Here is a 72089-nt window from a genome sequence, read left to right as displayed (position 1 = left end):
AAAATACCAATACATATGATTATCAATGACGGCGAGTGAGACTGACTCGAATGTGACGAACAAGAGTGTATCTTTGAGAGACCAGCTCTAAACTCTATGTTCTTGTATGCAGTGCTATGGGGATAGAAAATCAATTTGTTATATCCCCTGGTGAATTATGAATGGTAAATCTGAGGTCTATTATGTACAAATGTAATATGCCTATTTCCTATGTATAGTTGTTAAATAACTGACCTAATCGTATTCGTGTTCCTCTTATCATAACCTTCATTTTGACCTTTGAACTATTGTTATTGATTACTTTCCCCCTATCCATAGCCACATTGGCCAATTATTGTACAAATGTTATCTTTCTATTTTTTGGTATATTTTGGTCTGTTTGATTAGTATATAAACCCAGTATGCTTGTGAATAATGATTCATATTGTCTAAGCTGTTATTTGTGTTCTGGACTTAACGGGCTGGGCTAGGCAGATAGGAAGGACCGAATAGCACCCAAGACTGCTCGTACGTATTTCCTGTATCATTGGACGTATATATATATATATTAAGAGGGCAAATTCATACGTTATAACACAATTGCAGTAATCGAATTGTGATTATCGGTAATGGATGATGCAGCATTCAGATATACATATGAATGAATAGATAATATGAACATAATCATTACTATACGGCTGGTAATGCGGCGTCGAATACTTGATTTGTGTATAGACATTAAAGTATGGATCACCGTGAAATAAAAATTGCGGAAGTTCGGTTTTGGTTGTCGCTGGAAATGTAGGAAACGACGATTGCTGTGTACCAATGAGATGAATGAACATTAGTTGCATCGAGAACATAAGATCCTACCATCGGGAGTATGACTCCAAACTTATGTCTATGATAGAGTGTAATATTAGGCCGAAAAATACATGAAAAAGAAAAAATTGGAACGAACTCACTTGAATCAGGAAAATTGTACGTCATTGGATAATAAAAATAATCCAGTGAGTTTCGAATATCATAACGTGTAATGTCCATATAATTATGATTTGTTCGATTAGTGATTCGACAGCGTAAATGCCATAGTTTAACGTTAATACGAACAAAAATAATAATTCCACGTTAGTTGATGATATGAAATTATTGTAATAATGAGCATATAGAGGTTATTCGAATCATAACAGAATATGTCGTCGACGGTTCCATTTTTGGTTTGTGTTCGCTCGTTGCGGTCGCCAATTATGTAGTGAGTTCGTACGCAGAGGTTGTCGATTCTTGTCCGTGTTCGTTCGGCGAGGTATCCAATTCTGTAGCGTCGTGCTCGTACGGCGAGGTCTCCAATTCTGTAGTGCCGCGATTCGTTAATGGCGCGTAAAATCAGAAGACAAAGGATAGCAGCAACTGCAGTTTATTGTCGAATAACTCAGGTCAGAAAGTTAGCAACACCTGAGCGAATAATAACGAGCGAGTGAACAGGCGAATAAGTGAGGGAAGTGAACGAGGCGGAAATGACATGCAGTGGAGATGGCTGGGAAGCCAACTCGAGAGCGAGGCGAAAGATGATGCGTATTGGAGATGGCTGGGAAGCCAACTCGATTTAAGCAAGCGTTAATCAACATTTATAGTCAGACAAAAATGAGTGACAGACATATGATGAATAAGATACGAATTGTACACATATACGCTCATATAAAAGTATAGCCAAGGTCAATAAGCGAATAATTAACAAGATCAAAATATGACTCATAATGGATAGGCGAATTGGCTTGGCCAGCAACTAGAATAAAGTATATGGGCTTAACAAATAAACTGATACTACATAGCCCCCTTGTAGAAAATAGCACATTTATGAAAAAAATGTCTGTTTTCGAAAAATGACACTGAAGCAGTATGTAGAAAACGTCAAAATGTGGGAAAAATGGTACAATACCTGGTAAATTACGGTGTCAAGTGGGGTGAGCGTATTAAACGAAAGTGTCATACTTATGTAAAAATGTACATGAATATTGTCAAGATGCGGACAAAAATGGGGATGCTAGCATGTGATTATGAGTAAATTAGTAAGCATACAAAAAATTTAACATGCATTTATGTCGTGACTGTCTGGACGATAAAATAACAGGTTAATATGCGCGAATCGAAGTATCGTGAAAATAGAGTATAACAGTAATTGCTCTGTGGTGCTGACTGGATATGACGATAAAGAACAGTGAAATATGTTCTGATAAGCCGCAGTAGAGTAAATAGCGTCGATCAGCGATTAGTAGATTCGAATTCGCATACCTGGAGTTCGTGTGTAGTAAAAATAATCGAGTCGTAGGATGATGACTGCATCAACGGGTGATATTCATTGCTGTACTGCTACTGATAATGGTAATAAAATGCGAAGTCAGTGTGCGTTGTCGCTTGCGTTGAGCTATCGTTAAATATTTATTAGTAGAATGACCAGAGGAACAGGATAGTGACTGCTGAGACGAGATATGCAGAGTTGTATTCCTCTTTGGTCATGAAGCCTAGCGTGGTTCGTGTAGCTAGAGGGATATGCGCTCGACCTCGTTTGTTACGAAACCGTATTAAGGCATGATAAAAAATACCAATACATATGATTATCAATGACGGCGAGTGAGACTGACTCGAATGTGACGAACAAGAGTGTATCTTTGAGAGACCAGCTCTAAACTCTATGTTCTTGTATGCAGTGCTATGGGGATAGAAAATCAATTTGTTATATCCCCTGGTGAATTATGAATGGTAAATCTGAGGTCTATTATGTACAAATGTAATATGCCTATTTCCTATGTATAGTTGTTAAATAACTGACCTAATCGTATTCGTGTTCCTCTTATCATAACCTTCATTTTGACCTTTGAACTATTGTTATTGATTACTTTCCCCCTATCCATAGCCACATTGGCCAATTATTGTACAAATGTTATCTTTCTATTTTTTGGTATATTTTGGTCTGTTTGATTAGTATATAAACCCAGTATGCTTGTGAATAATGATTCATATTGTCTAAGCTGTTATTTGTGTTCTGGACTTAACGGGCTGGGCTAGGCAGATAGGAAGGACCGAATAGCACCCAAGACTGCTCGTACGTATTTCCTGTATCATTGGACGTATATATATATATATTAAGAGGGCAAATTCATACGTTATAACACAATTGCAGTAATCGAATTGTGATTATCGGTAATGGATGATGCAGCATTCAGATATACATATGAATGAATAGATAATATGAACATAATCATTACTATACGGCTGGTAATGCGGCGTCGAATACTTGATTTGTGTATAGACATTAAAGTATGGATCACCGTGAAATAAAAATTGCGGAAGTTCGGTTTTGGTTGTCGCTGGAAATGTAGGAAACGACGATTGCTGTGTACCAATGAGATGAATGAACATTAGTTGCATCGAGAACATAAGATCCTACCATCGGGAGTATGACTCCAAACTTATGTCTATGATAGAGTGTAATATTAGGCCGAAAAATACATGAAAAAGAAAAAATTGGAACGAACTCACTTGAATCAGGAAAATTGTACGTCATTGGATAATAAAAATAATCCAGTGAGTTTCGAATATCATAACGTGTAATGTCCATATAATTATGATTTGTTCGATTAGTGATTCGACAGCGTAAATGCCATAGTTTAACGTTAATACGAACAAAAATAATAATTCCACGTTAGTTGATGATATGAAATTATTGTAATAATGAGCATATAGAGGTTATTCGAATCATAACAGAATATGTCGTCGACGGTTCCATTTTTGGTTTGTGTTCGCTCGTTGCGGTCGCCAATTATGTAGTGAGTTCGTACGCAGAGGTTGTCGATTCTTGTCCGTGTTCGTTCGGCGAGGTCTCCAATTCTGTAGTGCCGCGATTCGTTAATCGTTCGTTTCGATAACCGATATAATTCTAATCTTAACGGCGCGTAAAATCAGAAGACAAAGGATAGCAGCAACTGCAGTTTATTGTCGAATAACTCAGGTCAGAAAGTTAGCAACACCTGAGCGAATAATAACGAGCGAGTGAACAGGCGAATAAGTGAGGGAAGTGAACGAGGCGGAAATGACATGCAGTGGAGATGGCTGGGAAGCCAACTCGAGAGCGAGGCGAAAGATGATGCGTATTGGAGATGGCTGGGAAGCCAACTCGATTTAAGCAAGCGTTAATCAACATTTATAGTCAGACAAAAATGAGTGACAGACATATGATGAATAAGATACGAATTGTACACATATACGCTCATATAAAAGTATAGCCAAGGTCAATAAGCGAATAATTAACAAGATCAAAATATGACTCATAATGGATAGGCGAATTGGCTTGGCCAGCAACTAGAATAAAGTATATGGGCTTAACAAATAAACTGATACTACAAGTTGAACACTATGGTAACGATTATTTATCAGCGCTAGCGTCAGCCAGCAAGTCTCACTAGACCTACCAACATTAAAACCAACTTGTCAGTAGGTTATTAAAAAGCTCCTACATTACTAATACTCATGTATTTCGTGTAGCTAGGAAGGGTTCCGTTGTGCACGTGAATTCGTGATGACCAGTTAGATTTTACGGAAAGTTCAGATCATCTTACGGGATACATCATGCATTTCTCGGCTTATCAACTCTCCCTATCCAACTTGATCACTTTAACAACAAGAAATGCTGAAGATATATCTACTTATTCTTCATCTCAAAAATAAACTGTGTTTTCACCAACGTGGTTGCTAAGGTACCGAATAGCAAGCTGCCACAGAACAACAAGCTGTAAGTTTCCAGGCAAAAATGTACCTCTTTGCAGGCTGGCGCGAACAAGATGGCTTCGTTGCACTGACGTCTAGATGGTAAGGTACGTCTCTTCGTCCTGAAGAATGGCAATCTAGTCTGTTGGCTGCGCTAGCCCGATAGAGCTAAATAGTTATGTGGGTATATCCATAATAAAGTGCGTGTGCTTGTGTTGTAGCCAACTTTCATGTCGCTTTACCAACCATGGATTTTCAGTTTGTGGGCACTAGGAGTGCTCGAGAACGGTCTTCCTTTATGTATTATGTCCCAGACATTTTGGATTTCGTTCACCGAACTTTATGTGTTACTATATATATTGCAACTAAGTGATATCTGTAACCAAAAGATTTTTGTAACACCAACGACGTAATTGGAAACAATAGGATTCATCTCATACTAACACATCTCACTGCGTTGGGGTTGACGATACCACGTTCTCAGGTAATCGGTGGGTCGATTGTGTGGCAAAAACTGCAAAATTAAAATCCATCGCAGGAAAGTGAACAAGCAGCGAAACAAACTAGTTGATTGAACAAACATAAATGAAAATATCAGAACACGAAATAAATAGATCCGAAAAGAGAACAAAACTTCACCCAAAATAGGATAAGTGGTAAATTTAGCTGGGAAATTCAAAATTAGTGGCGACTAAGTAGTGGGAAATTGCTTAAAAGATGTCGCAGACATTCAGTTCTCGACAAAGCTGTTGTCTATAACGCTTAATGAGGTCAATACCGTTACCGAAGGCTTACGAAACCTTTTATTTTAAGGATTAATTTTCCTCTACAGTTCACTTCATTGTAATTTACCAAAAGGTACACAGTGTCCTTCACTTTACTATTTTTCGTCTTAGAAGCGTTCCGAGAACTTCTAAAGCTACATTTTGTCCACTTAATCCTACCAAAAATATAACTGACTTAAGAAATTTAAAATGCAATCATCAGTGGATCGTTCGGCTTGAGATATAATTGATTTATCCATCGTCTTGAATATTCGATAAAGTATCTATCCCAGATAAAGTAACTTTGTTCTAAATAAACTTAAAACATGATTGTCATCAATGATTGAACGTACTAATCTCACTTTACAACTATGTCGACTGCTAGGTATAAATGTAGTTTTTGTATTTTAAGTGGGAAGCACGGACTGTGGCTGGAGAAGAAGTCGTGTATCTGCTACAAATAAGCTCTCAAGGCCTCAAAAAACTTAGTTGAAATTGTAGCTGCAAATAATTCCCCAAAATCAATAGCTCATTAAGTGTTCGACATTGGATTCTGACCACGTTGTTTAAGTGGACTTGTTTAACTGAAGGCTTTCGGTCATGCATCCGTACCAGATCACGTTGCAACACGGCGTGGGACACAGCTCCTACGTTACAATAGCCAGTTAAGAACGAAGTCTCTCGATATATTGGTAACGAATCAAATATATCTTTCCTGTCTCTCTTCGCCTGACTTCTGGTTTCTATTCGACTGGGAACGAACGATTATAATAATAATAATAATATATTTCTGCAATAGCAGGTACACACCATTTTTACAGGCATGATCTACAATTTACAACATATACTGGTTCACAGTATGCATCCCAAGCAAGGTTGTTTAGAAATTATAATCTATAAAAGTTGATAGCAGTTCATTCGTTCAGATATAATGTGTTTTCATAAGAATAGTTTCCAGAGGGGCATGGCGTCCACGTTACATACCAGATCCAATCTCGACAAAAAGTGTAATAGGGTTTCGGTCTTGCTAAGTATTTATGTAATGCAGCTTTTTAAGTTTATAGTTGTTATAAAGTAGGCTTGTGGAGCGCCTGGTTCGAGCAATGACCTTGGGAAAGCGCGTTCTTCGAGCTTGTCCCAGATGTCAGAAGTTACATAGCTTCACCCTCAGGGCAAGCTTCTGAAGAGAAAAAAAGAGAAACCGAGGATCAGCAAGGCATTTGGATATGAACGATAACCAATGCTTAACATTTATTAGTGGAACAGATGGAGGTATGATAAATCATTAGATTAAATTGATACTAGCTCATGTTGCAAGAGTAAACTGCGATTAGGGGCTCCAGAGGAGTGAAGGCAGTAATAAGGAACAATGAGTTGTGATATTTATCAAGGTGGAGTAGGTTCAAATGAAGGAGGGAAGTCGAGGTTGGAATGAGGAAGAACAGAGAGTGCATATAGAGAGTAGAGTGTTGAGTGAAATAGCAACCATATCCTTTACAGTCAGTTTTTTTTCATCATCCGATGCCTGTCACACAGTTTTCATGTAAAAGTCCGAGTTAGCATGTTAAAGGTTGTCTTAGTAGAATAGTTAATCCAGCACAAAAATTAGAAATATGAGTCTGAATGGTGAGTGTAGGAGAACAATCTCAATATCACAAATTGATTGACTTGTTCTCATCCATAAAGAGCCTGATACAAACAAAATGTTATAAAAGATACTACTGGTTGCTAGTTGCAAAACTAGAATATCCGTTGTATCATCATTGGTGAGCCTAACGTGATCTGGTACACCAAGCTAATATACTGTGAGTCTGTTCCATTTTGGAATATTATTATTCATTGTTATTCTCTATTTGAATTTTATATATTGTGATATACTGTTTTTTCGCGAATTTTTTTTCCCGGATATATTTTAATTAGACATTTTTCGTTATCTATATTACTATGACGGAACACTCACCCAAGGTTTTTAAGTTAAAGTCTATTCCCCCTATTTCGATTCAGTTAACGCCATTTTGGCCCGACAATATCGAGTCCTGGTTCTGCTACGCAAAAGCTGATTTTGCATGCACGGAATCACGGACTCGCGCACACGATTCCTCGCGGTAGTTAAGGCGTTACCGCGCGATTTTAACAGGTACGTAACACCTAGTATGCTTACTAGTGATGTTCCCGAACCTTACGAAAATCTCAAATGTTCGATTCTCAAACGTGGAGACCTAACCGACCGACAACGGTTAGACCAACTCCTCTATAACATCGACCTGCAACATGGTTCTGCGACAGACATGTTGCTAAGAATGAGAGAAGTTATTGGCCAACGAACTTTCGACGATGGCCTATTCAGACAACTTTTCTTGTCTAAACTTCCTCATCAAGTGCAGGCAGTGCTCGTCTCGTTTCAAAACAATGCCATAGACGAGCTGGCTGCATCTGCCGACCGAATCTTAGAAATCACTAAATCTTCTAAGGCCGAGGTTTTTTCCGTCAAGGAAAAACCTCAATCGACCCCGTCTGACATAACCGAACTATGTCACACGCTTACACAATATCTTAGAGTTCGTAATGACCGTAGTCGGTCTAAAACCCCGCGTAGAAGTGTCTCACGTAGACGATCAGTCTCTCGACCACGAGAGACAGATAATCCCGACTGGTGCTGGTATCATAACCAGTACGGTAAGTCTTCAAGAAATTGCAGGAAACCCTGCAATTATCCGACTTCAAGATCGACTGACACGAATAAGATTTCGGGAAACTTCCCAGCCGGCACGCGTTAACGGCAACCGTAGCCGGCGAACACAGCCGTCTGTTATACGTCACGGATGTGACTACGAAAGTTCTCTACCTCGTCGACACTGGCGCAGAAGTTAGCGTTCTTCCAGCAAATCCCGACGACAGACTTCGCGAGCCTGTTTTAAGTTTACAGGCGGCAAACGGAAAGCCGATCGCTACTTACGGTAAAAGGTACGTCTACCTTAACATGGGTTTACGCAAACCCATACACTGGATTTTTGTGGTTGCAGATGTCTCTATGCCAATCATTGGTATTGACCTGTTACAATACCACAATCTACTAATCGACACACACTCACGAAGGTTAATAGACGGAAACACTAAGTTATCCGTTTGCGTAACTCCTTGTTCTGGTTGCAGGTTATCCCCAGTCACGATTAAGCACACCATAGACCCCTTGTACCAATCAGTACTTGACAAATACCCCGCGATATACTAATCGCAATCGAAATCGCCTTGTGTAACCAGCAATGTTACACATCACATCTCGACTACAGGACCACCTGTATTTTCGAAAGCCCGTCGACTCGCTCCCGAAAAACTAAGGTTAGCCAAAAACGAATTCGACCATATGATAGACTTAGGGATAATTCGACCATCGAATAGTCCATGGTCATCCCCATTACACATGGTCCCTAAAAAGGACAGCAACGATTGGCGGCCAACTGGTGATTATCGGCGTCTGAATGCTAAAACCATTCCCGATCGTTACCCATTGCCTCATATTCACGATTTGACAGCTACCTTGAAAGGTACAACTGTCCTTTCAAAAATCGACTTAGTTAAGGCCTATAACCAAATACCGATGGCACCTGACGACATTCCTAAAACCGCCATCATCACTCCTTTCGGTCTTTACGAATTTCTACGAATGCCTTTTGGTTTCAGAAACGCGGCTCAAACCTTGCAAAGGTTTGTAGACGACGTCTTTCGAGGTCTCAACTTCGTACATGCGTATGTTGATGACTGTCTAATAGCAAGTCCGGACAGAGAATCACATCTCAAGCATCTGGACATTGTTTTCGATCGACTCCAAAGGCATGGCATTACTGTAAACATTCAGATATGCCAAATAGGAACCAACTCCTTAGACTTCTTAGGACACACTATTGATGCTTAAGGCATCCGACCCCTTAGGAGCAAAGCGGCGGCCATTCTGGATTACCCAGAACCGACCACGATCAAGCACTTACGAACTTTTAACGGACTTGTAAGTTTCTATAGACGGTTCATACCAAATGCGCATCCCTTATGAAACCGTTAACCGATCAGCTTCGTGGAAATGCGAAATCAATTAGTTTAGACGACATAGCCCGTAAAGCATTCTCCACAGTTAAGGAACACATCGCTAAAGCAACTCTGCTTGCTCATCAGGACACTCAAGCGCCCATTAGTATCGCCGTAGACGCATCCGACTCAGCAATCGGAGGAGTCTTACAACAATGGGTTAACAACTCGTGGCAACCTTTAGGATTTTTCTCGAGACGGTTGTTGGACGCGGAATCTAGGTACAGCACGTTCGGTAGGGAACTCCTAGCTATGTATTGTGCTGTACGGCATTTCCAACATTCCATCGAAGGAAGAGAATTCGCGCTTTTTACCGATCACAAACCTCTTACCTTCTCCTTAAGTTCATCTTCAGACAAGTACTCACCGCGAGAGTCTCGACAACTCGACTACATTTCGCAGTTTACTTCAGACATACAACACATTTCTGGAGCTAACAATGTAGTCGCAGACGCCTTGTCTCGAATAAGTTCCTTGAACAGTTTCCAAGGAATCGACCTTCTTAAACTCGCTCAGCTTCAAAAAGAAGACATTGATCTTCAGCATGAGTTATCCTCGACAACTCTTAAACTAAGAATTAAGCAGATGGGAACAGGTAAGGAAACCTTACTCTCTGACACATCTACAGGTAGGGATCGTCCAATAGTACCAAAACACTATCGACGCAACGTCTTCAATACGTTGCACAATCTTCCTCATCCAGGTGCTCGTGCAACAGTCAAACTTATAGCCGAACGCTTTTGTTGGCCTGGCATGAATAAAGACGTGAGGGAGTGGGCACGCTCCTGTGTAAGCCGTCAGAAATCTAGGGTCATAAGACACAACAAATGTCCCTTAGGCTCTTTCAAAACCCCTGACGCTCGTTTCGACCACGTCCATCTAGATTTGGTAGGACCCTTACCCGACTCAAACGGATACTCATATCTCTTAACATGCGTAGACCGTTTTACTCGATGGCCAGAAGCAGTACCGATTAAGGACATTACTGCTGAAACCGTGGCCCGCGCCTTCGTCGAACGATGGGTAGCAAATTTCGGCTGCCCTTCGACCATCACTACAGACCGTGGACGCCAGTTCGAATCTGGACTTTTCCGTTGTCTGACCACACTATTAGGAATCACGCGCTTCCGAACGACCGCCTACCACCCACAAGCAAAGGGGTTGGTAGAACGTTTTCATCGACAATTAAAGGCTTCATTATCAGCCTCAAACGTTTCACAGTGGACAGACGCCCTTCCACTCGTCTTGCTAGGTATCCGCAATGCAGTGAAAGCTGACATTGGATACACTGCATCTCAACTCGTTTACGGAACGACACTCCGACTCCTAGGAGAATTCGTGGATCCTTAAGCTTCTTCATTGAACATGGATCTAAACTCTTACACCAGTGGGCTCACAAACGCTATGCGTCCAGTTAAACCTGCTCACACTCGACCTCAATCAACTGATGTTTTCGTTCAACCCGAATCACGACATAGTACACACGTCTTCGTTCGTCGAGACTCACATCGACGACCCCTCGAATCAGCATACGAAGGACCATTCAAAGTTCCTCAACGCGAACCTAAGTACTATGTAGTCGATAAGAACGGTACGAATGATAGCATCAGTATCGATCGACTCAAAGCAGCGTACTTAGAAGGAAACCCTAGCTACGTCGAATTTCCTTTTGTACCATCGTACGACACGGCTCCTACACTCGTAGTACCCTACACGACAGCCGACACACAACCTGATACTTCGTCAACGTCGATAGATAAACCTAAAACGACGCGTTCTGGAAGACGAGTAAGATTTCCAGAACATCTTAACGAATATTGCACGTAGGACATAAGCTTTATCTTGAATTACCCTTTCATAGTTTAGTATAAAAAAATTTTTTAATATGCTCATTTTGTTTATTTATATAAAAAACAAAAAAACAAAACATTCTTATTTTTTTTGAGTGTAAATATATATTTTTTATATATAAAAAAAACCAAAAAAAACCCATTTTTTTTCCGATCGCTTTTACGCTGTTTGTAAGTGTATTAGTTTATTTTTTTTCCGCTCATCTTGTGACCTTACGCAAGTACGAGTGTATTTTCGACATGCACTCACACGTTTTATTTTTCCTCTTTTCCAGGACGGCTGGAAAAGAACGACGAAGTTTCGCAAGGAACCGAAATTTTCATTGTACTATATTTCTTTATTGCTATGTTGTACATTTTGGTCCCATAGTTTGAGACGACCAGACGCTGCTAAACGAAGCAAGCTATCAGAAGAGTGTTTACCAACGACAAACTCGTTGGGTTTAAACTTCTGGCTGGTCACGTCTTAGGGGTATCACTACCTCACTAGGGGGGAGTGATCTGTAGCTGTAAATAATTCCCCAAAATCAATAGCTCATTAAGTGTTCGACATTGGATTCTGACCACGTTGTTTAAGTGGACTTGTTTAACTGAAGGCTTTCGGTCATGCATCCGTACCAGATCACGTTGCAACACGGCGTGGGACACAGCTCCTACGTTACAATAGCCAGTTAAGAACGAAGTCTCTCGATATATTGGTAACGAATCAAATATATCTTTCCTGTCTCTCTTCGCCTGACTTCTAGTTTCTATTCGACTGGGAACGAACGATTATAGAAGATACTACTGGTTGCTAGTTGCAAAACTAGAATATCCGTTGTATCATCAAAATCATCAAAATGTAAAACGTCATTCATTTATTAGATCATAGTGGTTGTTAGTCATCCTTCTTCCAGGTTGGTTGGTGCATCGTATGCCGTATTTGAAAGCTTGTGGAATCATGGTCTAGTTTGTTGTTAGTAATGCGGTTACAATATACCTAATCCCAAAATTTAATATTTGTCATGATGTGACTGCCTAATCTATAAGATCTTTCGTGGAAGTCACATCATTGTCCATACTGACTCATTGTATGGTGAAACCAACAATATAATACTTAGCACTTAGGGGGAACATATTTTGGCTGAGGATGGAATAGTATATTTAATGTGTAAAGGTATGGGTTACGCAAGGCTGAGCCACGCCATGTTTACTGAGTGGATTGACTGTTCCGGCGTACATCATTGTCGGCCTTCTCTACGTGTTAACTGTTGGATATCAAATTTTATAGAAATTATATGCTCCGCTTCAAAGGTCGTATGGTTAGGAACCATTTCCAATACAAGCTCATTTGTTCAATTGTATATGAGCACAATCTTATCAACTTGAAATTATCTACGAACCACTCATAGATATAAGCCGTGTAGAAAGCACTTATTACACGTATACCGAATTAACCCACAGTGGCAAAGACTCTTCTTATCTGTGTAAAAAATATTGTATGAGGCTGTTACAGTTTTGGTTTCAGTTTGGAAAGGACAGGGGGCTAGGTGACTTGTTTTAGTGACGGTAATGGTGGTCTTTCAGTTGATCCGGCTTTTTTTTGCAAGGGTAGGCATATGGAGCTTCAATCACATGTTGAGATAATGAATTTCATTCGTTCATGATTCGATGCGAAGTTTGATAATCATCTGACAAGTGATTTTTTCTGAGCTTGTGAACTTTATTAGAATGTCCTCACAAATTCTCAGTTTTGAAAACCAAGGAAAATTAGGACATATGGGATACAAATTTATCACTAAGTAGTTTGAAAACTGTAATGATTTCGCCCTTGGTTCTTCCGTATGGCAGTGGGAATAGGCTTAGCTTAGTTAGTCGTGCATCATATGGGAGCTTTACTATTCAGGGAATCAGCCTAATTGCGATGCTTTGGACCCTTTACAACAGCTCACTGCCTTGTTTTATGTAAGCGGTGGCTGCTTGTATGCAGTGCTTGAGTTTATGACACGCAAATAATGTGTATAGGTATGGTCAAATTGGTTCTTTGTGGTGTGGTCCGGTGAAGTCCACGTGATTTTGTGAATGCGTTTGTTTGGGAATATAGTGCCGCCTATGACTAGTTTATTGGAGGCACATAGGTTTGCAAAAGTCTCACCATTTTCGCCCCTTTCTCCCAGTCCACGTCGTCTCATGACGTCTTTGTATCCGGTGTTGTCCATTCCAACCTTGGTATTTAAATCTCCCATCAGAATGGTCAGGTCCTTTGTTGGGCACTTCTTGACGATCGACTGTAGCCTATCGTAGAATCGGTCTTTAACGTCTACATCTTAGTCGTTGGTCGGTGCATAGCATTGGATGACGTTCATTGTATTGCCCTCTCTCTTTGTTTTGAAGGAGGCTTTGATGATCCTTGGTCCATGAGATTCCCATCCTATAAGTGCATTTTGTGCTTGTTTGGATAGCATCAATGCATTTCCTTTTCTTCTTCATGACTGGAGTATAACGGAAGCTCCCCTGAAGATAGTTGTTGATGTTCAACCTGGTTCAAATGCGTTTCGCTGACTTCAAGCACCTCCCGGTTGTATTTTTTCATTTCTGCAGCAATTTGGAAGACTTCCGGTCTCCCACATTGTCGGACGTTTCATGTGCCTATTAAATTGTTGCCCTGGTTGTTAGAAGGTGCATCGGTCTCATGACCTCCGAAGGAACTCAGCTTTCATCATGAGACGTCATAATTATTCCTTCAATTTCCAGGGCAGAATTTTAAATGGTTTGAATAATTTTTTCTGGTTAGCGTTTTTTTAGCGAGTTAGGTTTCTACGGGATGAGGTCACTAGCCCCATGCCCAACCCTCCTCCTTTACCTGGACTTGGGACCAGCAGTAGCCCCCGGAGGATCTACAGGCGGAGTTAGACAGTAATTTGCATCTGGATTATATACGAGATTTTTTTGATTAAATTCTTGCATTAACACAGCGTTGTAGACTAAATTTGTATAGGTCCAAAAATAGTTTAAGTCAAGTACGTAGCATTTCCTGAAGAACAATCTAAACTAAATCTGAGGGTGAAGGAAAGTTATGGTTCAGACTCACAGTAAATTCCTAGCGTTCGTGTCCTTTGTTTGATTATGGAACTCAGCATATGGAAATTAAGCAGGCAGTGGTCAAGCAAACAAAAAGTTCTAGTGGACAGATCCTGACGGAATATAGTTGATAGTTATTAGGCAGAAAGATGAGTTCACAATCGACAGTTAATCTTGCCTCTCTTATATAAGTGGATAGGTTACAAACAGGTGTGCGTTCGTGTTGCCCTGTGGCTATACTTACGAGTGGTTGATGTTTTAACAGACATATTACTCAGGAGCATTTATATGCTGCTAATGATTGTTAAAGGACCACGATAGCCGATTATAATCGTAGATGACTGATTAGCCCTATCGGTCGAACTAACTATTTAACTTTAAATACTAGTCAACATTGACATGAAGCAACGAATGATCACAGTAATTGATGAACATATGCGACAATATAAATGAAAAAGAATAGGTAAAGAATGCAATAATAGAGATTATAGTGATGAGGCCCGTTATTGAAAGTCTTCCTCACTAGTGTAGGTCATCAACGTTGATGATCTGCAATCTGTGCCATTTAAATCAAACAATCACCCGTACTCTTTGTTGGCGTCCAACTAGGAAGCCTTTTATCCACACTAATAAACTTCCTCCGACCCCGATATTACTTAACTTAGATAGCAGCCGGTTGTGAGGAACTTTGTCAAAAGCTTTCTGAAGTCAATGTATGCTACTTCTTTAGGTAACTTTTGGTCTTTAAGAGCACACCAATTTTCACGGGCTATTGATATGTTAGTGAGACAAGAATAACCTGCTATAAAGCCATGCTGCTATCTAGAAAGAATCTGGTTTTCGTTGAAATAACTCAATAACTCCTTTCGAATAGTCTTTCTAGAATTTTAACAACCACTCTGATAAAGCTTAGGGGTCCATTGTTCCCAGAACTTACTACGGCGTTCTTCCAGTCTTTTGGTAATTGACTCCGGGTTACAGATAGGCTGAAACTTATGCTTAATGGATTCGCGACGAAATTTGCTAGTTCATTTGGTAACCCAGGATGCATTTCAGCGGGTCCTAGTGAATGAAGGCTAGCGGCTTTACCGTCGTTGTTGGTTGGGCCATTAGAACCTAGAAGTTGGGAAACTCCAGTTTTGGCTTATCGAAGGGAGGCTGAATAACGGAATGAGCTTTTCAGATTAACGACAAACTTATCAATAAGCTTTACCTGGTCCTGAAGCTTTCCTTCTCTTATTGCCTTTGTGCAAATGTTTCTTATCTGTTTGCATTGTCTGCATGCGCCGTCGTTACCAGTTCGTTTGTATTCTGCCAAGCAGTGCCTTTTGCGGCTTAGCAAAACGAAGAGTGAGGTTCTTGATGACTGTAGCTTGCTTTTAAGTTCTGGGGACCATTTGTGGAATGGATTGCCTTGTAGCACAGATGATCGTGTGTAGTAAGAAATCCCAATGAGCATCCACATCAAGTTGAGCGTTAACTTCCCAGTCCACCTGCTGCAGATTGTCCTATAAAGCTGACACATCCACAAATGGTTTATTGGCTATATAAATGAAATTTCGCCTGATAAAGGTTTCTTTTATTCTAGTTGCAACCACTTGAAGCGTGCTAACAAAATCTTGGAAATTGATGATTGTACCGGACTAATTTGTTGTGTTTGTTGAAATAGCCAACTAAGCAAACGTGTCATTCCTACACACAGGTATGAAGTTGTCCGTCGCTCTTGTTGTTGTTTTCCTTGTTTTCGCTGCGTCAGAGGTCACTGAGGAAGATGATGTACTTGTATTAAATAAAAAGAACTTTGATGACGTTATCAAGACCAATAAGTTTGTTTTGGTTGAGTTCTGTGAGTTGGCACATTTCACTTGATTGATTCATTTAGATGCTCCTTGGTGTGGTCACTGTAAGGCTCTTGCCCCAGAATACAGTGAAGCAGCCAAAAAATTAAAGGAAAAAGGTTCGCTAATCAAACTTGCTAAAGTGGATGCTACCGTCGAAGAAGAACTTGCTTTCAAACATGGTGTCAAGGGATATCCGACTTTAAAGTTCTTCCGAAACGAACAACCTATCGATTTTGGGGGTGAAAGAGACTCCGATGCAATCGTAAACTGGTGCTTAAGAAAATCCAAACCTTCCGTGGAATATATTGATTCATTAGATAGTTGTAAACAATTTATCGACAAGGCTAACATTGCCATATTGGGATTTATCAAGGTAACTGAAAGGTTGTTGAGCTTACTCTTCAGGATACGGACTCGTTAGATTTGGCAGATTTCGAAAAAGTGGCCGACGAGTTAGATGATGCTGATTTTGCAATAGCTAATTCCAGTGAGATTTTGACTGAGTATGGTATCACGCAGACTCCAAAAATTGTTCTGTTTAAAAATGTAAGTTCACTTCTAATGACTTACCATTTGCAGTTCGACGAAAATCGTGTTGAATATACAGGAGGAACGCTTGAAAATCTAAAGCATTTCATACAGGTGGAAAGTGTCCCTCTTGTGTCAGAATTCTCCCAGAAAACCGCTGGAGTTGTTTTCGGAAGTCCAATTCAGAAACACATCGTCTTCTTCCTCTCAAAATCAACAGACCACTCGGATCTCGTTGATAAACTGACAGAAGTTGCAAGACAATTCAAAGGCAAGGTAATTATTTGTAGGAATCACTTTATGGATCCTTCGTAGCAATGCTGAGAATGTTTTACAAAAAACATTCAGTGTATCAGGAAACTTTTTTTCAAGTGTAGACGCAATAACAAACTTTTAGGCCTTAAGAGTTTTGTTATCTGATGTTTTAATACTCCAGCACCTGAATGTCCTAATCCATATCCATCAACCCGTACTAACTGATAATGCCTCTAGAATGCAGTGTCGAATCACCTAATTTTGAAAGTCTTCGTCTTAAGCAGGTACATGTAGGTAAAGGCGCTTCTAAATCAGGTAAACAGGTTACGCACAAATTAATATCCAATTATCGATTCTCAATCCGTTATTATTTGTTTAGGTTTAGCGGCAGGCATAACTCCATTTATTTTTGCAGTAATGAAGTTCTGGCCGTCCATGTCTCATGTCATGCAATTTATCACCGTATGTACAAAATCCCAAATAGTACAGATTCCCAAAACTTTAGCAAAGTTTTATGCCCTGGGGTAGTTTTTAAATCGCAAGTGTTCTTGACTTCAGTATGGTCCAGACTATACATTCTGTTTAGTACCTTTACCACAAGTATCCTAATATAAGTAGTAGTGGCATTATTCAGTCTTTTAATAAAACTTGACAGTGTTAGCGTATTTCACACTAGTAATCTTACTTAATGTTTATAGAGTACTATCGAGTGATTCAGTAATAAACAAATATACCCAGACTAAACTTCCCTAGTATCTGTAATGACTCATCATATGTTGGTCTACCAACGAGTTTGATAAAGACAACTCATTTGTTAAGGCTTGTATTATCAAGAACTTATTTCCATGAAATATTCATAGGTTGTTAGAAAGACAGGTTCCTGAGTGCTTTTAGGAAATTAGTGACGTCTATCTGAAAAGATAAGTTTTATCTCAGAAAAGCAAAATCCAGTACGATGGAACAGAGACTCTCACTTAACCAACTATTTTTATAAGCAAGGCGCGACGCTTACCACACTGGTTTGTTGTGGAGTCGTCATTGAATTGTACGTACTAGTCAGGAATCAGCTAATTATTGATCACGAAGTCCCCCTCGCTGGAGTCTCTAACTAGGGTTGACAGCGGGACTTGTAGATGACGAGTGTTCAGTTCCTAGTACCACAAGAAATTCTTTTTAGTGGATACGTTTTTCCACTACTTATTCAGAATGTTCATTTGAACCGATCACACAGTATAGCTATATTCTGCCTTAAGAGTTTAGAGGAGTAAGATCTCGCTTCTTTTGGTGACTACACCCATGTTTAAAGATCAGCCCGTTTAGTAATAAAAACTCAATACATCTCTGCTTCCTATAACTAATAAACTTTGGATTCTCACAATTACATAATCTTTCTTACTTTTAAAAACACCCAAGAGTGCTTGAGTATGAACGTGTATTGTTTTTTTCACTTTCTAGCTTCATGTGATATACGTCGACGTTGATGTCGAAAACAACTTACGTGTGTTGGAATTTTTCGGGCTTTCGAAAAATGATGCCCCGACTTACCGTATTATCGAACTTGGTGAAGAAACAACTAAATATAAACCAGATACTAACGATTACTCTGTTTCCGCAATGTCTGATTTCGTTCAAAGAACAATCGATGGGAAAGTCAAACCTTTCCTTATGAGTGAAGAAATACCATCAGACCAAACAGGTGCTGTTAAGGTTCTTGTTGGGAAAAATTATAACGATGTGGTTAAAGACAAATCAAAAGACGTGTTTGTCAAACTGTGTAAGTGCTTCGTTTCAGTAGATATGTTTCAAATCTTGATATTTACTAAATGATATGTTTTTTCCCAGTTTTCTCAATTTATTTGGTCATGAGTTCTTGAAATAATTTCCCGCAAAAGCTTCACCTACTTCAATACTCGTTGTCAACCTTCGTGTTACAAACTCAATAAGTACCATTCAAAAATACATTAGACTCGACTCACATCCTTATGTTTCGAGCTTCGTGTATCTTCCTTTATCTGTGTTTTTAGGCCTAAGTAAATAAACTGAAATATTATTTTTCAAAAATAGCGCACATGTCCTTAAAATACCCTGTACTTTAGAAGTAAATGAAACACCTATGTAACAACTGGACGGCTTTATTCAAATTTTTTTTGAAAACTTTTAGATGCTCCTTGGTGTGGTCATTGCAAGGCTCTTGCTCCAGTTTGGGATGAATTGGGTGAGACTTTCAAGAACTCAGATACGGTGATCGCAAAAATGGATGCTACGGTTAATGAAGTTGAAGATCTTAAAGTTACCAGTTTTCCAACTCTAAAGTTTTATCCAAAGAACTCGGAGGAGGTATGTAAATATTGACTTTAACAATCATTCAACAAATCACTTTCACGGTCAGTTCCGAATGACTTCTTTCCATTATAGCATAGCGTACTCCTTGTTGCATTTCTTCGTTAAGTCTTAATGCCGTAGATGGTGAGTCGAGAGCTGCAAAGAGTTTTGTTTTCTGAGGTATCTCGTATTTCAGTGTGATCATTTCTGGATAATAGTTCTGATGTATTCACTACACACATTCTGTTCCTTCAGTCGGTAGTTTTAAGATTTCGATTAGTTTCTTCTTTAGGACATTCCTTCGTTGTGTTCAGTGGATATACTGAAACGCTCGCCTCCACATGAAGTAATCTTTGATACTATTCAGAACGATGATGAAAAGTGTTCAATTAAACTATATAGCTCTGAAAACTCAATAACATCAAAAGCAGCTACCCGGACCTCGAATCTTCATTTCAAAATGTTAGTGTTATCGAACTGTGGATGTTTTTTCGAGAATCACGACACTCAAGTCTATCCCTGATAACAAGACGCTTTATAGATTATTACTAAATCTTTTTGATCTTTAGATCTCTGATTTCTATGATATACCAAGAGAAATAAAATAAGTGGTGTAACTCATCAATTAGGTACAGGTTTACATACTCTACTTCAAGCCAAACAGTGTATAAGCTGTGCTGATATTGCGTAACTACCGCCTATTGGCTGGAAGGTGAGTGCTTTAACTACTACACAGCTAAGCATTTTAAACAAATGTTACGGAAATCTTCCAGTCTTAATCAAACCGATCTCATTTAAAAGATAACCTTCTTAACTCCTTCATAATGATACGGAATCCTGATATTGTGATAAGCGTAAAACACTTGTAGAAATAAGAATTGTTTAAGTAATAGATTAATTAATACAAACACTTGACCTCATATCACATATTAACAAGGTGGACAGTAGTTCTTAAACATTAAACTAGTTATTTGTTTTAGGTCATCTTATCATAGAAAAACCTAGTTTTTCAAAAACGTTTCATCTACTTAATTAACTTCTATGTTATCATAGCTCGTACTAACTAAAAACTACTTCTCATTTTGAAATTCACAGGTTATTGATTATACAGGTGATAGATCATTTGAAGCCCTGAAAAAGTTCGTCGAATCTGGTGGTAAATCCAGTGAAGCAACTAAACAAGAAGATCAAATAAAGGATGAACTTTAAAGTTGCTTCCTAAAAAGGCTTTATTTTGCTTTTGTCCTCGTATCTCTTTTGCTCTGAAGATCTGTTTTCTCCATTTCTAATCAATAAACAATGAGCATTAGTTTCCTTTTTGTCCATTATTACTAGTTGTTTGTGAGCACACATTTGTTTTAATGGAGTGCTATTTGACAGTGCATTTCCATGAAAGTGTTTCTCGAGTTTTCTTTTTGTACCATCTTAATTGTTTTTTCTTTTTAAGCATTTTTTGAATTCTGCTAAATTAAACTTGTTGTATTTATTTGTAAATTCAACTTGTATAGTAAACATGGAAGGATTTATGCTATATTTAGTCTTCAGATATTCCAAGTGCTACGTTAACTCTTACTAAATAGTGTTAGGGTTAGGGCCATGCTCTCACATGGCCACGCGAATATATAGCCTTTGACAGGGAAGTCCTACTCATTGCCTTCTCGTCGATGGGGTGTTGTTTACGAAAGTGAGAGGACGAAAAGCGAATGTCTGGCGCTTTAACCGGGTTGGTGGACACGGAAAGTTCACCTAGGGGAGTTGGAAAAACGTGATTCCAAACCAATGGTGCACATGGGCTGGCTCTAGGATCCTGAGGGAACAAATGGCGTGTGAATCAATCGTTGGTCACCGGTTACCATGGGACTGCATCTCCTCACGATGCTCCACCGCCTTGTGGATTAGACCTTCAGGCTCCGGGTGTGGTCCCCTAAGAAAACCACCTGCTTCAGTTCGGGCACCTGAGCAGTATCACAGCCCTCACACAAATCAAATGAGATTTGAGGCGCATATTTATCTGGTGCTTCCTTGTACCAATATTTATGTGTTTAAATAAATTAACTAAATAGTGTAATTAAGGTGAATTGTGAACTCTTATTGTGGGTATTAATCCTCATTCCTCTAAAATCAGTAAATTGAGATCTCTATTTTAAAAGGATATACCCTTCATTGGTCATTCAATCAATAGTTTTTCAGTAGTTCCCGATTCCCTAGACGGTTAAAAATTGATGTTTCTTTCCTTGTATCATTGGTAGGACGACGGAGTCCTTGATTGAATTGCGTTGTGTTCCACTCAGATTGGCGTCGCTCAGTCGCATATAAGATGAGTTATGTGCATCGAAATATTTAAGACTAAAGACATTTGGTAGCACTGTGACTCATAAATATTCGTATAGACTGTTAGGTTTGAAGTTAATGAATCGTTGCGCATAAGCTGTTCATATATTAATTGGATACCTCCCGTAGGAGTATTTGGTAGTTTCTTAGTATCACCTCTCAAATACCAAAACCTCAAGTAACTTGATGTATTTCGCTGATGATATATATCAAGACCTCTTTTACACCCACTGAGGCGAAGTTCAAAATATAAGCTTCTAGATATTAGTTGATGTTAGTATCTTCGCGTGAATAATAGGAGAAATACTGTTAGGGATGTATACAATTAATACCAGATTCATAGAAACTTATTAGTCAAGGTTCCAGATGACAAGTGGAATAATTAAAAGTGATAGATGCACGGGAATCCGAAGTATCATTCAGTGTTATTTGTAGAATTAATTTCTAGACATTCCAGTAAACGGAGCGAAAGGGAGTCTAAACTCATGACTTCTGATAATGGAGGTCAAAACGATGTATCTCGCCATTGCAGTTAATTCAGAATATAAATGCAGGATGAAGTAAACAGCTCGAATATGATGTGAGGTGCGACGTAGAATGTTATTTATCTGTTTTGGGGACTCAACAGGGTACTCCAGGCTTGGCAGCATTTTCATTTCGAATACAGGTTCTTGCTAATACACAACAATTCTGCTCTCCGTCTTCAGGGAATTCGAATTCAAATAGGCTTTTGACAGTAAAGTTCATTCTTATTGACACCTCCAAATAATCGTCATTACATTTCATTGAAGGCATCCGCATCAAAAGACCCAATCTAAGTCGATGTTTCATAAATATATTTCTGTTTCCCACCCTTGTAACATTTATTACGTTTTAATTTGGTTCAGTCACGATTTAAAAAATTCCTGGTAGTATGATTTGGAGTATGTATTGTCCCTTTTCCAAACAGTCAGTACTATGGGTTTAGATTGTGAGTAGTTGATGAGAGTCTGAGAAATGAATGAATTTAACTACGCTTGTTGTTCATTTTTATTATTTATTTAAACACATAAATATTGGTACAAGGAAGCACCAGATAAATATGCGCCTCAAATCTCATTTGATTTGTGTGAGGGCTGTGATACTGCTCAGGTGCCCGAACTGAAGCAGGTGGTTTTCTTAGGGGACCACACCCGGAGCCTGAAGGTCTAATCCACAAGGCGGTGGAGCATCGTGAGGAGATGCAGTCCCATGGTAACCGGTGACCAACGATTGATTCACACGCCATTTGTTCCCTCAGGATCCTAGAGCCAGCCCATGTGCACCATTGGTTTGGAATCACGTTTTTCCAACTCCCCTAGGTGAACTTTCCGTGTCCACCAACCCGGTTAAAGCGCCAGACATTCGCTTTTCGTCCTCTCACTTTCGTAAACAACACCCCATCGACGAGAAGGCAATGAGTAGGACTTCCCTGTCAAAGGCTATATATTCGCGTGGCCATGTGAGAGCATTTGGAGGGGGAGAGCGGACTCTCCCCACTCTCGGCCGTACTAGGGCATTTGGAGGCAAAGTGCCCACATCATGAGGCCTCGCCGAGATCCGAACTCGGGTTGCCGGATTCAGAGTCCGAAGTGCTCACCGCTACACCACGAGGCCACATACTTTATAGAAATTTATGAGGTTTAAATTATTAATACAGTAATACCTAGATCCCTACCTCAGTTACAAGGACTTTTTCGTCCATGTCAGAGAAGGTGCAGTTTTCATACAATAGCAACGTAATTTTAGTATTATATTTCTCTCGGTTCTAAGGTGATTCTAATATGATATTCAGCAAAAGGCCATAGTATTTGTTCACTACGCTGGACCCATTTAAATAGTCCGAGCTAAATGTTTTACATGCCTTTGTGTTACTAAGTATGTAGGATTTGGACGTCTGCGATGTTCAAAGTCACTATATGTATAAATTGGTAGTAAGAACATATCCATGAGGAAGGTACCATTCATAGTATTATTTATTAGCAAAGCGTATCTAGAACAACAACATCACGAACTGATATTAATACAAAAATACAGTGGTCTAAGAAGTTAGGAATTATAGGACAAAGATATGAACAATGACTTCGGGTAAGACTATTCCGAAAGTTCAACTTTACTCAATATTCAACCCGATATAGAAGTGCTTTAAATCATCACAAGTTTTGTTTTCTCTTTATTACTTTTTACTGATATTAGAAGTGGAAACTTTGAAAGATGTACCTTCATCTCAGATCGTCTGTGATTGACTAAAATAAACATATGAATACCTGTTTCAAAATCACTGAGGTCGGGTTGTGGTGTACGTTATTTATACAGACAGATATAAGTAGTATGTATCAATAATTGGAAGTAGGATTCTTACTAACATAAGAGAAACATGGTAGAAGAGAAAGGAAAGCAGAATGAAACCCAGTAGTAACAGGAAAAGGAGAACGATGTAGCGTTTAAAAGACAATTCAAAGAAGATATGCAAATGATCTACTCAATGTATTGTTTTCATATTTTATAAGTGCTGTGTATGATCTTGCTTAATACAATAAATTGGTTTACCGTATCTTAATCTTCGTTCACTACAGTGCTACGTGAACAAAGTAATTATGACTTGGATTTTTCATGTTCTCATCAATAACTGATTCTTATGTCAGTCAAATTTTGAAGTTAGTCTCTTCGTTGTAGTAAATCGTGCTTTTGAGATGGTGGAGATCTGTAGCTTATGTGGATGATTTCAGTGGAGTTTTGTTGCTTGAGCTAGATGGTTGTGCTGATGATGTCGTTTAGAAGAAAGATGAAAGCTCCACGACCAAACCTGTCAGCTTAGACAACAAAACTCCACCAGAAATCATTCTTTTTTAGTGAAATACTTGTAGGTCATTCACTTTCTAGACTGCTAATTAACTGATATGTTTGAAATTTCATAAGTTACTCTTGATCATAACGACAGAATAGACTTTATTGAACATATATAAAGTAAGATCACTGTAAGTTGTCTTTATTGTCCTGGAATTGCCTTGTAGATCAAGTTGGTCGAAGAAATATATAAAGGTACTTGGTAATGGGGATAGGATCTACAATTTTCATATACCAATACTTTCATAGAACCTAGTGCTCCATATAACAAAGTACAGAAAAGGTATGGAATAAGAATGTATAGTCAAACGATTCTATTACTGAAATTTTTAGAACTATTTATATTTATGAGTGCGGGATCGTGGATGTGCACTGCTAAGGAGTCCCGTAATAGGACGAAACGACCGTCCAGGTTTTCCATGGTGATCTAGCTTCAATTGACTCATGATTTCACCTATGAAAATACTGAAATCTCCACGAAACCCCTTCTGATCTATTTATGACTAATCAAAAAATAACTTTTATATTTATTTGTTTGAATCAATAAATATCGATACAAAGGGGCACCGAATACATATGTGCCACATAAGTCACTTGGTTAATGTGTGGGCTATGATACTGTCCGGGTATCCAGACTGAAACAAGTGGTGTTCGTAGGGGACTACACCCAGATCATTTAACCTAAAGGTCTGATCCACAAGACAGTTGAACAACATTATGAGATGTAGCCGGGTGACCAACAATTGGTCCATACGCCGCTTGTTCCTTCGGCATACTGGATCCTATGTTCACTATTGGTTTCGAATCAAGAATTGCCAACTCCTCTAGGTGGACTCTCTGTGTCCACTAACCCGGTTAAAGCGCCAGACATTCGCCTTTCCTCCTCTCAATTTCGTAAAAACACCCCCACCTTGATAAGGCAGTGAATAGGACTTCTCGGACAATGACTGTATACGTGTAGCCATGTGAAAGTAATTCGAGAGGGAGAGCTGAATCTTCCCACCTTCAGCCGTACCAGGTAAATGTAATCATAAATTGACAAATTCTTCCTGTTTTAATTTAATCATTTATTCGAATATACAATAAATGGACATTATTTGAATTCTTGAGTAATCAAGAAACACCTTTTAATTTACAAGCATTATAATGAAAGATGGATAGTGGCTGGCAATGGAATCTAGGAAGCACGTTTCGTCCTATTTTGAGACTCGTCAGCTGAATGTACCTGCATCTCAGACTTGTTGATGTTCACTCTGCGATGGACTCGAACCCAATACCTTTCGCTTCAATCGCCATCGCGTTATTCACTTAGCTACTGAGTCCTGATAGCCATTTGCTTGTGCATGAACTGAAGTTATTATGATCAGATTTGTATAATTAACCATCAGTAATTTACAGATATTATAGTTATTCCTGGAAGTCTGCCAAAAATTTACTACTTTATTAACCAATATCATTTATTGGTGACTTTTCAACCAACCAAATGAATGCACGTAATATCGTTTCTCAAGGTCAATGTACATACACTTCCGCTAACTTTAAATAAACAATAATTAGTCAATATTTTATCGATTTAACCTTAAATAGCCTCTTAACCAAGGTTATCTGAGATGGTATATTTCACTAGTCTTAATATCCCAATTCTACGTAAACCATATTATGGTGTGTTATTGATGTTGACAGATATAAGTAGTATGTATCATCCATCGAAAGTGAAATGCCTGGAGATAGAAGGTTAAGAAGATCGAAGAAAAGAGGACGAGAATAGAGAATGATTGATATGGAAACGAAGGATTTGATGTATAATTGTACTGAATTAAATGTAATTCAATTCCTTTGGGGGTTCCTATCAAGAAAGTTTCTATATAGACATATAGATATATCATTATATAGTATAGATAGAATATGGGTAGCGTTGGAATTCAGGACGCATGTTTCGTCTTACCTGGAGCTCTTCAGCTGGATGTATTTGCATCCGAGTTGATGTTCAACTTGGTATTTGAACCCAGTACCCTACAGTTCAAGCGCCAATGCGTGAACCACTTAGCTACTGAGCTCAGACAGTCACTCACTTTGCAGTATGTATAAACTTTAATTTTATGGATTCCTCAATTGAACGTAAATTCTGATGTGCAGTTACATCTAGCTGACGTGTCCCAATTAGGAAGAAATGTGTATCCTAGATTCCACTCCTAGCCACATTCCATCTATTCTATATAAACTTGTGTCATAAAAGCTATATTGAGACAATCTACAGAAGATCCACATGTCCCAATCAGGATTGATCATTGATCGCAAAAATATGAAGTGGAACTGAAGCGACGACAAAACTAGTTTACGGATAATTCGCATTGCATACACTGAAGGCTGAACTGTCCTCGCGAATACCGAAAACGTATGTGAAATGCAAATGAAAATAACTTATTCATGGAACCTGTAACGAATTCAACAACAAAATCAAATAATGTGTGGCCCTAAAAAGGATCTTTGACGGTCTATCGGTTTCAATTCCGTGCTCATTCATCCTTTGAGGTTTTCCAACTTCCGATTGCCATATGTCCTCCATAGTTATCTAATGAGAAAAACGCAAGATTCTCAGTTTGTAACTGAAATACGAACGTACCGTTTTATCCGTCATACCAAGTTTCGAGACGGCGTGTCTTTGTTGCACTCCCGTAACTGCACTACATATTGGACAATGAAATCCAGTGAATTGCGGTTGTGGGTCCCAACCACAGAACAAATGAAACGTACAGTTGCAGCTACAAACAATCCACTTTCTTCCTTCAACATTTTAATTTGGTGGCTGAGTATGATGGAATACATCACAATCCGCTGGGATCAGCATTTTCATCTATGTTGTCTCTGTCAACGAATCCTTCAGAGTTTGCTGAAACAACAGCTGATCTCATATCCATCGGTAAAACGTCCCGTTCGATGCTTCAATAACTGAAGGGCAGTTATGAAAACTAAGAAAGATTGTCAGATTTGAAAATTTCTATTTAACTGTCCACGTTTCGAGTGAATGTTAGACGGATGAATAGTTGTATTATTTCAAGTCGCAGCCTTTGAGATTCGAATTTAAGGTCGATCTCACTCAAATAATGACTTACCCTTGTGATTGTATTACGAATCATGCGTAAACGACAAAAAATGTGATGCAATTTTGAATGTACTCCCGTGATTGAAGTAGCTATCTCTGGTGGGTCGTCCGCGACATTACCAACCAACATTCGATTGTTAGTTGAGCTCTTGAAGAATGACAGAAATCATGATAGCACAGCCAAAGTTTCACGACTTATAAGGGATATGCAAACAGGTATTGCCATTAGATTCATGTCCAAATACATGATCTGATACAAAACAAAATTTTCGTTACTGATTTGCAGGTCCCGTCAAAACTTACCACATCAAGGAAACAATATGTTGGGTTTATATGGTCGGAAGTTGAAAAGAATAATACTGAGGACCATTTTCTTTTTCGGTCTGATACTCGCAAAACCGAACAAGTGACGTGATATGAGACTTAAGTTTGGTATAATCAACTACCACTCACAGTATTATTAAGCATATTGCTTACCTGGAAGATTGACCCGCGAAAATAATTTATGACGCATGTTAAAAAAGTCTTTAGGATTCAGGCATTTTCAGTAAGATTGTTACGCAAAGTGTAAAACATTGAAAGCTGCTGTTCCCGAATTCAGAAGAGGTCGAACGGTTTCGAACTCTACGTCAGTTAACCTGAGCATACAAGAATTATTGTTGTGCCTCAGGCAATTAAATTCATGTTTATGATGCACATTCACTCGAACAACAGTCCAGTCAATACACTTACAATAAATAAAGGCCAGATATTGACTCTTTATAATAGCCCTTTGGCAGAAATATAATAGCACCGATCAACTAACCTTCTCCGTCTAATAGACTGTGCGGATCCATTGAGTGTTGTAGCACCATTTCTCCAACATACAAATGCTATATATTGCTTCTGATTCTTGTAGAAATCAGAATCATGAACAGCGTAATCGCTGTATGTTCCCCTTTTGTAATCTCCGATAGCGCACTCTAATGTACTTAGGAACACGTTATCGGTGTCCGTAGCAGAATTCGAAATAATGCATCTAGTAACTGAAGGGTAGTTATGAAAACTAACAAAGATTGTCAGATGTGAAAATTTCTATTTACCTGCCCGCGTTTCCAGTGAACATTAGACGTATGAATAGTTGTATTATTTCAAATAGCAGCCTTTGCTATTCAAATTTAAGGTTAATCTCACTCAAATAATGACTTACTCTTGTGATTGTATTACGAATCATGCGTAAACGATATAAAATGTGATGCAAAAATCACCTTGTTGTAAATGATGATCAATGAATGTTGACTGACATTCCTATCCACATACAAAAAAGGTCGAAAGTAGTTTAACTACTGATTATTATTAAGTAGTGTAGTTGAAACATAAAAAGAACAAACAGGAGATAAATTAAATTGATTTGCACAAAATAGATTTCACATCAAAATTATCAGTTAATCAGAAGAGGTTTTGTGGAGATTTCAGTATTTTCATAGTTGAAATCGTGAGTCAATTGAAACTATACCACCATGGAAAACCTGGAAGCATTAGACAGCCTTTTCGTCCTACTGTGGGACTTTCGAGGCGGGATCGTGGATGCGCACTGCTGAGGAGTCCCACATTAGGACAAAACGGCCGTCCAGTGTTTCCAGGTTTTCCATGGTGGTCTAGCTTCGATTTACTCATGATTTCAACTATCAGTTGCCTCCAGTTTTTAAAGAGACAAGACACAGTGATAACAAACGAAAATGAACAGAAAGGAGAACTAAATAAAGGGGGCCTGTTTGAACATCTGGGCTACCTGTCCCTGTGATCTAGATATTTCAACAAGTTATCTAATTTTGTTTGTTTTAATACATCATTATGGCTATTAAATGCATAACCCATTCAGGTGCGTTGCTGAAAGGTGTACAAATTTTCGTTGTATTAGTTACAAAGGCCCAACTAGAGATATCTTGGTTGCTGGCAATATGCCGCGAAACGAACGTACTTTGTTCAGATTTCGATTGACTGGACTGCTAACTACTAACTGGCGATCAATCAATATTTGTCGTCAGGATTGATGATGAAATAAGAAACGGAAACTTGTTGAAATACATTGTGTTGAGAATTCTATATTGTACCAAAAATATAATATTGAATAAAGCTATTAATAATAGTAACTAACGGACATAATCAGAATTACGAAAACAAGACTGATTGGTCTTGAGTTTGAATCTCGTGAGGCGGGATCGTGGATGCGCACTGCCACTGAGGGGTCCCACATTAGGACGAAACGGCTATCCAGTGCTTCCAGGTTTTCCATGGTGGTGTAGCTTCAATTGATTCATGATCTCAACTATATAAAACAAAATAATCGTCTAAAAAATTTGTTCCACAAAGTAGAATCATGGAACACAACAGTCATTATTCCATACAAATAACATAGATAAAATGCGATTAAAGGGATTCTCAACAAATGCAAAGAAGTATTCTTTAGAACGTCAAACACATCAAGAACAATGTCATTCATACGAAACACAAAATACCGAGGGATTCATAAACTAATTGCGTCTATAATATAAAATGCTCAAACTGTGACACAATGTACATGGGACAAATATCTCGAGAGACCAAGGTTATAATATCGTAGAGTATCCATTTGACCACTGAGAAATCCAAAAGACATCAACTCCGTTTGATGCCGGCTCAGTGGTCTGGAGGTGAAGCGTTCACGTTCGAGACAGATAGATCCTGGGTTCGAATCGGGATCGTGGATGCTCACTGCTAAGGAGTCCTATACTAGGACAAAACGGGCGTCCAGTAATTCCCGGTTTTCCACGATGGTCTAACTTCAATTGACTAATGATTTCAACCATTAAATCCAAAAAACTTGAAAAATCTCCGGCCATATGTCTACACATAACATAACACAGAAATCGTTCAGGGAAATTTAAAAATCGAAAAGACTTCCCAAAGAAGAAAGAATTCACATAAAATGCATTCCACCTGTTCGACCAGGAATGTAGAGTTAAGAAAATAATGTGACTTGACTCTAACACCGTCTCTCTTCAAACCAACATAGTTAACATTCAACAAAGCAAGATTATTTAACCGAGTTTGTAGTGTGTAGCACTATGTTACGCCCTCATGAGTTATTTTATCTAAGTCATTCTTTCTTCTTGAGTCACATTTTGACCTTTCCATTCATTTGCTTATGAGGTTAACACGTGTGTATCGTTTTCCATATACACCACATATATTTAACTTATTTTTGTCTGGCTAGAAATAGTGAGTCACGCTTTATCAAAGTGAGTTGGTACGGTTGGCTTCATTGTTTCTCAGTCCATATTAGGCTTCTTATTACCGTTATCACTCAAACAGGGTAAGCCTAGGTGTCATATACAATATTAAACGGAAGATTTATGTTCATGGCATAATAGTTCGTTCACTCAAATGGATCAGAAGTCTACTAGAAGTTACCATATATAAGTTAAGGTTTTTGGAAATTCTAGTTTGCTACAACTTTGTAAATTTAGCGTTATGAGGATTGTTGAGTTTTAGTGAAATCATGAAACTATCATTACTGGATCACCACTGAAAACCTGGAAGTACCGAACGGCCGTTTAGTCGTTGTATAAGACTATTCAACAGTGAGCATCTATGTTCTCGCAACCGAGAATCGAATCCAAAACATTCAGTCTCGTGCGCGAACGATTGAGCTGTAGACGAATGAGCTGGCATCTAATGGCATCAGTATCTAACCACAATCAATCTACGGTACTGAGCGACCATCTTACATTGCCTTTAGTGAGTAACTTCCTCACATCCGATATGATTGATATTCACTGGTCATGACTTCTCACTAGAACTCCGGGAAATTTTTTGTCGAATCTAGTATCTAATGAGAATAGGATAATTTTCCGTATGGGATTGTGGAGATTGTTGAAGTTCATTTTAATCATATAATAATCTAAGTTAGCACACCACTGGGAACCTGGTAACACTAGACGACTGTTTCGTTCTAGTGTGGGACTCTTAAGCCGTGCTCATCTACGATACCTCACGTGGGACTCGAGGCTGTACCTTCGGTCTTGAGCGTAAATGCTTAATAAAACGCCTGTTCAGTGCTTCCAGATATTCAATAGTGGCTTAACACTAATCAGTTCATGCTTTCAATAAAATCCAACAATCATTACAATCCCATACTGACAATAGAGCATAACGTTCAGTGTAATAAATGCCAGATGATCTAAACTGGAACTGATTAGCATAAATAATGATAACAATCACCAAATCACACTCGGTTGATAGCCTTTAGTGAATATTTCATCATAAATAAATTGTAAAGAATAAATGTGAAGATGATTAAATTGAACGAACGTCAAGACAGTTCTATTGTACGAAGCTGAAAGGTGGAGAACTACTACAACCATCACCAAGAAGGTACAAATATTTATAAACAGTTGTTTACGCAAAATACTCAACATTCACTGGCCGGATACTATCAGCAACAGCGTTTTATGGGAGAGGACAAACCAGCTTCCAGCTGAAGAGGAAATTAAGAAAAGACGTTGGAAGTCGATCGAACATACATTGAGGAAATCACTAATGTGCATCACGAGTCAAGCCCTAACTTGGAATCCTGAAGGGAAGCGGTAAAGAGGAAGATCAAAGAACACATTACGCCGGGAAATAGAAGCAGATATGAAAAGGATGAATAACAACTGGAAAGGATTGCCCAGGACAGAATTGGATGGAGAATGCTGGTGAGCGGCTTATGCTCCTCCACGAGGGGTAGCAGGCTTAAGTAAAGTAAGTAAGATTAAATTGAAATGCTTATAATCCTAATTAATATTACCAAGATACCTAATATATAGAATTGTGATCAATGTAAATTTCGGAATATGTAGGAACGGAGATTAATGAATCTATTCATATCCTTAGAGGTATATCTGTAGTATATGCTACTGATGTTGACAGATATAAGTAGTATGTGTCATCAATCGAAAACGAAATGCCTGGCGATAAAAGGCTAAGAAGATCAAAGAAAAGTGAACGAGAACAGAGAATGATTGGTATGGAAATGAAAGAACAATGAAATCTGACACGACTGATTGACATTTTACAAATGAAGTCTTTACCATATGGATCTTAGATTTTGCGAAGTGATTCTGTAATCCTATGTTCCAATGCATTTAACTGTTCCCACTTATGTTTTTGTTAACCACATATCTATCAAGTAAGTAAAAACGGATAAAATTAAAAACTTAAATGTTATATATTTAATAAAGATTGAATAGCATTGTGGTGTAGGTTACTTATATCAACATAAGTAGTATATTAAGATGGTCAGGCAGAGGATGTATTTCAGTAGAAGATCGATAATGAAAGAACAGGAACGAAACGCAATTGGTATAAAAAGCCTGAACAATAATAATCACAGACGATGGATTGATATTTGCAGAAGGAATGGTGAAGGTTGAGACCATGGATTGATAGTTTGCAAATTAACTATTTACCACATAGTTCTCATATTTTAGTGAGATATTCTGTAATTTTGTGCCTGAATAAATTCGATTGTCTCCACTAGTGTTCTTGTTCACTAAAGTATCATCTGTAGAAATGTACTTATCAGTCAGTCTTTATTATGAGACAGCTATCCATCGGAGACAAAAGGTGAGCACTGTGAGAATTATGCATTACCACTATTGAATGTTGGATAAGTGATCATACTTACGCCTGTTACTCCCAATGGAGCATAGGCCGCCGACCAGCATTCTCCAACCCACTCTGTTCTGGGCCTTCTTTTCTAGTTCTATCCAGTTTTTGTTCATTCTTCTCATGTCTGTCTCCATTTCTCAGCGTAATGTGTTCTTTGATCTTCCTCTTCTCCTTTGACCTTCAGGATTCCATGTGAGGGCTTGCCTTGTGACGCAGTTGGGTGATTTCCTCAATGTGTGTCCTATCCACTTCCAGCGCTTCTTCCTGATTTCTTCCTCCTTCGGAATCTGGTTTATTGTCTCCCACAGTAGGTTGTTGCTGATAGTGTCTAGCCGACGGATCCGAAGTATCCTGCTAAACAACTGTTAATAAACATCTGTATCTTCTGGATGGTGGCCTTCGTACTTCTCCAAGTCTCCACTCCATACAGTAGAATTGTCTTGACATTCGTATTGAAAATTCAGATCTTTCTGTTGGTTGATAGATAGTTGTTTTGAGTTGCAGATATTCTCCAGTTGGTAATATGCTGCTCTTGCTTTACCGATCCACGCCTTCACATCTGCATCAGATCCACCGTGTTCATCAATGATGCTGCCCAGATATGTGATGGTTTCCACATACTCCAAAGCTTCTCCGTCAAGCGTAATTCGACTGCTGCATGATGTATTGTATCGGAGAGTCTTGCTTTTCCCTTTGTTTATAATGAGACCTACTGCTGCTGAGGCTACTGCTACACTGGTTGTCTTCTCCTGCATTTGTTGCTGCGTGTGTGGTAGAAGAGTCAAATCATCTGCGAAGTCTAAATCGTCCGGCTGCATTCTAGCTGTTCATTGTATCCCGTGCTTCCCTCCAGATGTTGATGTCTTCATGATCCAGTCTATCACCAGGATAAATAGAAAGAGTGAGAGTAAGCAACCTTGCCTAACAAATGCTTTCTCGTAGTCAATGAAGTTGATGTAGAGTGATCTGCATCATAAGTATTCACACACAGGACCGAATGACCTGGATTACATTCCCAACTAAAGGATAATATATACCTACTGTTGAGTAGTCTTATACTATTAAAGAACAGTTATCTAGTTCCTTCTAGTTTCTGATGATAGTCTAATTGAAATCAGTTCGTCATTTAAATTATTAAAATAAATAAATGAAAAAGAAAAGAAGAAAAGAATGGAAGTTCTAATGATGACCTACTGATGGTTTCATCACCTCAGTTATCAATGTTCTTTGTTGATTAAAAAGGTACTCGTATGATCGTATGATTATATGATCTATATAGTACTACTACTAAATTCTTTATTAGTACTAACTTACAAACTATACATCATTGCCAAATTTTTTTTAAAATAATAATGTTATATCTTCATAGTTGATAAGATGTTCGTAAGAGATAATATTGAGTCAACGGCGAGACTATATTGTATGGATGACCTTTGAATGAGTCTGATGTAACCTTGAGAAAGATTAGCCAATCAGGAAACAGTCAGTATAGAGTAAGTATAGATATTATACAAAACCAAGGAATTAGAGTGGATACACTCTTTCGACATTGTTCAAAATCTTGTCAAGGTAAGAGAGAGGTTCAAAGGTTCTAAAATCGTAATGCATAAGGTAGAGTAACTCATCCATACGACTCCCTAATGGCCGGTCTGTGGAGCCATGATAAGGTCACAAAAACTATCTCAGCCTCGACCACTTATCTTCATTATTGTTTGTGTGTTCTCCGGTTGTGTAAGTTTGTCCTTTTTATCACTCATATATCTCTACAATATTCATACCACTGAACAACTGAAGCTTCAGTATAATCTGCGATTATTGCATCCAATGTTACTGGTGTTTTTATCATTCAGTTCGCGGCAATTATTATAATATGCCTTAGTCTCAATCTGGATCGAACGAAACAAGTTCCTTTTCTCGCAAACGTCTTCCTTCAAAATGTTACATCGAAGGACAACATCAGGGTAGTCTACACAAGGTCTACAAGTCATTTAATTACCGCAATTACAAATAAAGGAACTTCTTAGTAGTCTTATTTATTGTAGCCGCTTAATTGTTACGTCTTCTCTAAAATTCTCTGTGAACCGATTGTACATGAGCATCAGCTACTGAAATCGGCGCCGTGACTTTAAGATTCCTCAAACGCTTCTGATTGGCTCGTCCATAAATTATAATCTCGCCACATTCATTAATTTGATAAGTATCAGTAAGATTACAATTCATAGGCGATCTATGAGAGACTTTAGAGTGACCTTGAGAAAGATCATCTACTTATTAAAGTCAAAACATAGTTATACATTAATATGAGCAATTAAGATAAGAATAGTAAGCTGAAAGTTATAGTTAGTAAGTAGGGTTAGAATTTCCATCACTAAATGACAATAGCTATCATGTAAAAATGCTACTTAACCATATGGATAGATGAACTTCGTCTCAAATTTCATATAAATTTCATTACTTACTTACTTACTTACGCCTGTTACCCCTCAAGTAGGAGCATAGGCCGCCCACGAGCATTCTCCATCCAACCCCGTCCTGGGCAATCCTTTCCAGTTCTATCCAGTTAACATTCATCCTCAATGTGTTCTTTGGTCTTCCTCTTTTCTGCTTCCCTTCAGGATTCCAAGTTAGGGATTGTCCTCGTGATGCAGTTTGATGATTTCTTCAATGTATGTCCCACCCACCACTTCCATCATCTTTTCTTAATTTCTTCTTCAGCTGGAAGCTGATTTGTCCTCTCCCACAGAAGGCTGTTGCTGATGGTATCCAACAAGTGAATGTTGAGTATTTTGCGTAAACAACTATTTATAAATACTTGTACCTTCTTGGTGATGGTTGTAGTAGATTTCCGTGTTACAGCTCCGTACAGTAGAACTGTCTTGACTTTCGTATTGAAGATTCTCACTTTGAAGTTAGTTGACAGTTGTTTTGAGTTCCATATGTTCTGTAGTTTAAAATTCATTATGCATATACCCCCGCCATCACATTAATAAATGATTCTCACAACTTTCACATTTGTACCCTTTAAATCTGTCTTCAGATAATATTAAAGCCAATGAATTAAAGCCAATAATTTGTTCAATGATTACCAATGTAATAACAATATGTACTAGTAATCATGAACTATGAGTTCTATATTGAAGTTTGGATATGATTACTGTCAAAGATAATTTCATGACATACTAATTCTCTCTATATATATTGGACGAAGAAATGTGTACCTCTCAACATGTTAAGAGAACATGTATTGATAACTCTTAAACTAATCACCATCTATTTTTTCCTTAATAATTACGGTCGAACTGTTGTTAGGACGAAAGGGAAAACCACAGTAGTTTTAATGTTAGCCGTAATATAGAAGAATGTCGGTGAGATTATAGTTTATGAACGACCCTGGACCGACGCTAACCTGACCTTGAGAGTGTCCACCTAATAACTAGAACCAAATAAGGGTTATAAGCTTGTGTGAGGAATCAGAATCATAATTTACAGTTGATGGTTAAGGTTAGAAATTAGGTTTAGGGTTCTCATCACAAACTGACACCAGATATTGTTATATCGATTGCTTGAGTGCCCACTTGATATATGACGTTATACGACCGCCAATTGGAGAGCAGTGAATTTATTGATCGCCCAATGATACACAGAAAACCTCATGAGCAGTCTTGAGTACTTATCAGTCCTGCTATCTGCCTAGCCCAGACAGTTAAGTCCAGAACACCAATAACAGCCTCTGCAATATGAATCATTATTACTGTCAAACATACTGGGTTTATTTACCAAACAAACTGACCACATCGTACCATAAAATAGGAAATAATATTTGTACAAGATTTGACTAAATGTGGCTGTGAATAGGGGGAACAGTAATCAATAGACTGGGGATAACTCAAGAATGGTAAATCGTGTAGTAATAGTCTATGGGTCAAAATAGAGCTCATAACAAAAGGAACATGAATATGAATAGTAAAGTTACTTAGCAATTATACAATAGGAAATATATACATATCACATCGGTTTATAAAGTCTTCAAAGTTAACATTCCTAATTCTCCACGGGATACAACAACTATAATGCTGAAATTCTATTTAGCCAAACAGACGAGTGAATTTCACGCCAAAATCTGAGACCTGTTATCTTATACCTAGTTGATTCGTCCATAAATTATAGTCTCGCCGGAATATCATTCAAATATAATAAAAATGAAAAAGTGATTATCAGACAGAAGTCGAATGTAATGATTACTGACTGTATATACAAATAAGAGACAATCTATTATCACAATGATTCATTCATAAAGTTAATCTAATTATATTCCGAAACTACTGATTGAATCTATGTACACTACACATGAAATAGACAAAACCAAATGACATAGAATTAATGTAGATCTATCGGTTAAGTGCTCTGGCGCGAGACTGGTAGGTCTTGGGTTCGAATCTCGTGAGACGGGATCGTGGATGCTCACTGCTGAGGAGTCCCACAATAGGACAAAATGGCCGTTCAGTGCTTTCAGGTTTTCTTTGGTGGTCTAGCTTCAATTGACTCAGGCTTTCGACTATGATAATGTAGATGACATTGAATTTCAGGAGAAACTTGATTACCGACTATTCAATAATTTGAAATTTCAAACTTTCATACAAATTTTATGGTTGAAATCATGAATCATTTGAAGATAGACTACCATGGAAAACCTGGAAGCACTTTTTCACTGCCGTTTCGTCCTATTGTGAAACTCCTTAGTAGTGCGCATTCAATTATTAAAATTTTGCTCAGAGAATATTCAATCTGACTAATATTTTGTCTGTCCTACTACCTTTTCATATACTTTCAAGTAAATCAAATCATTCTACTACATGGGGCGGAGACGTGGAAAACTACGAAAATCATCATCCAGAAGATACAAGTGTTTATTATCAGTTGTCTACGCAAGATATTTCGGATCCGTTGGCCAGACAATATCAGCAACAAGTTACTGTGGGAGACACCAAACCAGATTCCAGTGGAGGAAGAAATCAGAAAGAAGCACTGGAAATGGATAAGGCACACATTGAGGAAATCACCCAATTGCGTCACAAGACAAGCCCTCACATGGAATCTTGAAGGCCAAAGGAGAAGAGGAAGACCAAAGAACACATTACGCCGAGAAACGAGGACCGACATGAGTAGAATGAACAAAAATTGGATAGAACTAGAAAGGAAGGTCCAGGACAAAGTGGGTTGGAGAATGCTGGTCGGCGGCCTATGCTCCATTGGGAGTAACAGGCGTAAGTAAGTAAATCAAATCATCCTGGTGAACAACACTACTGAAATATAATTTTAAATGGAACTTATAATGAAACCATTAAAATGAATCACTAATAAGTAAAAATCCTTCTATGTCTTTAGATCCTAATCAAAATCTTGTGCTTAGTTCATCAGTCAAAATTCGGATGATATTTGAAAGATTCAATAGTGATCTTGTAGTGTTTATATGAATTAATGATTCTTTTGTACCTGATGGCTGCTTCATTTTGAATTCCAAATACAATACATTGGATCTTACTTATCTAGCACTTCTTAAATAAATTGTGCTATTTCTGGGATTCCTAATTTGTACTATAATTCAAGTACTTCAAACTATCACAGATCTTTAGAAACTTTAACCAGTTACTAACATCGAAACAGGGTTATATCTAAGTGTTAGAAATTAGATCTAGGAGTTAGAGTTAGAACTTAGAGTTAAAAACTAAAGTTAGGGTTTACATCAGGGCCTGAATGTAACTGTAGTGTCTAAATGCTATTTAGCTCTTTGGATGGATAAATTTCTCGACAAAATGTAAGATTCGCTATCTTAAATCTGATTGATTCATTCATAAGTTGTAGTTCAGCCGAGTAGTCAGAAACCAAGTATCTATTATTACTCCTTCCAACCACTCAGTCTGACTAAGCCCAAACAGGATATCATCAATCTTTAAAGCATATTAGATTTCATACACTTGTAGTGAACTGCGTTTTTGACGAGAACGCGATTGGTATAATGGAAACAATTATTATTATAACCAATTGTATCGGTGGTTGTTTTACTGTACTTCTTTGTTTAACTGTACCAAAGACACTTTTCCTTCCGTTGCTTACTCTCGGCAGTTCCGCCCCTAAACTTTGGCACGTCTCGGTATTTTTTCGATACCACGAGATCGCCAACAAATATATCTTATTGCAACCATTAACAGCTTTCTGGTTTTTGGCCTACCGAGGGATCCAAGTCGATATCTGGCACGTAATCTTCCTGTAGTGGTGATCATAGTCAACCGCGACTCGACGCCATCTATACACTAAATATCAGATCGCACAGTAAACCAAATAAGAAATCTTACTTTAAACGCTATAATGTTATAAGTGGCAAAGAGCGAAGTAAACAGTACACAATGGATTAAAGAACAGTAAGACGAATAAAGACAGTTTGTAGGTTCCCTATGGGCTGGAAATAGGAAGGATATGGAAATATTATGATGAAGATATCTCTTAAATACATAATAATTATATTAATAATGATAACAACTAGAAAAAACATCAATATAGGGTTGTGGAGATTGTCGAGTTTTAATTGAGATCATGAACCGATTAATGTTAGGCCATCATCAAGAACCTGAGAACACTGGATGGCCTTTTTGTTCTAGTATGAAACTCCTCAGAACTGAGAATCCACGACTTCATATGCAGGATTCGAAATTCGGTCTTACGCGTGAGGAAGTCACCCACCTAAGACAGTGGAAGATGGTTTAATGGCCTGACATCTGACTCAATTTAGATTGTATGAATGATTGTTTTTTTTAAAATATACATGTCATCAATCCTCGTATATAATCATTGACTTAAATCGCGTTGATGAATAACGGAATTCAATAGGTTAGCTACGAGAATGGATGGTTGAATACGTATATTACGCACAATCGTTGATTGGGAAACGAAGCGAAACGAAATGACGAGCAATGAAGAAGGTAAGTGAGCCAACGCAATTTAACCAAGCGTTAATCGATATTTACAGTCACACAAAAATGAGTTACAGACATGTGATGATCAGGATAAAATGTACACATACATACGCTCATATAAAAACAGTCAAGATTGATAGGCGAATAATTAAAAAGGTCAAAATGTGATTAAAGATGAATGAATAGATCGGCTTGTCCGGAAGCTAGAATAAGTTATGTGGGCTTGTGCCCCCAAATGCCCTGGTACGGTCGAGAGTGGGGACAGCCCGCTCTCCCTCTCCAAATGCTCTCACATGGCCACGCGAATATATAGCCTCTGTCAGGGAAGTCCTACTCACTGCCTTCTTGTGTCATTACTGTTGTTTACGAAAGTGAGAGGACGAAAAGCGAATGTCCGGCGCTTTAACCGGGTTGGTGGACATGGAGGGTCCACCTAGGGGAGTTGGAAAACCCTCATTCCAAACCAATGGTGCACATGGGCTCCAGGATCCTGATGGAACGAATGGCGTATGAACCTATTGTTGGTCACCGGCTACCATGTGACTACATCTCCTCACGATGCTCCACTGCCTTGTGGATCAGACTCTTAGGTCAAAGGCTCGGGTTGTGGTCCCCTAAGAAAACCATCTGCTTCAGTCTGGGCACCTGGGCATTATCTCAGCCCTCACACAAATCGAATGAGATTTGTGTGGCGCATATTTATCTGGTGCTTTCCGTACCAATATTTATGTGTTTAAATAATAATAATAATGTGGGCTTGTATAGCACTACAATGGTTGAGCAATATCATGGATTGATTCAAGTTCTGCATTGGTACTATTGGATACCAGCGTAGTGGTCTACATCATAAGAGTTCATATAAGAGATCGAACGAACTGAATTAGATTTTGTTATGTCCCGATAAGAATAATGAATGGTAACTTGGGATCCATTTATGGGTCAATATTTGGCATATATTTTTTTATCGTATAATGGCTAAGTAACTGAACTATTCATATTCATGTTCCCCTTATCAGGAGCTTTATTTTGAACTATAAACTATTTTTATACGATTTACTATTCATGAATTACACCCAGTCTATTGATTACTGTTCCCCATATTCACAGCCACATTTGGCTAAATCTGGTACACATGTTATTTTCTATTTTATGGTATGATGTGGTCTGTCTGTTTAGTATATAAACCCAGTATGTTTGAGAATAATGATTCATATTGCAGAGGCTGTTCTGAACTTAACTGGCTGGGTTAGGCAGATGCTGGACCGATACGTACTCTAGATTGCTCGTACAGTTTTCGTATGTCACTGTTCCAATCGATAATTCGCTGCTATCTGATTGGCGGCCCACAGTAAATTGGTTAAGTAAATCAAGAAGTTTACATTAGAATTCCCATAAATAAACACTTCAAAAATTATTGAACGTATAGGAAAGATAATTCTTGTTACGTGCGGTGTCCAAAATCTAATACTGATACACGATATGCTACTCACTAACCCCTTAACTGACTACTTGAGCAATAACACAAAGGTGAACGAGAAAGTGTATTGGACTGCCGAATAAAGCGCTCAAATACTCATTCATATATATATATATATATACTACTCTATCTTGAACTTGACCTTTAGTTCACTTCTGATTGTCATGGATTAACTTCTTGCTACTACTGATTGATTTTCCATATCACCTTTCCCTCCTAAAAAACAAGTTTTGCTCCTTGGATTAAATTGAAGGCGTCAAGAGAACTGTTGTTTTCTTGATGATTTTCTTTGGATCTGGCGACCACTTCTTCCTCACTGATCCTGATGCTTCAAACTAACTGTATCTAGCTGCACGTTTGAGCTAGGAGGTTCTTTATCTGAAATTAATCGTCCATTACGGGTATGGTTTACATGAACCTTCCCCTTTGTGATCATTTTGAAAATCACCACAAAATTTATGTTGCATGTATGTTTATTGAATGGACAGAAACAAGAGAGATGTCATGCGCCACAGTTCCAACAACTAGCAGGAAGCCTTGTAAAGCAACGTGAAATAAAATCATAGATATTAACCATTAAATTCAGGTAAGGAAAATTTTGCGAACCATGCTTTGCAACATTAATAATGCTATCCGAATGAGAACTTTTCATCAAGTCAAAGATTGGGTTCTAACTCAATTCTGCTTAAAATTCTAGTACGAATATCTGAGTTTGACGATGACTGCAGCCCACATATAAAGATAAGACACTTAAACTGTTCGTCAGAAAGTTAACGCAGCTTAAAACTCTCTCACTGTACATTAACAAGTACTACATTTGAAACGAAATAATCTACAGGTCTTTTAACAGTTCTAAGACAGTTGAGATCATGAATCAATTGAAGCTAGACCACTATGAAAAACCTGGAAGCAGTGGACGGCCATTTCGTCCTAATATCCACAAAATCCCTACTGATATAAATCAACATATGTTCACTAGTGACTGGCTTCAAGAGATATTTCTTGGAGTTCTAGTGAGAAGCAGTGACCAGTGGAGTTCAACCAGGTCTGTTGTGAGATATCAACTCACTGAAGACAATTGGTGAACGGTTGCTCATTTTCGTGGATTGGTTGAAGTTAGACATTAACACCGTTAGATGCCGGCCAGCCCAGCGATCGCTCACGAGACTGGTAGGTCCTGGATTTGAATCTTGCGAGGTGGGATCGTGGATGCTCACTGACACTGAGGAGTCCCATAATAGGACGAAACGGCCGTCCAGTGCTTCCAGGTTTTCCATGGTGGTCTAGCTTCAATTGACTGATGATTTCGATTATGAAAAATTATTTAGTTAAATTACGTCAAGTAAAGTCAAATTCAAAGAAACACCATGCTTGATAATAGATAAGAATTCTTTTAACTTGTGTACATTTTGTATACTTATATAATGAATATAATATCAATAATAGTTGGTCAACTAGTTGAAAAATACTCTAACTTGTCCTTGTCCTTAGATATTAAACATTACCTAATTGTAACTATGATCTAATTATTTTGATAAAGAAATAAGATAACATTCTAGAATAAAGTCAAGTTCATTAAGAAATGACTTTATATAATATACTTGTAAATGTAAACAGTATTGTAACTTAAATTGTTAGTCAGTCGGTCATTCAGTCAGTCACAACATAGGACCAGACACATATATGCATCGGTCCAAGTTGCCATACCTCATTAGCACAACAAGATGAACACCGAGTTCATAGAAGTAGTTGATTTAGGGGTGGTAATATATAAAAGGTAGATTGAATATAAGGATATAGTATAGGAAGAAAGAAGCAATTTTAATCTCATAGTTTAAGGTAAGACAAAGAGTGTATACACCTACGCCATTATGATCGATTCTCAGCCATGTCACACACAGTCTCCAATCATTGGTTACGATAGTTGCGCGGACACCAACCAAGTAGTTTGCATCTACCAAAATGACTCAGACTAGAAGTTAGTGACTTCAAGCACTAATGTCACGTTTTGTTTTAGCCGCCCCCAACTTTCTTCCAACCATCCCTAATACTAGTCAACATTGAGCGTCGTAGTAATCGGTGTTCAGATATACATAACACGTGGCCCAACCATCTCAGTAGATGAAGATTCACAACTCCATCAACTGATTTATCATCATTCCCTAATACTCTGCATCTAACCTCACTATTACTTACTCAGTGATCCCAGCACATGTGAGAAATATTTCTAAGGTCTGTGTGGTCAAATACTAGTAACTTACGAGTATCTTCTATTCTTAATGGCCATTTCGCAGCTCTAATGTAGAACAGCACGAACTGCCGCATAGTATATTCGTCTGTGATAGACGGATATCTCGCCTTCCCCATGGGTGACGTAAGTTCATATTAGATATTCCATACAATTCCAAAGATACATTTGAACAAGTTGATCTTCTTAATGACATTAATATTATGGAAAAGACTAGTCATTCTTTTAATTGAAACTCTCTTTTCACAAATGTGACCTTAACCAACACTGTGGATTTTGCTTTTGATTATATATACATAGTATTTTTCTCTTTTCCCTATTTAGTCAATACTGTACTGTAAAAGTTCAATTCACCTCTGAAGGTGAATATTTACGACAAGTTGATGATGTTGTTATGGGTAGCCCTTTAGGATGGATGATATATTAGTCATATGTGATAAGGATTTTCATGTTGCTCAATTACTATGTAAACTCATTAGCGTACAGAACATTATCTTATTGAACTACTTGCAAGAAAATAATAACCATCTCCCTTTTTAGACCCACTTTTGAGTCGAAGAAAGGATGGAACTATAAGGCAGTCAGTTTATAGGAAGCTAACTTGGACTGGTCAATATTTAAATTTCCCCAAATTTTGTCCATTGCAACTCGGACGAGGCTTGGTTAAGTGCCTCCTTAATATGATTCATAGAATATTCACCACAGAATGGTTATCCGCCAAAGTTTATAGGTACAAAAACCAGTCAAGAACAAAACCCCTCTTTAATTTTGTTCCGAAGGTGACTGTCTATATCTCTCTACTATATGAAGGTGAATCTAACAGTGATTTTAAGACAGAAACTATGAGAAGCCATAGAGAAAACCTATTACGCTGCAAAACTGGTTATGATTGAAAGGACAAAGTCCATGGATCCAACTAAACCTAGACAATACACAAATACATAGGGAAGAATAATCAAACAATACATTCAAAGGTTATAGAATATGTCCCCAGATGGGTTCAGAATCAGTTGACATCAAAAGTTCCGAACAACGTGGAAAGTAAAAACTATGTTCAACGATAACAAAGCACATAATATAGAAATGGGGTACAGAATTAGCATCAATAAAGCTTTTAAAACGTTGTATAGAAATCGTCAATGACGAATTCTCCAGTTTATAGAAGCCTTGATTATTCGTAAGTTCAAACCCCCCACTTTATGGATACGGAAACAATTTATCGTAACCTTTAATTTGCCCTAGTAATCCTTAAGTCATTTTAAGCCTACAGTAATACAACAATTTCCTATTCTTTCCATAGCTCAAATAAACCACATTTTTCAGATCAACTCATTCTTCTCATTGTTTTATCGAAATCATTTATTTAGCTAATCTAGTCATTTTCTGTTACCCCTCAAGGAGGAGCATAGGCCGCCCACCAGGATTCTCCATCCAACTTTGTCCTGGGCAATCCTTACCAATTCTTTTCATATCTGCTTCAATATTCCGACGTAATATGTTCTTTGGCCTTCCTCTTTTCTGCTTCTCTTCCGGATTCCAAGTGAGGGCTTGCCCCGTGATATTTATTTATTTACTTATTTGAACACATAAATATTGGTACAAAGAAGCACCAGATACATATGCGCCACACAAATCTCATTTGATTTGCTTGAGGGCTGTGATACTGGCCAGGTGCCCAAACTGAAGCAAGTGGTTTTCTTAGGAGGCCACACCCGGAGCCTCTGACCTAAGAGTCTGATCCACAAGGCAGTGGAGCATCGTGAGGAGATGTAGTCACATGGAAGCCGGTGATCAACGATTGGTTCTTATGCCATTTGTACCCTCAGGATACTGCAGCCCATGTGCACCATTAGTTTGGAATGAGGGTTTTCCAACTCCCCTAGGTGGACCCTCCATGTTCACCAACCCGGTTAAAGCGCCGGACATTCGCTTTTCGTCCTTTTAATTTGGTAAACAACAGTAATGCCACGAGAAGGCAGTGAGTAGGACTTCCGTGGCAAAGGCTGTATACGCGTGACCGTGTGAGAGCATTTCGAGAGAGAGAGAGAGAGTGAACTCTCTTCACTCTCGACCGTACCAGGGCATTTGGGGGCTACCCCGTGATGCAGTTTGATGATATCCTTAATGTATGTCCCACTCACCACTTCCAACGTCTTTTCCTAATTTCCTCTTCATCTGAAAGCTGGTTTGTCCTCTCTTCCACAGTAGACTGTTGCTGATAGTATCCAACCAGTGAATGTTTAGTATTTTGCGTTAACAACTATTTATAAAACCGCGATATAACTTTCTATTTAGAAAAAAAATTGTTGATTTAAACATCTGTTATAGTTGCGTAGTAAGCAGAAATCTATTATTCAACCTACACACACAGAGAGAGGTTGTTTATTGGCAAATCAACGTAGCAACATATATTAGTTTATATATATACCTATATGTGGTTCTTAAAGACGGTAGAGTAGTTTCATTAGAAACAACAAGTGACTGTGCATAGCTAACATTCTTCTGTAAATATTTATACATTTCAAGAGTTCCAAGTAAGTTCTTTATTAGTATTATCATTGTTATCCACCCAACAATTACTAGTGATTTATATAGTTGAATTCATGAGTTAATTAAAGCTAGACCAACATAGGAAACTTGTAATTACTGGATGCCCGTTTCGTCCAAATATAGGATTCCTCAGCAGTACACATCCACGATCCCCTTCGTGGGATTCAAATCCACGACCTATTGGTCTACACACGCGAACACTTAACCTCCAGATCACTGAGATGACAATACATTTAATGTTATGTTTTTTGTATCTTACTCTGCGTTATATCAAAGTGTTCTCTTGTACAATTTTGGTGTATTCAAGAACACCAGAGATAGTTCTTCAGTGTCTTTCAAATTCTCAATGATTGTTTAACTTTGAGGTCCATGCCGACTATCGTAACCAAGGGTTAAAGACTCTAGATGGCATGACTTAGAATCGATCACATTGGTGTAGGTGTATACATTATTTGTCTTCCCTTTAACTGTGAGATTAAAACTACTTCATGTCTTTCCATCTACGAAGTAATTCTTTCATCCTGTATCATATCCTTATACACAATCTTTCTTCTATACATCACTACCATTCAATTGACTACTTCTATGAATTTGGTGTTCATCTTGTTGTGCTAATGAAATGTGGCAACTTGGACCGATACATATATGTGCCTGGTCCTACGTTGTAGCTGACTGATTGACTGACTGACTGACTGACTAACTTTAAATAAGTTCATGATGTCGATTATATTCAACAATCTTCACAATCCTATACTGATGTTATTGTTTGTTAGGTTGTTCTATTATTGATCTTGGATTTTGGCGTTTTGACATTTTAGCTTATGTCAGTTTGTAAATCATAATTCTCATTCCTCACATGACTTCATAACCCTCATTTAGTCTTAGTAAGTAGATGGACATTCTCAAGGTAACTTTAGCGTCACTCAAACGTCGTCCATAAATGACAGTCTCACTGTTTGAAGTTCAGAAAAAACTAAAGGCACCATAATTAGTGATATTGATTAATAGATAAAGTGTAGTCTACTCAAATCAAAAATCCTTTTCAATGATAACTTTCGGTAATCAATAGTAATGTATGCTGTATTCGTAAATAAAACAGTAACGATCCTTATATTGACTAAATGACATTGGCAAGAGCAGACATATATTCAAGTACTGTGAGTGGGAGAGCAAAAAAGAAAGACCTCGTTCGCGCTCGATATCGAAAGTCTTGGGTTAGAATCCCACATCCGGGATCATAAATGCTTACTGCTGAGGAGTCCCATACTAGGAAGAATCGACCGTCCATTACTTCTATATTTTCACTGATGGTTTAGATATGGTCAGTTCATGATTTCAAACTGTAAAAAACTTCTTTGTTTGCCAAAAGGCTGTTTCAATACCTAATCTTATTAATATTTAAATTCTTACCGAGTCATTAACTAACATGGAACCGAAGATCAGGTATTCTTGAATGAAATAAACAAGAGTGATCTAGAGGTTAGGCATTTACGTTCGAGACCGAAGGTTCTGAATTCGATTCCCACGTACGAGGTTGTGAATGTACACTGCTCAGGAATCCCATTCTGATATGAAAAGACCATTCAGTGGTTCCAGGTTTTTAGTAATGGTCTAACGTTGATAGGTTCATGATTTCAAGGAAACTAACCAGTAAATGATGCTGGCTGTTTCATTAGTATACATAGTATATATAAGCATCCACTGCTAGCCACTATCCATCTTTGCTTATAATGCTTGTGAATTGAGACTATATCGAAGCAATCCTCACAGGATGTACATATGCCAATCAGAGACTGATCAGTTGTAGTCCTTAACAACAATCGGAAAATACAAACTGAATAATAATCAAGAATTACGGAACGCTAATTCAAAAAATCAAATAATAATAACCCAAAACATACTATAAAAGTGAATTAGGGCCAAGGAAGGATGAGAGGTTGGACGTATCGTTTTTGTACGTAGAGTCCAGGCATGAGTTGGTGGTTTGCCAACGCCTCAGCAGTGAATAAATTTTTGACACGACCTTCCTTCTATTCAATTCCTTTGACTGTGTAAATTATCTTAAAAGAAGACTCCTTCGAAGCGATGTGACCATAGTTGAGTAAATGCTCCTGTACTGAACAAGTAATTATTTTCGAAGGACGAGTTTACTGCGCAGCAGTTCGTTCCGTCATCATCATGATTTCAACTATGAAAATATTAAAATTACTATAATATCCACAAAAACCTCTTCTGATATTGATTTTATCTACTTATTATGTAGTCATAGTAACAAATAGTATTATAGAATTTATTATTTCAATAATCCGAATAAAACAAAAAAAGTGGAGTTCAAAGAAAATCAAACCTACAAAAATGATAATATGAATAAACTGTATATTTTTCAATGTTCAGTTCATTATTACAAGGTTAATTCAAGCTAGATTACCATCGAAAACCTGGAAGTACAGGGCGATCATTTCGTCATAGTATGCACTCCTCAGTAGTGCGCATCCACCATCCTTAATGCGGCTCTTGAACTCAGAATCACCGGTCTCGCATGTGAACATTCAACCTTTAGACCACTGAGTTGGAATTCAACGGTATCAATGTGCAACTTCAACAGATCCATGATTTTACTTAATCCATGAATTCAACTATTAAAACCCTTACAATTCTCACAAACCTCTATTCTGATAAATAGTAATACACAAACAGTAGTGTAGTCAACAGTATCAGAATAATAGACACTGTAGTGAACGAGAACACGAGAGGGGATGATCGAATGTATTGCAACACAACATTACAGAATATCTCATTAAAATATGAGAACCATATAGTGAACAGTCAATTAGCAAACTATCAATCGTTGAAATTCGGTTAGTATTGTTTGTTTGAATCTTCCCATTGATGTTTAGGACTGCAACTGGTCAGTCTCTTAATGACATATGTGCATACTGTGCGTATTGCCTCGATATAGCCTTATTTCACGAGTAATTCATAAGCAAAGATGGATAGTGGTTAGCAGTGGAATCCAGTTTGACGCGCGTTTCGTCTTATTTGGGACTCGTCAGCATTTCAATTTTATATCAAACCTTGATAAATGTTTTCCATTTATATCAATGTTATTATTTAGATTAAAGAATTAGTTAAAATAGCCATTCATCCTGGATCCGATGGTGGACTGTGTGAAGTAATCTTTACTAAAGCAATTATTATATTAACAGGAGGTGGTTTACTTTATGGAATACAAGCTGCATTACCCGTAAAATTTTTATATTCTAATGAATATAAACTCAATATTGATTCAATCATTAATCATTTAAAAACGAATTATGATCGTTATAATAAAATATCGTTTATAAGAATTATTCGACTTAAAGTGAATGGTAAGCAATGATGAAAGTGTTATATTTTGTTTGTATTATATTATTCAATTAGATTGTCATAGTTGAAAGTGTGAATCGATCGAAGCTAGACCACCAAGTGCCCTGATACGCTCGAGAGTGAGGAGAGTCCGTTCCCTCCCTCTCCAAATGCTCTCATATGGCCACGCCTATATAACTTCTGCCAGAGAAGTCCTACTCACTACCTTCTCGTGGCATTACTGTTGTTTACCAAATTAAAAGGACGAAAAGCGAATGCACGGCGCTTTAACCAGGTTGGTGGACACGGCGAGTCCACCTAGGGGAGTTGGAAAACCCTCATTCCAAACCAATGATGCACATTGGCTCCAGGATCCTGAGGGGACAAATGGCGTATGAATCAATCGTTGGTCACCGGCTACCATGTGACTACATCTCCTCACGATGCTCCACTGCCTTGTGGATTAGACATTTAGGTCAAAGGCTCCGGGTGTGGCCCCTTAAGAAAACCACCTGCTTCAGTTTGGGCACCCGGGTAGTATCACAGCCCTCACACAAATCTCATTCGATTTGTGTGGCGCATATGTATCTGGTGGCTCCTTGTACCAATATTTATGTGTTTAAATAAATAAATAATAATAATAAACCAAGGAGAACCTGGAAGCACTGTTTGACGACCGTTTCGTTCTATTTTGGGACTCCTCAATGGCAGTGGGGATCCACGACCACGCTGCGCGAAATTCGAACCCTGGTGGTCTAGCTTCAATTGACTCAGGATTTCAACTATGAAAATACTAAATCTCCACAAAACCCCTATCTGATAACAATTAGATTGTACTGAATTCACCAATTTGAATCCTTATTCCATCTAACGGCGAGACTATAATTTATGGACGAGCCAATCAGAAGCGTTTGAGGAATCTCAAGGTCACAGGGCCGATTTCAGTACCTGGTGCTCATGTATGCATGATTCACAGAGGATTTTAGATAAGATATGATGATAAGGTGGCTACAGTAAGTGGGACTACTAAGGAGTTCTTTTAATTATGATTGCGGTAATAAAATGACTTGTAGACTTTGGGCAGACTGCCGTGATGATGTCCTTCGATGTAATATATGTTGAAGGAATACGTCTCCTGGACTAGGACGTTTTTTTAGCTCTATCTAGATTGAGACTAAGGTAAATTATAATAATCGCTGCAAACTGTATAATAAAAGCACCAGTAACATTGTCTGCAACATTCCCAGATGTTACTGAAGCTTCGATTGTTCAGTGGTATGAATATATTGTGGAGATATATGCGTAATAAAAATGACAAACATACACAACCGGAGTAAACACAAACAATATTAAAGCTATGTGGTTGAAGCTGAAAGAGGTTTTGTGATCTCATCATGGCTCCAGAGACCGACTATTATGGAGCCGTATGGATGAGTTCCTCTACCTTATACATTACGAATTTAGAACCTTTGAACCTCTTTCTAACTTTGACAAGTTTTTGAACCATGTCGAAAGAGTGTATTCACTTTAATTCTTTGATTTTGTATAATATATTTTTACCCTATACTAATTGTTCCCTGATTGGCTAATATTCTTCAAGGTCACATTAGATTCGTCCAAAGGTCATCCATAAATTATAGTCTCGCTTAAAGACGCTAAATATCTCAGTTTTTTAGCGAGTTGGTTTTCTACGGGATGGGGTCGCTAAACTCATGCCCAACCCTCCACCTTTACCCGGGTTTGGGACCGGCATTAACCCCGGAGGAGCTACAGGCGGGGTTATTTTAATAAGATATTCTGTAATTTTGTGCTCAAATGCATTCCATTATCCCCACTAGTGTTCTTGTTTTCTACAAAAACCATAACAGTAATGAAACTGTTAATAAATATATTTTGTTAACTTACTTACATAATAACATGTAAATTAATCGAAACTATCGTATATAAGCTACCGTTGGAGGGTATGCTACTTATATCAAAAGATATAAGCAGTATATAATAGCAATCAGTGAAATGTATAATAACAAAAGGTTAAGAAGATCGACAAGCCCTCACATGGAATCCTGAAGGCCAAAGGAGAAGAGAAAGACCAAAAAGACACATTACGCCCAGAAATGGAGACAGACATGAAAAGAATGAACAAAAACTGGATAGAACAAGATAAAAAAGCACAAAACAGAGTGGGTTGGAGAATGCTAGTCGGCGGCCTATGCTCCATTGGGAGTAACAGGCGCAAATAAGTAAGTAAAGTAAGTAAGAAGATTGAATTGAAGAAAACGAAGAAGCGAATAGATAAATTAATATGATTTGAAAGAATCATACAGAATACGGAAGATAATTGATAGAAACAAACAAATTAAGTATCCAATATATAAGATTCATAATATACTGAAGACCTATGTAATTTTATATCGAAATGTAATAAATTGTCTACATGTAACTTCTCCTTCAGAACAATAAGAGCTTCAGAAGATTTGCCTTCCTTTTACACATACACATTGATAAAAATGATTTCCTCTCCTTTAGTTACCATTAGCACAATTGTAGAAAAACAAGAACGGCGAGAAGAAGAGAAAGTATTCAAGGAAGAAGGTAAGCAAGAAAGAAATACATAAATCCCCTAAAGACAAAAAAGAAAAACATACACTAAAAATAGTCATTGAAAATAAACAAATATCACCTCCATAAAATATAAGGTTAACATATCGCAAAAATCGATGATTGCCCCTCTGAGAAAAGCAACAGCTTCTACCCGACAGACATCAGTGCATTACAATCATCGCCCACACTATCAATGCTTACTTGTCAGTAACCACACCCTACTTCCTCCCCTTTTCATGTTACACTCCTTTGGAGTGATGCATAGATTACAAGTATATCACACCCCAAGACTCACTTTGCAGACCCTCTTTCAAAACACCATTACTACAAGTGATATGTACAAGTATATTGTGCAGTTGAAGCACGTGGATCGTTGATGAAACAAAGAAAGAGTGTTGTGCACTAGCATTGGATAAAGTATAAGATTGCCGACAAGATATAAGTTAATATGAACAAATGCATGTATGTCTATATATTTTAAAACACATGTCATGCTTTTCTTTAGCTACCAGTGTCAATGTGACAGAAGGTGGAGAGGAGGAGGGAGAGAGAATGACAGAGACAGAAGCAGAAACAACAATTCATCCACTGCCTCCATCAACAAAAGGTTAGTCTTGCTTTGACAGTCACATTGTGTGTGTGCTTCATACTCTTAACGAGTGACTACTGTTTCAGTCATCGAAGCGAGACGGTTCACATCGCACTTTGCATCTCGTCCAACACGAGGCTCCATACACTAGACATTGTTGTACTGCTAACATGTCTACAAATTATTCGACCAACGGTACTGTTCACTTCTCCCGACATCTCGATGCTTGCCGACTGCGATCGGAGCTCATTGTCAAGTTGAGGCGTCTCCTTATCTCGAAATGCTTGCATGGTGTTTGTGGACGAGTCGTCCACAGATTCCAGTTGCAGTTGATCGAATGTAATCTTTTTATTACCATTTTGGTCCTGTTTTTTTCGTTCTCATCTGGCGCGTATATATTTTAATGACTTTCCTCGTCATCTTTTATTTACTTTGAATTCAAATATATGACTTTCCTTTCGACATTTTCAATGATACATTCATTCGTATCATCTTGTTTTTATAAATTGCTTATATTGATTTGGTCTGGGTTTTTTTTGTTATAGATTATTATACAAATTCATATCCTAACTAATTTTTTTGTATACTTTCGGTTGACTTTGTTCAATATCCATTTTTATTCCTTTATCTTTCTTTTTGCTTTTCATATGAATTTAGTTTCCGATCATCAGAATATTGTTCATATAAGCGGTGTCGTAGCGTTTCTTCCACAATATCCAACTTCTCAGAATCAATCGTCTCCTTGTAAAAACTTGTCTAAATAGATTAGCTCACTTATTTCTCCCTCTTTTTTTTAATTTCCTACGTTACTAACCTGTTTTTCGTTTTAATTGTTTCAATGTTTAATCCATCGTTATTGCTTAGCAGTTTCATGCATATCATTAAGGCTTTAAGTTTTAAATATATCTACACCTATATCTTTTCGCAGTTATATATTATCCTCATTTTGTGATGCGTGGGCGAGAATTATAATGATTGGTTGTTTTTATTAGTCAGACATGTAGATAGTGTGACAGGTGTTATATGTGTTATATACATTCCCCTATGCTTAGTATAATCGGTTAACTGTTCCTCGTTGCTGGATTGTGTCGGATTTTGGTGTGGAAATATATTGACGTTCTAGTCAGGTTAATCTTGTGTTCTTGATTTGAGTTGTGTTGAAGTCCTGTAGAATAGACACTGGGAGGGAATCTAGTGTAGATATTTGTCTAAGGTAAACTAACGTCCCACACATACGTGTAAAAATTGAAAGGACTGTTATAACAAGAAACCCTAGCTTTATAACAAGTATCCTACCGTTCATAACATTTTGTTTTTAGAATGTTAAAAATTCGATAACTTGACATTTCTGAATTCTTTTTTTGCTTTATTATCTAGATCGTTTTCTGCTCATCTTTTCAATTATCTTTATTCTGTTCGCGACGTTTAGTTTGGTAACTCTCTGGTTATTGTGCAAACAATTAAAGAGTTTTCGTTTCACATCGAAATAACCTTATCTTTGCTTGACGGTTACTTTTATTGTTTTGTTAGTTCAATAAAAGTTTTCATTATCAAAGTAATATGATGCTTCTGTTCCACCTTCATAATATTTTTAAGAATAGCAATGCAGTTACGCCGAGTCGACGTTTTGACCGGTCTATTTTGATTGAATATTTAATGCTATATGTCTACACTTGAAATTGTCATCAAGAAATCACCTAACGGTTAAGTGTTAATGCTCAAAGCTAAAGATCTTGAATTCGAGTTTCGCGTGCGGAACTGTGGATGATCACTACTGAGTAGACGTATTCTAAGAAGAAGCGTCCATCCAGTTCTTCTGGGTTCTTAATGGTGGTCGAACTTATGTCGGTTCACGAATACAATGAGATTACACAACCTCTACAACCATATACAAAGAATTCATACTGTTTGATGGGAAAAGAAACCGGAAATGCCCAAATTATGATATAATTCGTTGATTTTTAAAACTTTCCCGAAACCCGCCGACAAGGACGTGACAAATTAATTTCTGTATCTGTTAGATGTTATTTTTAGTTTGCATATAAAAGCATTACCAAGTGATTGTATTATTTAATGAGTAAGAATATCAAAACATCTTATTCAGAACATAAACTGTTCATCTTTAGAAGTCTGAAACAAAATTCATTTCAATCATCATTATTAAATCATGTTGAGTGGGATAAATTAAGTAGATCCTGAATAATATTTGTTAAATTTTCAATATTCAGCATTTATGTAGTGAGATGATATAGACTGTGAGTTTGAAATGATATAAAGATATAGTTCTAATGACTCTAGAACTTCAACAAGACATAATTAAGAACCAAAATTCGAGGTAAGCAGTATGGAATCGTATTTTACTGTTACTATAGATTTGAATACAACATGAAATACTTAACTGTACAGTAAATATGCCGCTGATTCACTGTACGACCTCATTAATTTCGTTTGTATTTGCATCTTTCCAATAGTAAATGGTTATAGATCATTTGTGCTGTCCTACGAGGATCTTTACAGTTAATCTCCATTGTAGTTCTGTTGGTTTAACAAATAGTTCATGGTCAATTGATCGTAAAAGCGTCAAATAGTTTTTCATGCGTTGTTACGATTTCTCGAACTGAGAGCTATCGTATGAATGGGGATTAGTTTAATCGTTCAAATATTATCAGATTAGCGGAGTTGGCAGTGTTAAGACGAGGAGCAGAAAGAAGAGAAATTTAAGCATAATGCAAGATATCATTTATAAAACGCAATATGTAGCTAGCGCTCAAGCCCTAATGATCAAAGATTTATGATAACGCTCCAGACCGCTTCTAAAAATAATAATTCATGTTTCATTTTCCATCAACTATTCATTGCAATTTTAGAAGCTTCAGAGAGTGAGCTTAAGTCAAAAGTAGCGAAAGATCCCTTATAATCCGGCATGTAGAAGTTGGTAAGCCTCCAAAATAGGAATCTGTTCTAAGAGTTTGATATTCATGCTGACCATATAAAATTAACGGGCAGCACCACTAGCTAAGGACAGTTGCCCAGGTGACCACATTAGATTATGTTTCCATTCACTTCAAAGGTACACACCACGTTACCCTTGCATAAATCAAGATGTAATTCCTCTAACAACCATACTTGTCTTCTTGTCTTTGGGATGATTTCATAGAAAAAAAGACTCGAACAGTAATGCTGTCAGATGTTTCTGTATTCAAACTTTCTTAAAATAACAAACAACAAAGTGGTAATCCCCATAGAATATAATCCCAAACTTGGTGGTCTCGCTAATATCTCTGTTCTCATTCATACTGATATATTTACATAATCATGCCCTTTGTGTCATACAGTCTTCAAAGCAGCCATGGTACTTTGATACGTTGAAGGTGTAATCCATGCTAGATACTGACGACGAGGTGTGACTTCAAAGTTAGCTGGTTCGTCAGACCATTCACTTCTAACTTGGGTAGGCCCACAATCATTAGTGATCTACACCTCGTTCGATTTTTTTCTATTCACTCCCCCTCTTTGTTTGTACAATACGATCTGCATATAAATGAGCAGAAGCTAGACGTCATACTCATGTTTTTCCTAACGGGAAATGTTTCAATGAGATATAGAAATAAATCCAGTAGTTTTGTTTCCGAAATTTTATGATAAATTGCGGGGATAATATGAGACAGTTTACATCAAGAGATCTCAATATCGAACTGTTTCTTGGCCCCATACCGCCTGTAAATAAATTTAAACCTGTGATGGTTTTTACTTCGCAAATTATTTATTATATTCCTTATTTAACTTTCATACAAATACTACTGGATACCCTCACTAACCGGTCCTTGTGAACAGCATAAAAACATTACAGGACTTTATTGACTGATAGTGTGTGCTGTTAGGATAACTTGATAACGTGTTTGCGAGTTAATCCTAGCCTGATTGTAATGCCAAATACAGTACGTTCGACTGTGCTCAAGTAGTTCTTTCAGACCCAAATGCTTATCAATATGTAACTAGTAGAGCATGACATGAATAGTTCTTGTTGACACACTGATCTTGATTCCTGTAAATAAATTGTAAATTACTATCTACGAAATAACTGAAAAGTCCAACTCAACGCTAACTGAATACTAAAGATACTATTTAAAAGAAAGCGAACGCTTCACAGTCAAACTATTGGATGCACAGAACAGAATACCACGGAAATACTGAATTTCGTTTGGGTACACGGTACATAACTGAACTAATGTGAACTTTGGGGTCTCTCAAAAAGCCTGTTTTAGATGAAATCCGGAAATATACACATTCGGAAGACTTACTACCTTTATATTTGAATTTTGTTAAAGTGGTAAGCATCGGACATATCACTTTCACTTCAGCTGGACCACACGAATATTAATTCTCTTGCAAACATATGACTTATATAAAAGTTACCAAATTCCCTCAAGATTGATTGGTAGGACGGACAAAATTAGTCTTGAGATTTAAGGCGCCTTTCAGGCTTTATTTGATTACCACTTATTTTTCATGTGTGATTCCCCTCCCCCCAAACTGCCTAAAATTATGTACTTCCTCCACCGAGTAATATACAAAGTAGTAGCTTCGCCACGATTACCTGCGTTGCAGCCATGGTAATTACTAGTAAAGATCCTTATTCAGGGGTTAATAATAGCTCAAAAACTCCAGCATCTATCAAGGCGAAGTAAGATAATGAACCCCCAAAAATGTGTGCAACATGGATCACTCAACTCAAATACCGAAGCTAAATCTTCAAATAAGTATTCAAGGTCATACTCCTACGCAGGTCCCTACTCCTATGAAGACTGCTGGGCTAACAAGAAGGAGAAGAGTGTGTGCTAAACTTCCTATGTTGCGGACTACTGGACAGAGACAGCACCAAAACGATATATTGCCAGAGTTCAAAAGTAAATTATCACAAAACAGGGCAGTCTTTAGTAAAACAATAAGATAAATACTGTACAGTGTTGAGAAGGAGCATCATGTCAACCAAGCTGTGTCGCCTGTATAAGGACCAAAATATCGCGAAAGGTAAACTCTAACCATTAAGAGTAACGCTGAACTAAGTACACGTAACAGGAGAAATTTCCCTGACATTTCAGTGACCATTGATTAAACGGTCCTCTGAAATCCGAGCAATACGCAACGAACCGTGAGCCGCCAGAGATACTACCAGAAGATTAGCAAACACTCAAGAACCAACCGCAATGGTGGTTCAAGGAGTTCTTGAGCTAGTTAGTGGTAGTCAAGATGAAGCCCACGAACACAATATCCAACAGTGGTGTTGGCTATTGTGCAACACGAGCCTTCACAACCTTACGATAATTGGGGCGTCCAGGATACTTGGTCCGTCACAAATCACGACTGCTGAGCATTCGCGTCTGACATCTGTGAACTTCAGAAACCCAGAGAAGTTCACTGAGGCACGGCAAGTCTGGTGCGCCTCGAAAAACGACCTCTCCAGTAACACCAGATGCTATGATAGCTGATCATGTTAGGTAAGACAAAGGCAGAAAACACAAATGAAACACACGTTTGTACCGCTTTATGTTGATCAGTAGACAACCGTACAGAACACAGAGACCACGAACTCGCTAATGAGACGCGATAAACAGCCCCAAACCTACAGTGGTCAGTTAGCATGAAACTAGCCAAAACACTTTATTCAACAGTCTGTTTAAAATGCGGATGACCTATGCTGTTAATGAGGAGCAGCAGGCGATAAGACAGACCTGAAGAATAAGAGGCAAACGCAACTCTTCACTTTGTGCGAAGAGAATTTCGGGACTAAATGAACATGTGGGTGACATTGCGAGATGAGGTAAGGTCGGAAAACCCCAAAACTGAAATTGTTTACTGACAGATGATTGGTTTTTATCCGACGATCTCCATGCTCACCCACCGATAGGAAGAAGTGACCATAGTACAATCGTGTTTACCATGGTCACAAACGAAATAGTTTGGAGGAACGAGAATGTTTCTTACCTTAGCTACATTAAAAGAGCCTACACAACTAATGTCTGCCGATTGTAACGCTAAAGCATGACATCAGGCCTACGACCTCGGAGAGCCCAGACATCAACTTCAACTACATATGAGATGAAGCCAAGTTAAACGCAGTTCTTCGCTTCATGCGAAGAGAACATGGCTCAATCACCAAAGAATTTATAGTGACTCTTCAGAAAACGCACACACGGTCCCACATTCCAGTTCATGGTGTCGTCACCTCCACCTGCTCGCCAAAAGAAACATCAACCTATTAGAACAAGTACAGAGACATACAAACAAGTGGGTGATAGGGCCAATTAATGAATCTCACCGATACAAACTCCAACACTTGTGATTATTCTCGCTGATCAATAGGAGAATAAGAGGTGATATGACAGTGTCATGAAGCATTCTACGTACAACGAAACATCTCAACACAAACATACTACCAGAACATCACCATCACACTCGTTGAGGCAACTCTGAAACTATTGCATATCAAAGAGCAAACACTGTGGTAAGTTCTCACCTTTCCTCAATAATAGTTGTCCCAATTCGGAATGCTCTCCCAGCACAATTGACCACAGCCTCATCAATGGCTATCTTTAAGAGGGGACTAGACAAACACATACTCATCCATAGATTATCACTTCCCCTTGGACCTGCTGTGCTTGACCCATGTCTCGTAGCTTAACTACTGCTATCATCATCACACATAAGTAAATAGCGTCCATCTCACTTTGAGTATCATCTCTGTTTCCACTTTCACTCTCACATGTTGGTCTCCTCACACTGTGCATCGCCAATTAATTGGCTTAGTTATTTGGTCGTTTATCTATCTACCTCTTAAAACAATCATCTCAAAGCATTCCAGTTGTCACTTCACCACACTTCACTTTGCAAACAACCTAACTCCTATCTGCTAGTGTGATGATTACAAGTATCTAGAGACCCTTCTGCTCTGATACAAACGCCCTCACTCAAATTAGAAGGCTCACAAATAACCATCATTCTGAATAAAGTTGTTGGAGTTGAGTGGCTGGGCTAAAGCCTACTGGACACCACCAGAGACCTAGGAGCGTACTGAGACGATAAGAAGTGGGAGCAAATAAACCAATCGTTTTGTACAAAGTCATCACGACGAAATTGGATATTGGATTTCGGACTTACCAACCGTACGACTGTATCGTCACCGCGGCAACCTATCTATTTGTTGCGCCATAGATAATGGTAAGCGGGTGGTTAATTATCATTTGCTTATTATATCAACTTGTTTTATCTCCTAACCATCGCCTTAAAAAGTAGTTGCAACTGACATTAAGTATAAATTTGTGAGTGTGGACTAGAACTTACCAAATATTTAATCCATCTGTTCAGCATACATCATATCTCACACGATTTGTATTAGTGTCATACCTTCAAAGTATATCGCCATTTAAAAGTGATATTTATCACCTAGTCTTTAACTCATCATGAGCCAACTCCAATGCTCTAGGTATATGTGGTTTGTATTACCGATGACGTCACCAAAAGACAGAACTAGGTGGTATAAGCACATATGTGAAGATATCTGGTTTTAAGAAGTGTGAAATGTCCACCACTAGAAAGAAACAATAAATTAGCTGGATTTCCGGATGGCTGTTAAACATTTTATGAGTTATCGTAATCTACTTGATTCCTTCGCTCCTGGTTCTGTCAAAAAAGGTATAAGGATTTTGGAAGCAACCATTGTAATGTGTCTGGTAGGACAATTAAAGAAGTGAGTTCCGAAGATAGTTCGGTGTTGATCGATTTTGACTGCGAGTAAGTGAATTTGTCCCAGGGCAATTAAGCTTTTTGAAACCAGATGTCACTAAAAAACCGTTGATTTGATGGTGTATAGCTAATTGTATAAAGGCAGAATTAGTGTATTTTCTAGATCTTCACCAAATAAGACAGCGTCGAGAGGAGACTTAACTAGGGCTGCTACAAAAGCAAGCCGTTTAGCAACTTCCCATGTTAAATAATGGACCGCTTCACTTTCTCATGGCCTCAATACCATCAGGTCTTTTAGCCTACATATATATATATATATATATATATATATATACCCGCTCATCATAGTGTTTTCCTCACCACAGTGAGTTAATTAGCATTGACAGTCAGTACTTTGTACACTTGAGTGATTTTAAATCATGTAGGTTCAGTCTTCGACGAGTTTACTATTTACTCTTAAGTTCTTGCTTAATGTATCTTTTTTCTCTTCAGTTACTTCACCTTGAGTAACGTCTCAATCATTTTAATGGTTTAAACTTTACACTCCCCTAAATATCTCCACTAACCATATCTAAGTATGTACTCCATGCTGCAGTGGCTCAGTGGTTAGAGCGTTCCATTTTCAGCTACTAAGTCACATGTTCGGACCTCGTGCCGTTGCCATGGGAATGTTAGCTAAGTTTATGGTATACTTTCTTTACTAAGTGTTACATCAGGTCACTACTAATTTGAAGAAGATTACAACTGTGATCTACCCATCCATAAAGTTATATATGAACTTGAAGAAACTTATCAAGTTTAAACAAAAACCAGTGTTTATTTGTAATTTCCCACTTCATCTAACTTTTTCACTAACATATTAGTAAATAACCTCTCATAATAACCATGGAGTCTATGATCGACGTAGTTTACATACAGTAAACGTTTGTCTAATGAATATTTCAAAAGAATCTAAAAATTTTGCATTCACTAAGTTTATCTGAATCTGTTGTAGTTTACGTGAAGGAAGAAATACCTTAAAACTAGCCGCGCAGAAACTCATCGCTCCATGTTTCTCAAAGTCGGGTACATAAACTTGTACTATCTGAATGAGTTGGTCTGGGTAAACAACACTAATTTCACTCTCGGTCTTTAATATATATTCAAGTTTTGTTTGGCGTTTAGCAAAAGAATTATTCTTAGCTATAGATACATATTCTGTTCCTGAGTTACGATTAAAAGACCTGATTGTGATTGCTCACCCGGCGTTATTGAGTGATCGTGATAAATATATTTTTTCGAACTGATGTATCCCACATATATGTATTCACTTTTCAGTGTTAGAACCCGAAACTGAATGTTGTAATTTTAGTCAGTCCCAACGTACAGCCTAGTACGCACGTAAATCAGTTGGTATACCCCATGAGTACAGAGAGATGAAACTGCCAAGCTAAACCCCAGAATAGTAGGGGTAATTACAGCATGAGTGGTGATTAAAAATATCAGGCATCGATGATATGATTCAAGAAAATGTAAATTAGTGAAATCAAAACATAAGAAAGTTATGAAGAATTCGGGCGAAGACAAGGATTGAATGTACCTGTGCCATTGCAAACGATTTTGAGCCATATCATTAAAAGTCTCTCACCATTAGTTACAGGAATCACGCAGACCCCAACGAGATAGTCTATACTCACTAACATGGCTCAGTTCATTTGTCGATGACTTCATAGACTGGTGTCACGTCTCCATCTGACAGCTCCTAGTTTTTTATCAACCTACTCCTACACCAGACAACATTGGATGTCAAGATAGACAATAGTTGGCTATACGAAATACATGTCCCAACTATTTTAATAGATAAGGATTCACTACCTCATCAACCTATTTGGCATATTTACCTAGTACCCTATGTCTAACCTCTAGCCTCATCTAATTATTACGTTTACGTTCTATCCTTTCTCTCTTTCTGTATTTCTTTTCTTGTACAATCCCTCTGTAGTAAATAAGTAATTTTCACCTCCCGTTAATTCAAGTAAAAAAATTAATTTGTTTTTGTTATATCCGGACGAAGAATAGGTGAATGGTAACTGTTAGGATCTATGTATGAACTGCCGTTATATATAACTGTATAACTACTAAGAAACTATGTTATATGTATATTCATATTTCTTTTATTATAAGCTTCTGTTTATTAGTTACAGTATCCCACACAACCACTTTTGGCCTGATCTTGCGCAATTATTATTTTCTATTTTATAGTATAATGCGGTCCGATTTGCTTGTTTATAAACTATATATGTTTGAAATACATGATTTATATAGCGGAGGTTGAGATTGGTGTTCTGGACTAAACTGGCCAGGTTAGGTGAGAACCTACTATCTCAGAGGACTAATAAAACTTCAAAGGCTGCTCGTATTGGTTTATGTGTCATTGGTCTAGTCAATAAGTCGGTGTTCTAATTAGCGATTTAGTTACGTGATAACTAACAGGACATAAAAGACATAGTTTTAATTGGTTTTAACTAACTAATGGGGCTGAAAAAAAGAGCAATATAACAGTCTTCTAACTAGTCAACGAATTAAAACTTGTGTTAACTTTCAAGATGACTGTATATTACAAAGTTAAAGTTACTTCGTAAATCTTAATTTTCAATGTTTGTCTAATCATCGGTCGAAAATTTAAGATAAGCTAAACGATTAAAAATATTCAATATTTTTGTAAATGCTGGTATTGTTATGTTGTGTAATTGGTCTGCTAATCATTAGTAGATAGAATTGTAGATGAATGAATTTTTGTCTCATATTCTTTGCATTAATTCTAAGCTTAATAAGTTACTTCACACTTTTGTAATTATGATGAATGCTAATACATACTTCATCACTTGTTTATATTTTTAAGTCAGAAGTAGAAGAGACATTTAAAAGATTGTTGGCACACAAAGGAGTTATTGGTGCAATTATTGTAAGCTCAGATGGTAAGCATTATAAGTGATATTTAATAGTTCTACAAATCATTGACCCATTCGTTTTTATTGCAAACAACACTAGATATATGTGTGAATGTAAGCTTCAATATGAAAGTAGGTTATTTTTATAGGTTCTTTTCTGACTTGAGAACCTTTCATTTAATTAGCTAGGAGTCATAAATCAAAGCTTGTTTCCCAGAGTTATCGATAATTATGTTTTATTACATACTTATTTAAACACAAAAATTGGTACAAAAGGGTACCAAAATATATATATGCCACACAGAGTAGTTATCATTTAACTTGTTTGTAAGTTGAAATATTGTCTGAGTGCACAAGCAGAAGCAGATGGTTTTCTTAGGAAGCTACTCCCCGAACTCTTGACTTTGAGATCTAATCCACGAGGCAGTGAAACAACGTTAGATGCAGTTCCATGGAAACTCGTGACCAGGAATGGATTCGTACGCCATTTGTTCCCTCAGGATCCTGAAGCCCATGTCCATCATTGTTTTGGAATCGGGGTTTTATATCTCCTCTAGGTGTATCTTTTATACTTACCAACTCGGTCTTAGCGCCGAAGATTTTTTATCCCATCCTTAATTTTGTAAACAACACCCTCGTCACGAAAAAAACAGTGAGTATATATGCGTGACCATATGAAAGCATTTGGAGGAGAGTGGGCCGTCCCTACCCCCAACTGTACCAGGGCATTTGGAGGCAGTCTTTTGAAATACAAGCGTTTTGATAACTTCTTATTCCTCCAAATGTTACGTCTCATCGTGTTGCCGTCCATCCAGCTGAAATCGCTTGAATTTTAACTACATATAATAAATTTAAATATACTAAAAACATTAATTACAGAATACAATAAATTCATATTTCACTTCAGCTACATGCATAATCTGAAATTTAAAATAAAATGGATTACCCAACAATAACAAATAAAGTGTATAGAATGTAAATGTAAATATCGTTAAGAATGAAGTGTTAACAGGCTTCTATAAATGCTGGGAGTGACAGTTATAGAATATTCTTTTAAGATAGCTCTCATTACGTAAGAAGAGACAGTTGAGTCGAACTCGCTAAATTGTAATTATCCCTAATTGAATAAGAAAATTAGTAAAACAGGTCAATATTTTTGTGTCTTTTGCCAGGCTTATTCGCCATTCCGAATACAACTTATACAATCTTAGCACTGTGTCAAACCAATGACGTATCGACTGGTATGAACAACCTAGCGCCCTTTTGGTTTTTTTTTCCTCCTAGCCCTGCCAGTTGAGTCCAGAACACCAATCTCAGCCTCCGCAATATAAATCATATATTTAAAACATACTGGATTTATATACAAGCCAAACAGCACATCACACCATAAAGTAGAGAATAATATTTGTACAAGATGAAGCCAAAAGTGGTTGGGATTGTGGGAGACTGTAATTGATAAATTGGGCATAACTTGAGAATGGTAAATCGTATAATAATAGTCTATAGGTCAAAACAGAGCTTATATGAAAAGGAATATGGGTAAACATAATCTAGTTGCTGAATAGTTATACAATAAGAATATATATATTAGTCCATTGATAGTTCTCGGAAGTTACCCGTAATTTAATCTTCATTAGGATATAACAAACATTTTGGTTACCAAAACAGATGAAGGTCAGATGAAAGCCTAACTACTTATGGCTTCCACATTTTGTAATAATTTTCATTCCAATTATTTACTGATCACTTTGAATTCATTTATTCTATCCACTTCGTATCCTGTCTCAAGTAAGTTTGATAAACCCTACTTAATCAGAAAAGAATCTCGCTAAACTGTATATTTACAAGTGATTGATCGTTGAGTAAGCAGTGACCAACGTCACACACCTCAAGTCTTTCTTAGCACTGATCAAGTTGTAATTTGACCACTACTATAAGTGGTAATATCTCTGAATGTGAAATTGGGTGACACAAAATCGAATCTGCCAAGAAGTATCAGTCCCTCCAAGATAACAGGTACACCTTGTTGATGAGCATAAAACCTAAGTCAAGCGAAGTTTTTTGCAGACCGACCCCTTGCAGTTGAAGTTCATATTGGTTTAGATATTGTCCATCACCTAAATTGTTATATCTCGACGCGAATAATGAATAGTAACTCTTGGGATTCACTTATGGACTAATACTATACGTATATTTTTATTGTATGATTGTTAAGTAACTAAACCATGTATATTCATATTCCTCTTATTATAGGCTTTATTTTGACCTATAGACTATTATTATACGATTTACCATTCTCAAGTTATGCCCAATTTATCAATTACAGTCTCCCACAATCCCAACCACTTTTGGCTTCATCTTGTACAAATATTATTCTCTACTTTATGGTGTGATGTGCTGTTTGGCTTGTATATAAATCCAGTATGTTTTAAATATATGATTTATATTGCGGAGGCTGAGATTGGTGTTCTGGACTCAACTGGCAGGGCTGGGTAAGAAGAAGAACCGATGAAGACTCTAGACTGCTCGTACGGGTTTGTGCGTCATTGGTCCGGTCGATAAATCACTTTTCTCTAATTGGCAGTATCATTACGTCATATAATAATAGGGCACAAGGCTACTAGTTATAACATAAATATTGCTCATTTGTAAACTAAAAATCATATTCAGATACTTCTAGTGTGAAATTACACTATACTTATTATTAGACCAGTTACCTTAATAATTTCCTGTAAAATAGTGTCGTAAAGGAAAGTCTCTTCGTTGAATTGTCCTTATTCTTCTTCAATAATACAATTAATCTCCTTCATTATTTGGATTAATGTTTATTGTTCTTGTCATACAAAAATATCTTATCTTCTTTTCTAAGGAATCGCAGTAAGAACTTCCATGGATAACAGTACCACAAATCATTATTGTGGTCTTATTCAACAATTAGTAGCAAAATCTCGTTCTGCTGTTCGTGATTTAGATCCATCTAATGATTTAACATTTCTGCGTATACGAAGTACTCGAAATGAAATTATGGTAGCACCAGGTAATTACTTTTCCTCGTTTCATGTTTATTTATCTCAGTCAAATGGTATGGGCAGACATCAACAAACAAAAATTGTCTAGCTATGAATCTTTTTTTCGCTACCTATGTTCATATTTTAATGCTATTTAATTTTATTTATTTATTTGAACACATAAACATTAATAAAAGAGGCCACCAAATACATATGTGCCACACAATAACAATGAGGCAAGTAGCGGTTATCATTGATTTGTATGAGGGTTGTGATAATACCCAGGTGCCCAAACTGAAGCAGGTAGTTTCCTTAGGGAACCACACCCTGAACCTTTGATCTGAAGGTCTAATCCACAAGGCAGTGGAGCATCGTGAGGAGATGCAGTCTCATAGTAGCCGGTGACTAACAATAGATTCATACGCCTTTTGTTCCCTCAGGATCCTGGAGTCCGTGAGCACCACATTGGTTTCGAACCAGGGTTTTCCAACTTCCCTAGGTGGACCCTTCATATCTAATTAAGATATTGCAATTATATTTTCCCGGTGTTTTCTGCTGTACTGTGTTTGGTAACATTTTTCATTTATGCTTTACTTTATTTAATGACAAATTATCTGTTTCATGAATAAGTATTTATTTTATTTTATTTAAACACATAAATATTGGTACAAGAAGCCACCAGATAAATATGCGCCGCACAAATCTCATTTGATTTGTGTGAGGGCTGTGATACTGCCCAGGTGCCCAAATTGAAGCAGGTGGTTTTCTTAGGGGACCACACCCGGAGTCTTTGACCTAAAGGTCTGGTCCACAAGGCAGTAGAGCATCGTGAGAATATACAGTCCCATGGTAGCCAGTGACCAATAATTGGTTCATGTGCCATTTGTTCCCTTAGGATACTGGAACCCGTATGCATCATTGGTTTGGAATGAGGGTTTTCCAACTCCCCTAGGTGGACCCTCCATGTCCACCAACCCGGTTAAAGCGCCGGACATTCGCTTTTCGTCCTCTCAATTTCGTAAACAACAGTAATGCCACGAGAATGCAGTGAGTAGGACTTCCCTGGTAGTGGTTATATACGCGTGGCCATGTGAAAGCATTTGGAGAGGGAGAGCGGACTCTCCTCACTCTCGACCGTACCAGGGCATTTGGGGGCTGATTAATAAACTACCAGCAAACATGATATCATTATGAAACTACTTTCGTTTTAGATACCGATAATTAAATAATCATTTAACTTAAACTAAGCCATTGAAAATAACACCACTTTATAAAAATTAGTCGTTAGTTAGCTAGTTTCATCGGACAACTCCTCTACCGATAAAGACATCTAATCTATGTTTGTTTATATTCTGAATTACTGACATTAATTTCAGTTCATATCACGGATTGGTCTTAGATAACTATTGAAAATCAGTAAGTATTGGACAAATATTTATATGCAGAATGAGGTTCTTCTATTTGGGTTCACATCCACAACTCCAAGGGAGATCAAACCCCGGAGCCTTGAAGTCTCGATATTCGATCGGATTGTATTTCATGTAGTCACTTTTAGGAAAATATGTTACTTAGTTTTTTTTCTCAATCCATTTACTCAAGGACTTTTTTTCCACCTTTTCTTATTTTATCAACTTAGATCGTGATTACAGTCTCATCGTTATACAAGAAACAAGTACAGAATAGAATGTTTTATTGTTTATATGGTTCTAGATCTTTGAATAAAACAATAATATTTGTGCTTAATAACTAACAGTAACTTAACTTTATGGTTTTCGGTGTTATTATTCGGTTTTTTTCTAACGACTGTTATTGTCATTCCAAAGAATTAATAAAATGGTCGGCTAATGGTGTCACAACTAGATTTTCTTGCTCTGTGTTTGCATCTTTTGTAGTCTAGACTATCGTAACCAATGGTTGGAGACTCTAGGTGACATGGCTCAGAATCGATCACAATGGCGCAGGTGTATACACTCTTTATCTTTCCTTAAACCTTGAGATTAAAATTGCTTCATAACTTTCTTCCTTCCTATACTATATCCTTATATAGAACCTATCTTTTATATATTACCACCACTAAATTAACTACTATGGATTCAGTGTTCATCTCGTTGTGCTAATGAGGTATGGGAACTTGGACGGATGCATAAATGTGCCTGGTCCTACGTTGTAACTGACTGACTCGTACTGTACTGATTTACCTACTAATATTTCTAGAACAAACTTGATGAGACATTTACGTGTAGGTAAGCACTAGTGTTGTGTTATAACAGTTTATCAAGTATTATGGTACAGTGATGGGTGAATAGTCAGAACGTTCTACTTTTAATCACTAAGTCTTCTCAGGTTAGATACTCTAACGTACTTACTCCAGTTCTGGCAACTAGATAGTTTTACTAGCCCTTATGTTTAGAGTGCAACTCAAAGTCAAGTACATGAATATGTATCTGATAGATCAGTTAAGAAATATCCATATTCCGACTAATATTCTTTTTGTACACTTTTGTTGCTACTCAGTTCATGCTTTTAAATACCACTGGATTTCAAAAAATGGTTCGTAAGTTGGAAACCACTTGCTATTTATCAATAGTATGTAATATTCATAATTTGTTTCTTCATTGTCAGGTAGTCATCACATATCAGAAATGAGTATTGTAAAGAAACAAGTGTTCATCAAAGTAGAACATTTTTTCACTAATCATTATTATGCTTCTTATAAGGTCTCGTAACATAGTCGTCATATAGTTTGTCTTTTGAAATACCTATCAGACGAAGTAACCACACATTTCACCTATCAAACACATACAACGTAAAAGCTGGAAAATGTGTATATCAGTGCATGTTCCCACACCCCATTAGCAAAAAGAGATGAAATTGTCATGCCATATCCGAGAGTAGTAAAGATAGTAACAATTGGTAGTAATAGGAAAGTACATGCGTAGAAGATATGACTAGTGGAATAAAATTTATAAAAACAAAGCACCTGTTAGATTGCAAACGAATTTGAACCATTTCATTCGAGATTTCTAACTAGTGGTTACAATGGTCACGCGGACCCCAACCACGTAGGTTGCGCCTACTTACATAGACCAAGCTAACAACCAGTCTCTTCATGGATTGATGTCATGTATACACGCTTCACCACGAACAAAGAAACCGTAGAGATGGGTACAGTAAGGAATTCAATAAAGCGGACTAGTGTATCTACACCACACGGAGGTAATATTCGAATTATATAACTCGAAATCTTCAATCATCAGTAAGATTAGTTTACAGATTCCAACAAAGAAAATGCCCTTCGAATATATAAATCAAAGGTTGCTTATTAACCAATAGTCGGAAGCACAACTAAGAAATTGTTTCGTTTTCCCAGCTGATATTTAATTCTAGATTCGATGGCTAAATTTTAAAATAGAGTGAACAATGAATTGACTAGAGGTGGAGCGTAAGGTCGACTGTTGGCGAAAGTGTAATGTACAGCTTATGATACAGAATCCCAACGCTGTACCGAATTTCACGTTGATAATGACTGGTTAACCTCTACACAAGTTCATATCTACCTGAAGTACTCTGTTAATCTGATGGGTTCGGTTGGGTAACCACAGCATACAGTCATTCTGTCGCCAATCATAACATATAACCTAGCGCATAGGTAGATCGATCCAAGTTGCTACAGCCCAACGAAGTATAATATTAGTCACATTATTAGTGGTAGTAGAGAAAGATTGGGTATAGAAAATATGACACCTAGAGAAGATACAGGTTTATGGATTCAAAACATATTTTTAAAGATAACTAGAAAATCGTAAGGTTAGCTCACTAAGACTTGCCGCTCTTAAGATTAGCTATGGCTTTTTTTTAACTTCATTGATTATAGGGAGGTGGTTACGTTAACATTCCATCCCGGTCGTTTAGTAACTAGGGTCCACTTAATTTATTCTCCAAAGTGTTCAACCTGTCTCTCAAATCTCCTGTAGTTAATCTTTCTTTGAGAACATTTTCATATCTTAAATTATCAGCAAATAGATGAATATATGACAACTGGTATTTACCAGAAACTGTTTGGCTAGTAAATTCTTTGTAATCATAGGAGCAGACGTCTGATGATGACTTTTCTCAGAATCGTGTTCAGTAGTCACTATTTAGGTCCTGTAAATAGTTTCATTTTACTACTTATGGTATGTCGCATTATTTTCTGTAATCCGCGATACTGAGCCTACATTCAACTATTGACAGTTACAATTTGTTAGGGTACTTACAATAACCTATGTCAACAAGAAAATGAGTCCAAGTATTCTCAGTTGTCATTTGGAACACATAACTTTTGGATCAGTGAATGCTAGTGACCGATTTTATCACTGGCCAGTTACACTGCTTAGTCTCCGTAAAACAGTAAGCAGTGTCCAGTCTAAGTACTCGCCCTACTATGGTGCCTAAATTATCGTAGACCTAACTGTTGTCAGACATACCATATCCGCTTATATTCTTATAGCACGGTATGTCTGTTTTCGCTCACCACCTCTAGACAAATCATATAGAACTAATATTTAGGAGAGTAATTCACTTTAAAATCTTACTATCTATCTACTCTGCTTAACTGGTTATTTCTGCTGCAGGGCTGTCTGTCAAATTGATTGGTAATTTCATCCAACGTAATTGAAAATCTAATTATGCGCGATTGTAGAAGTATCCTTGGAATATTATGTTTAAGTCCAATCGGTGGATAAATACTAGGCACCAACGATTGTTAAAAGCATATACGTTAAGAAAATACTACTTTGCACAGGTTTTCGGAGCTTGGCAATGCCAACCCAGTCAAGTCAGCAATGATGGGGTTCGAAGATATATTTGGAAAGTTATCGATATGTAGAGAAGCGTTTGGTCTTAGCTGGTTAACGGTTGTAGGGGATGCGAAGTACGGCGTACCCACTCGTGATCTTATGCGGATGCGCGACCGAGCGTCTTCAGCTAGGATGTTCCCAGTAAAACTAACGAGGTCAGCATCAGTGTTGAAGATATACAGAACTACTTATTTTAAGGATCTATTCATTGCTATAGCTATATCCATCATAATCGTTTACGTGGTTTAAGCTATTAGGATTTGACAGGTGAACCTATTCTATGGGTATAAAGTTGGACTGTTAAATTATCCTCAAGAGATTCTTGATATTTTCCAGGAACTCAAAGCAGTGTGTAAGAATGAGTGATTTATGCCTAA

The 72089-nt window shown here is 37.6% G+C and overlaps 3 protein-coding genes and 1 non-coding gene across 4 annotated transcripts; 3 read left to right on the top strand and 1 right to left on the bottom strand.

Moving 5' to 3' along the window:
- The first annotated feature begins 16167 nt into the window (after positions 1-16167).
- On the top strand, positions 16168-20972 carry Smp_056760 (protein disulfide-isomerase,putative). The gene is made up of 7 exons (XM_018790446.1): positions 16168-16340; positions 16377-16708; positions 16741-16881; positions 16915-17139; positions 18574-18892; positions 19280-19455; positions 20536-20972. The coding sequence occupies exons 1-7, from the start codon at positions 16199-16201 to the stop codon at positions 20647-20649; spliced, it is 1449 nt and encodes a 482-aa protein (XP_018646261.1). The 5' UTR covers positions 16168-16198; the 3' UTR covers positions 20650-20972.
- Positions 20973-23335: 2363 nt separating this feature from the next.
- Positions 23336-23406, bottom strand: Smp_tRNA_02301_Gln_CTG.1.1. The gene has a single exon. It is a non-coding gene (tRNA).
- A 24373-nt stretch (positions 23407-47779) lies between these two features.
- On the top strand, positions 47780-56110 carry Smp_056770 (hypothetical protein; the record flags this gene model as incomplete). Its single annotated transcript, XM_018790445.1, has 5 exons — positions 47780-47815; positions 49774-50026; positions 52530-52595; positions 53110-53211; positions 56061-56110. The coding sequence occupies 5 exons, from the start codon at positions 47780-47782 to the stop codon at positions 56108-56110; spliced, it is 507 nt and encodes a 168-aa protein (XP_018646260.1).
- Positions 56111-60356: 4246 nt separating this feature from the next.
- On the top strand, positions 60357-68728 carry Smp_056780 (dynein light chain, putative). The gene is made up of 4 exons (XM_018790444.1): positions 60357-60411; positions 63818-63893; positions 66736-66903; positions 68511-68728. Exons 1-4 carry the CDS (start codon positions 60409-60411, stop codon positions 68555-68557), a joined length of 294 nt encoding a protein of 97 aa, XP_018646259.1. The 5' UTR covers positions 60357-60408; the 3' UTR covers positions 68558-68728.
- Positions 68729-72089: the final 3361 nt, after the last annotated feature.

The sequence above is a fragment of the Schistosoma mansoni genome (assembly GCF_000237925.1).
Source record: "Schistosoma mansoni, WGS project CABG00000000 data, supercontig 0097, strain Puerto Rico, whole genome shotgun sequence".
Lineage (NCBI taxonomy): Eukaryota > Metazoa > Platyhelminthes > Trematoda > Strigeidida > Schistosomatidae > Schistosoma > Schistosoma mansoni.
Note: the sequence above shows the minus strand (reverse complement) of the source record. Positions and strands in the feature narration are given on the sequence as shown.

What these genes read in the sequence shown, in the direction of transcription:
- Smp_056760 (XM_018790446.1), top strand. Translation starts at nt 16,199, where the DNA reads ATGAAGTTGTCCGTCGCTCTTGTTGTTGTTTTCCTTGTTTTCGCTGCG. An exon ending in GTTTGTTTTGGTTGAGTTCT is followed by an intron (nt 16,341 to 16,376) that starts GTGAGTTGGCAC and finishes TGATTCATTTAG; the next exon opens with ATGCTCCTTGGTGTGGTCAC. An exon ending in AAATTGTTCTGTTTAAAAAT is followed by an intron (nt 16,882 to 16,914) that starts GTAAGTTCACTT and finishes TACCATTTGCAG; the next exon opens with TTCGACGAAAATCGTGTTGA.
- Smp_056780 (XM_018790444.1), top strand. An exon ending in AATTATTGTAAGCTCAGATG is followed by an intron (nt 63,894 to 66,735) that starts GTAAGCATTATA and finishes TTCTTTTCTAAG; the next exon opens with GAATCGCAGTAAGAACTTCC. An exon ending in TGAAATTATGGTAGCACCAG is followed by an intron (nt 66,904 to 68,510) that starts GTAATTACTTTT and finishes TTATCAACTTAG; the next exon opens with ATCGTGATTACAGTCTCATC.